The 72,089-nt window shown below is 42.8% G+C and overlaps 1 protein-coding gene across 1 annotated transcript; it reads left to right on the plus strand.

The window, feature by feature from the left end:
* The first annotated feature begins 20,903 nt into the window (after positions 1-20,903).
* On the plus strand, positions 20,904-44,275 carry LOC126336105 (uncharacterized). The gene is made up of 3 exons (XM_049999584.1): positions 20,904-20,996; positions 27,894-27,997; positions 41,727-44,275. The coding sequence occupies exons 1-3, from the start codon at positions 20,904-20,906 to the stop codon at positions 42,100-42,102; spliced, it is 573 nt and encodes a 190-aa protein (XP_049855541.1). The 3' UTR covers positions 42,103-44,275.
* The last annotated feature ends 27,814 nt before the right edge of the window (positions 44,276-72,089 follow it).

The raw sequence follows: 72,089 nt of genomic DNA on the forward strand, positions 1-72,089 counted from the left end.
CAGATAGCATGATGCAGTTTCGGATCTGAAAAATGGGCCAATGATTCCTTTGGGCCGGCCGCGGTGGTCTCGTGGTTCTAGGCGCTCAGTCCGGAACCGCGTTACTACTACGGTCGCAGGTTCGAGTCCTGCCTCGGGCATGGATGTGTGTGATGTCCTTAGGTTAGTTAGGTTTAATTAGTCCTAAGTTCTAGGCGACTGATGACCACAGATGTTAAGTCGCATAGTGCTCAGAGCCATTTGAACCATTTGATTCCTTTGGAAGAAATGGCGGCCCAGACCAGTACTTTTTGAGGATGCAGGGACGATGGGACTGCAACATGGGGCTTTTCGGTTCCCCATATGCGCCAGTTCATTTTATTGACGAAGCCGTCCAGGTAAAAATAAGCTTCGTCAGTAAACTAAATGCTGCCCACATGCATATCGCCGTCATCAATCCTGTGCACTATATCGTTAGCGAATGTCTCTCGTGCAGCAATGGTAGCGGCGCTGAGGGGTTGCCGCGTTTGAGTTTTGTATGGATAGAGGTGTAAACACTGGCGCATGAGACGATACTTGGACGTTGGCGTCATTTGGACCGCAGCTGCAACACTGTGAACGGAAACCCGAGGCCGCTGTTGGATCACCTGCTGCACTAGCTGCGCATTGGCCTCTGTGGTTGCCGTAAGCGGTCGCCCTACCTTTTCAGCACGTTCATCCGTCACGTTCCCAGTCCGTTGAAATTTTTCAAACAGATCCTTTATTGTATCGCTTTTCGGTCCTTTGGTTACATTAAACCTCCGTTGAAAACTTCGTCTTGTTCCAACAACACTGTGTTCTAGGCGGTGGAATTCCAACACCAGAAAAATCCTCTGTTCTAAGGAATAAACCATGTTGTCCACAGCACACTTGCACATTGTGAACAGCACACGCTTACAGCAGAAAGACGACGTACAGAATGGCGCACCCACAGACTGCGTTGTCTTCTATGTCTTTCACATCACTTGCAGCGGCATCTGTTGTTGAAAATTGTAACTACTGTAATTTCGAAAGTTTGTCCGCCTGAAAATGTACTGTTGTCCTAAGCATATTGCAACAAACGGTGTATTTCTATCGCTGCTCGTTTAGTTTTTATTGCCGTTTCAAATATACCGGTCATTTTTGAAACACCCTGTAATAAGGTAAGGAATAATGAGTAGTGGTTAGGGGCTCTGATTTGTGGAAAAGGATGTTGGAAACCAAGAATCGTACTTTAGGAATTATGAAATGTGTGTACATGCGTGAATGTATTACAATGTTGTCGAAAATTTTTTGGACACTGTTATATTTATAGGATTTTATTTTCTACACTTTTGTAACGCAAATTCTCAGCCTCTGCAAATATTTTTACATGACGCTGTCACTGTAGTGGAAACTGCTGTCGTAAATATTTCGGTAAGACAGGTAAGTGACCGTGACGTAAAGCGTTGTGAGCGGCCAGGTGTACCAGCCGCCTTGAGAAAAAGCCATTAGTGTGTGCCTTTCAGAGGCACAGGTGGAGAAAAAAAGAGACCATTAACCTCGATATTGACATTCCTTTGTAGAGACCATCGCAAATATGACACGCTCAGTACTTGAAAACATATGATTACTCGTACTTTGTGCTACTTACTGAAATGCTTATGAATTGATGGGAAATATTCGTACTTCTGCACACCTGATTATGACAAGTGTCTTTCTACGAGAATTGAGAGAATTTCTGCTAACTTATGAAATAACTCATGACTACTGAATGACTATTTTATGCTTTACTTTGTACATCGTTGCTTATCTTATTTAATATCTGTTTTCCAGGTGTGTTGCAACATTGCTTTTATAAAATAAAATTAAATGTATTTGGTAATGTGAACACTTTCTGTCAACAGATCTGTTAGATAATAATTTTATGATCCACATTCTTCAAAAAAAAAAAAAAAAAAAAAAAAAAAAAGAGCACTTGGAAAGGAAAGAACAGTAAGAAGGGACTAATAACAGCATACATAATTTACTTTTCAAGTACTTGGTAATTTTTATGGTAGAGTAAGAAGTGGTGCACCACTTTAATGACATAGATATTAATATGTGAATAGACATTTCCCTTTTCTGCATTGTTGTCTTTATTGTAATATTTTTTCTGCTTGAGCTTTGTCAGGTTTAGATATAAGTTATTACATTTATTGCTGCTTGCTTTGCATACTTGCACTTTTTTGTCATTGCTATTTGTATTAATTGCTTTGTGCTGCTGCATTGCCTCGTCCCTTAGTTAAGCATCTGAGCTCAGTAGATTTAAGTTAGCTTAAGAGGGGGTAGACTATGTAAGTGAATGAGTTGTGATGAACGGAAAGAAATGCGCTGAGAAGCTATAAGAAAATGGTTTGGCCAAAAAAGGATTTCGAAATAGGATATGAACAAAACAGTAGGGTTTAGAGACAACAGGTTTAGGTAGGATTTTCTTGGAAACAAATGATGAGGTAAGATACTGGAAAATAAATAATGAAGTAAGAAATACGTAAACATACAAATACAGAAAGCATGCTTGGATAGGATTTTCTGGTGGAAACAAATGTTGAAATAAGACGAAAGATCTATGGAATGAAATTTTGGGTTGGACTGCAATACCAAATGTTAAACTGAAAACAAACCCTGCCCTTTCCTCTTGTGTTATCCCACTATGTGTTTGTGTACCCTTGTGTGTTTGTTTTCTTCCTGTCTCTGTGCACTGTTTCATAGAATTTTTTCTCTTCTAATACTAAGCTACATTCACTATGATGAGGAATACTGTTATCCTCAAATATAATTTGCATTAATAACATGTTATTTACTTCATAAAGATGTTTACACATTATTTATTCTATTTTGTACTAATGCTCATGTGTGAAGTTGATGTTTCAAAAGTTATTCTGATCATTTATGTATGTACTTATGTCATAATTTTTGTAACACTGATGTATTTGTTATTTCGATTCTTTTGTAAAGCCCCCATTACTACAAATGTTATCTGTATTTCTAAGTTCTTTAATGATGTATTTTGTACCTTTGTTATTGTATTCTTATGTTATAAAATTGTAATTGACACCAGTTCATCAAATTAAGTAACTTGTAAGTTACATTTCACTGCACACGTTTCTGTTGGCCATAGTGTATGGACAATATGTGAGAAGCAGGGACTGATAGTGTTTGCACCTGTGTTAATAATTCAGCAAGGGACTGGATAACAGCATTGCTGGTTCTAAGGACATTTCAAATAAATTCTTTGTGAGTGGACAAGTGGTGGTTTATGGACTTGCTGCATTCTCTGCATAACTCTTCAATGGTGAATGTGCACCAGCACAGTTGCAACAGATGGCTGCTGGCAGTCTCTACAAGGACTACAGTGGGTCTGCACCTTTGATGAGCCACCAATACCATTATTTCTACAAGGACTGCTGTGGGTCTGCACCTCTGGTGGCCCACCAACAGTAATCTCTACCAGGACTACAGTGGGTCTGCTCTGCGATGACCTACCTACCGACAGTCTTCAACGTCGACTGACACTGCTGTGGCCCATTACCTGTCTGCATGTCAAGAGTCAGCACTGTCTTTCGTTGGAAGGACAAGACTACTTCTTCAAGACTGCTTAGAAATCCACTACTTCCAATTGCAATTTCTTTTATTACTCAGACTTTGAGAAAAACACTACAATTTTACTTTGATGAATGATCAGGACTGTCTTTATGGACTGTGAGAAAATTTTAGCTTTTGACCAACATTGTATCGGAAAGTGTGTGCATTTCATTTCTTTGTTATTGTAATTATGCAAAAAATTTTCAAACCTGTATTGGCGACTGCCCAAAACAATTTGTAAATTTTTTTGTGGGGAGCATGGGGCTATGCAAGTAGGCTGTTTAGGTTTTTTTATTGGTAACGCCGCCGCCACGTAGCGCTCTGTATGAAAATCACTGGCTGTGCCGTGTGCAGTCTGTGGCTGGTTTGCATTGTTGTCTGCCATTGTAGTGTTGAGCTGTTGGCTGTTAGCGGCGCGTAGCGTGGCGCAGTTGGAGGTGAGCCGCCATCAGTGGTGGACGTGGGGAGAGAGATGGCGGAGTTTTGAAATTTGTAAGAACTGGTGTCATGAACTGATATATATATATATATATATATATATATATATATATATATATATATATATATATATATATATTATAACTATTAAGGTAAATACATTGTTTGCCCGCTATTAAAATCTTTCATTTGCTTAGTATGCCTATCAGTAGTTAGTGCCTTCTGTAGTTTGAATCTTTTATTTAGCTGGGAGTAGTGGCGCTCGCTGTATTGCAGTAGTTGGAGTAACCAAGATTTTTCTGAGATAAGCGATATGTGAAAAATATAGGTTAATGTTAGTCAGGGCCATTCTCTTGTAGGGATTACTGAAAGTCAGATTGTGTTGCGCGAAAAAATATTGTGTGTCAGTTTAAGCACAGTCGTGTATAATTTTTCTGAGGGGACGTTTCAGCACCTCCATCGAGGGATGTGCCTCGAGCTCCGCCAAAACCTCCTCCTCCGTGATCGTCAGAGTAAGCCGAGTGATCACGGCGGTGCGGGTCGGTGGCCGATGTGGGGGTTGGGGTTGGTGGGTAGGAGATGGGGAAGGAGCAGGGGTGAGGGAGACACTGGGGCCAAACCGGGAGATGGGGATGCGGGAGAGGATGTCAGTTTGGAAGGTGGGGCTGGGGAGGAGATGAGAACTGAGTCCTATCTGGGAGTGAGGAGGGAGATGTGGGCTCCAGGGAAGTGTTGGCAGAGGAGGAGGGAGAGGTTCTGGGCCTCGAGGAGGGAAGGATTGGGATGGGAGAGGAGGTATTTGTAGGAAGAGGGGGGAGGAGGAGGAGGAGGAGGAGGTGGAGGTGGAGGGAGCAGGGCCAGGTGGTGAGACAGCCATATGGCATCCTGGGAGGGAAGGAGGACAGGGCGGGGCCTTTTTGGGATAAGAGGAGGTGGTGGTGCCACTAGGGCGTTTAAGGGCGGCAGAAGGGTGGGTGGTGACACGAGGGACGGGAGCTACAGGGAGGTGGCGGTAAGTGGCATGTCCCGGCGTGGACGCAGTCGTCGGCGCCTGAGCTGGCGACGGCGACGGCGATGACGGTTATGGCGAAGGCGATGGGGAGAGCTGGGCACGGGCAGTGGCCCGTCGGGCCACCACCCTAGCTAGAGCTGCAGTGACAGGCTGGGGGAGTGGAGGGAAAGCATCAGAGGGAGAGGAGTGGGAGGAAAAAGCTGGGAGGGGCGACAAAGAGCGAGGGTGACAGGAGAGTTAGAAAAGGAAGGGTGGAGAGAGGGGGGGGGGGCGACTGAGCACACCATGTAATGGTGGTGGTGGCGGCGGAGGGCGAAGTATAACCTATGGCTGTGGTGGTAGTAGTGGCAGTGGTGGTGGGGGCTGACATGACGACAGGTAGAAACTAAGACAGTACAGGACGAAAAAGAGAGAGGAAAAACCGGGGACGGACGAAGCCGGACGAAGCCAGACGAAGGCGGCTGGCAGGGACGCCGCAGCTGCTGCCGCGGATGGAGCCGGAGCCGCTGCTGGAGGGCTGGCCGGCTGGACCTCTGCTGGCTGGCTGGCACCTGCAGTGGCGGTTGTACCACTTAACAAGGATGCAACTATTTCCAAAACTATAAGCTCCTGTTCGATAGTTGTATTTCGACTCCTCTGTCAGCTCCTTGAGTTTGTGCGCAGCCTTTTGAATCATCCTTTATATCATTCGAAACAAGTACAGGGGGAAGTTGTTTCCCACACCCTGACCTTCATTTTCGGTTATGTGATTTTTCACTTGACGTGTCAAGGAATATAACAACACATGTGGTGCATTTTAAATTAATGAAGATTAACGTCAAAGTTCTGTGGAAAACATACTGCAAATGGAGTCCAGTATACCGCTCAACATATTTGACCCACTCATACATTGATTCAGTTATGTTTCAGTCGGCCAAACCTACCAAACCATAACGCAAAAAAATTTATTTGCAGCTCTGTTCGTAACATCTTGCCAGAGCATCAGGTAGCCTCATCATTGCATCTACTCATAGGAAATACTGTTCTGGAGAGAAAAAGTGACGTACTTCAATGGAAAATTTGATGTCTGTATCTTGGTGAATAATGCGATTAGGATAATACGCCAGTCACTAAGTAATGGCTCCTCTGTGGGTCTCCGTGAAATCGAATTAGCTATATGGTTAATGGATCAAACGTTATTTGTCAAATGTTAGGTGCCTACAATCGTCCCGACTGTATATGAGCAGAGGTTTCAGTTTCACAAGTTTTCACCATACAGCTAGGTAATGGGCACTTTACCTTCCGTATTGCCGTTACATTTAGCAGGCACATGCAGCTTAACTGTGTGGTTTAATGATAGTATCATCCTCGGCAAAACATTCCGGAATAATATCGTTGCCCATTCAGACTACTGAGCAGAGACTACTTGTTGTTGTTGTTGTTGTTGTCTCCAGTCCTGAGACTGGTTTGATGCAGCTCTCCATGCTACTCTATCCTGTGCAAGCTTCTTCATCTCCCAGTACATACTGCATCCTACATCCTTCTGAATCTGCTAAGTGTATTCATCTCTTGGTCTCCCTCTACGATTTTTACCCTCCACGCTGCCCTCCAATACTAAATTGGTAATCCCTTGATGTCCTACCAACCGATCCCTTCTTCTGGTCAAGTTGTGCCACAAACTTCTCTTCTCCCCAATCCTATTCAATACCTCCTCATTAGTTATGTGATCTACCCATCTAATCTTCAGCATTCTTCTGTAGCACCACATTTCGAAAGCTTCTATTCTCTTCTTGCCCAAACTATTTATCGTCCATGTTTCACTCCCATACATGGCTACACTCCATACAAATACTTTCAGAAATGACTTCCTGACACTTAAATCTATACTCGATGTTAACAAATTTCTCTTCTTCAGAAACGCTTCCTTGCCATTGCCAGTCTACATTTTATATCCTCTCTACTTCGACCATCATCAGTTATGTTGCTCCCCAAATAGCAAAACTCCTTTACTTCTTTAAGTGTCTCATTTCCTAATCTAATTCTCCCAGCATCACCCGACTTAATTAGACTACATTCCATTATCCTCGTTTTGCTTTTGTTGATGTTCATCTTATACCGTCCTTTAAAGACACTATCCATTCCATTCAACTCCGCTTCCAAGTCTTTTGCTGTCTCTGAGAGAATTACAATATACAGATTGAATAACATCGGGGAGAGGCTGCAACCCTGTCTTACTCCCTTCCCAACCACTGCTTCCCTTTCATGTCCCTCGACTCTTATAATTGCCATCTGGTTTCTGTACAAATTATAAATAGCCTTTCGCTCCCTGTATTTTACCCCTGCCACCTTTAGAATTTGAAAGAGAGTATTCCAGTCAACATTGTCAAAAGATTTCTCTAAGTCTACAAATGCTAGAAACGTAGGTTTGCCTTTCCTTACTCTAGCTTCTAAGATACGTCGTAAGGTCAGTATTGCCTCACGTGTTCCAGTATTTCAACGGAATCCAAACTGATCTTCCGCGAGGTCGGTTTCTACTAGTTTTTCCATTCCTCTGTAAAGAATTCGAGTTAGTATTTTGCAGCAGTGGCTTATTAAACTGATAGTTCGGTAATTTGCACATCTGTCAACACCTGCTTTCTTTGGGATTGGAATTATTATATTCTTCTTGAAGTCTGAGGGTATTTCGCCTGTTTCATACATCTTGCTCACCAGATGGTAGAGTTTTGTCAGGACTGGCTCTCCCAAGGCCGTCAGTAGTTCCAATGGAATGTTGTCTGCTCCAGGGGCCTTGTTTCGACTCAGGTCTTTCAGTGCTCTGTCAAACTCTTCACGCAGTATCGTATCTCCCATTTCATCTTTATCTACATCCTCTACATCAAGACTTCTATAGGTCTTTTAAATTCTGACACTAACACTAAAATCCCTGTCTTCCGTATGACTCCAATTTGTTTTTCTGTCACGTTATCAGCCAAATCCTCCCACACAGAGACCTTCATCGTATCGTTCCGCCTATCCGTTCCCTCTCTCCCACGCTTAACAGTGGAATTCCCATTGCTCTCTCGCTGTTACTCACTTGCTTTTAATTTCATCGAATGCTCTGTCGAGTTTTCTATGTGTTGAGTCAGTCCCGAAACTATCAATTCTATTTCGATTCCCTCACGTCTTTTCTGCAGCCACCATTTCGCCTTGGCTCTCCTACACTTCGTATTAATTTCATTCCTAAAGGATTTACACTGCTGTATTCCTGCCTTTCCCTGAACATTTTTTTACTTCCTTCTTTCGTCGATCGAATGAAGCATTTATTCTGTTACCCAAGGCTTCTTTGCAGTTACCTTCCTTGTACCTATGTTAGCCTGCTCGACATCTCTGTTCGCCCTTTTCAGGGATGCCGACTCCTCTTCAACTGAACTGCTTCTTCTCCTGTTGCTTAGCGCAGCATCCACATCTTTAGCAAACTGCAAAAGTAATTCGTCATTCCTCAGTAGTTCAGTTCTCCACCTCCTCCCACGCTGGTTCTTTCGGACGATTCTCTTAAACTTCAGACCATTCATCATTACTAAACTGTGATGTGAGTCTATATCGGCATCTGGGTAAGCCTTATAATCCAATACCTTGTTTCGGAATCTCCTCCTGACCGTGATGTAATCGTCATGGTATCTTCTGGTGTTGCACCTCCTCGTCTTGTGATTCTTGAGCAGAGTATTCGCTATTACTAGCTGAAATTTTTTGCAGAACTCAATTAGTCTTTCCGCTCTCTCATTACTACTGTCAAGCCCATATGTTCCTGCATTCTCCTGCAGCTCTTTCTTTGATTCCTTCCCCCACAGGCGTGTTCCAATCCCCAATGAGTATTAGATTTTCGTTCCTTTTCGTCCCTTTTTACGTACTGAAATACCCGTTCGATATCCTCATATAATTTCTCTAACTCATCATCTGCCAACTGTGACGTTGGCATCCATACATGAACTATCATTGTCGCCACTGGGTTGCTGTTGGATATGATGAGAGCAATCCCATCACTAAACTGTTCAGAGCAGTTCATTCTCTGCCCTTCTTTCCTTTCCATAGCGAATTCTATTCTCGTTATACTATTTTCTGCTGCCCCTGATATTACCCCACATCCATCTTACTAGAAGTGCGTATGTTCTTTGGTTTAAGTATCATGAAATAAGGCTTTATACGTGAAGGGCATCTGGAGACGTTGGACGGTTTCAAGTAAATTATTTAATAGTAAGACAGAGATTTAGAAACTGTATGTTAATGTTTAAAACATTTCCGCAAGCGAAATTGGACCCTGCACATAGTTTATGATTTATGATATGCATATTTAAGCTGAAGAAATTACAGTTAGGTAGGAAATGAAGGAGATCGAGTCCGACTTATCTGGAAGATACAGAAGCGGTCAAGATTTCCAGGGGACTGATTGAAATAGGCGACAAGAACGCAATAAACGAATAATGAGCAGCTCTGAGAGATGATACACGAAACACTGCAAGGGAGCGAGTAGGGAAAAGGCAAGAACCAGTAGAAAAACATTATAAAACACATGAGATGCCAAATTTAACTAATGTCCTGGGAAAATTCAAAAACGTAGCAAATGCAGTAGCAGAAAGGAATACAGAGATCTAAAAAACAAGATTTATAGAAACTGAAAATTGGCATAGCAGGAAATGCGAGGACAAATACAAAGTTGTAGAAGCTTGCATTACTGTGGGACAGACAGGCGTGGCATATAGGAAATTTAAAATTAAAAAAATCTTTGGAGTAAATAGGAACGGCTCAATAAACACCAAGACATCAAAGGGCACGTCAGTTCCAACCAGATAAGTGAAGTATGAAAATTGGGAGTGTTATATAAAGAAAAGTAATGTGAAGACCGTATTATGGAAAGGGAAGAGGAAGTAGATGAAGATAAAATATGGGTTTGATAATGCGAGAAACATTTCACAGAGCACTGGAAAATCTAACTCAAACAAAGGCACCTGGGGAAGACGCCATTCAGTCAGAATTATTAACCACCACTAAACTGTTCCATCTGTTATGCAGGATGTATGAGATAAGCGAAATATCCTCGGACCACCATAATAAAGTGATAATCCCAATATCAAAGCAGGGCGACGCTGACTGGTGTCAATGTTTCGGGGCCATGAGGTTAAGAAGACATGACTGTAAAATGTTAACACAAATTATCTGCTAAAGGATAGAAGGACTGGCAGAGGACGATTTGGAAGAAGATCAGTTGAGGCTTCCGAAGAAATGTAGCAACAAGCGAGACAACCGCGTTATCTTCAAAGGGATCCCCTGCGTGTGAGGCCGTAAAAGGCCAGTGGTGTTCACGGCATTCGAGGACCCACGTATTGTCTGCCAAGCAACCACAACATCGGCTGCTGATGGCAAACGGGGGCTGAACTGGAGGTAACCAATAGTGAGCACAGCGTGGAGCTGCTGACGCTACGGATCGCACCTGAACTGCTTAGTCGACGAGTAAAGCAGAACAATGGCAACGATAAACAAAGCAAACATTGCATTAAATCCACAACAGTGGCTGAAGTTGACATTTCGTCAGAAAGGAACCCAACGAATTTCGCAGAGAAAGAAAGAAGTGGCAGATGAAACATTACTGTTTCTGCAAGATGAGTCAGTGGAATGTGTGCTGCCGTATTCCTCGACTGCGCCGACAGTGTACGAGTGCATGAGGAGTGCTTAACAAGTGAAAGTGATACTGAAAAAGGTGTAGAGCCGTGTAGTTCATCATCCGTGTCGGACGGGGAATCACAGATCCCGTCTTCAGTGAAGCGTAGTAAAGAACAATCGTTGTCCAAGGAGCGGGTAGTTAGTGAATCAGAAAAGCTTGTTGCAGAAACTGGCATTCGCGCGTTTCATGGATGCTCCATACAGTTTATGTTATGCACATCAAACTGCGCGGGACGTACAGATTTCATGGGAAGCGGTGGATGACTGTATAACTTCGAAGAGTGCTATAGAATTGGAAGAAGTAAGATAACGAAATTTCAAACGATGCGTCAAATTGACGATGGACAACAAACTGCGGAATCGACCCGAAAATTTGTGGATGAGATAAGCAAACTTATCCTATCGTTGCGTAGGGAATTTGTTTTCAACTCGGACCACTCAGAATTTGAAGGGCAAATGCATATGAAACGAATCCTGAAAATTAGAGATACCAAGAGATTTGTATTAAGATCAACTAACATCAGTGCCTTAACGCATTGGTATACAATTATGCCGACTATTAATCTGGATGATTAATTGTGTTGTGACAAGTTGGAGGTGCTCTGTCTGCCACGGTTCATTCTCGTGTGCGTGATTTTGCGAGAGCAAATGGGCGTAATAGAATTATTACTATGGTACGAGCATTGCTTTTGGCCAGTAGCTGGTCAAAATAACTTGCTTTTGCTTGATTCCTGGACAGTGTACAATAATCATACTCCAGAGCAAAAAATTAGCCATCTTGTAGAGTGTCTGCCATTGCAGTTCATACCACCTGGAACCACTGGTCAAATTCAGCCTCTGGACGTTTGTTTTTTCCGTGCCTGTAGAACATATCGCACCATCTGCAGCTGCTGTTTTAGGTGTAGCGAGCATTCAGTGCAAGCTCTACGACAGACTGTTTCGCATTCGGTTGCATGCCATCACAAACCATCAGTTCTCATCGCCCTGTTAAATTAATATGATTCTGATGCATTCTTCAAGAGTGCTCACCTATCTGAATGTCCTGCCCGGTTTGTAGCTCCCAAGGAGTTCACCTTCGATATTGACTGTGCGACCCTTTGTGATCACTGTGGCACGCCACTCTTCATTCCGTGTTATTGGCGCATGTTAATGGTTTGCTCTGAACACTTCTTAAATGTCGACGATGTCCATTTTGTGAAGTGTGATGCATACATGGCTCGGAAGGTTGATCTCTGCTCCTCCCGGATACCCATTTTCCGTCGCCCCCCTGATGCACAACGTGAGGCACTAGAATCTAATATTTTTTCCTGCCATAACTGTTAACACAACTCTTTCACATGAGACTTAAAAAGATTCTATATAAAGTAATGGAAATAAAATAAATGGTTATTTTAGCGCCAAGGCTCTATCAACCTCTTGCATTTGTAGAAACATTCCAAGCGTTCTTTCAGTGTTTTTATAGTTGAAGCTATGAACCTGCATTCAATTAGATAATAATGAAAACAAAAACGTTCCGCAACTAATATCAGGCGAGATATGGATGTATGAAGAATAGAAAGATTCCGGAAGACGGTGGTTTCTCGACGTCAGCCATAAAACCGGGGGCAGAGTAAAAGAAAAGAAACGTGCTACATTTTTTACAAAATGTTTGCGAAAGAAGGCGAATCTGCAAAACTTGAACAATGCCGTAATTCCTTTACCAGAAAGGAAACAGCGAAGATATGGAAAACGATGCATCTGTCAGCCTTCTCCAATTTGCAGTGGATGAATAAAAACGGAGTAATATGTTTGACTTTCAGTTTTTGTCTGGGATTCATGCACTTGACTTAGTTCAAATGGAGTCTGTACCAGTAGCCATTGAGAAAGACGACTCGAATGCAAAATAATTTTGTATGCTGCCAATGTTCCATTAGACGTAATGCCGAAAGTGAGAAACCCAAATTTGAAAGAGAAGTCAGACAAGAAGATTACCTTTCGTCAAATTAATTTCAGCCGTCATGCAGGAAGTCTTCTGATTTTTCAACTGGGAGAACGAAGAGGAAGCAGATGTTAACGTTTCTGAATCTCCGACGTTTCAGTGACGGCACCGTTGTCCTTGCGTTTAGTGCAGAGAAACTTCAGCAACAACAGTACAAATTTGAAAATAATTATAGTAAGACTAAAATTAGTGAAATTCACCACGGCCTGGATTACATTTGGTAAACTAAATGGAGGTGTCAAAATGAAGCTCCTGTTACGTCTCAAAAGTTATGTTTACACGTAGTCTGTATCAGGTATACTACTGTATCAAGGCCTTTAAATCAGAAAACAATTGAAAACGAGTTACTCAGAAAACAATGGACACATGCTGGGAACTACTGAGACAGACGAATAAACAAACTAATGGGTTAAGGAACAGACTGTGCACAGTCAGTTTGAAATTGCTATTCAAACTTTCCAAGGTATTACAACTGTGTAATTATTCTTTTTTTTAATTCACTGTTTTCATTTAATTTGTGCGGTAGCCTAATATGGGTTTTAGAACGAATTCACATTAGCTATGAAATGCTTCAAATGGCTCTGAGTACTATGGGACTTAACTTCTGAGGTCATCAGTCCCCTAGAACTTAGAACTATTTAAACGTAACTAACCTAAGGACATCACACTTATCCATGCCCGAAGCAGGATTCGAACCTGGGACCGTAGCGGTCGCGCGGTTCCAAACTGTAGCGCCTAGAACCGCTCTGCCACTCCGGCCGGCACATTAGCTATGAAAAAGCGTGCAAGCGAACTACTGAAACACTTGTGGCGTGTCTAAACGGTGACCTAATCAACAGTCCCAAGTCAATAATAAGTTAAGCGCTATCTGAGGAGACAATGATACACAATAGCTGTTAAAGTCCCTACTTTCTTAGCATCCTTTAACATTATTACAGCTTTGTGGTAGTGCAGTACTCAAAGGGTAAGACAGAAATTTGCACTTCCCATTAAACAATTCATCTGAAAGTTTTATATTTTTGAAAATGCTGAAAAAGCTCTGGATTGAAAATTTAAAGCAGTCTGGATCGGTATGCTATTCTACGAATGAAGTCTGAGCAGAAACACTCCAATACATTTGTACTGGAAATGATTCCTTCTGTGAACTTCAGCAATATGTCACAATAATGCATGGCTAAAGGCCCTTACTGTTTTTAATCAGTCCAAAAAGAACAACACATGCAATACACATTAATCTTCATATCAGTCACGCAGCACTTGTAGTTTAGCGTTTCTCTTTGTCGTTAATGAATGCTCAATGAATTGCGTTGGTGCTTATTACACCTTCGATAACACGGCGGTATGAAGCCAATTGGACATTCTGAACGTCCTACGTTATCCTCTTACAAAAATATATTTCGGTAAATATCAGCTTTTGCAATTTGTGGTCGATAATGGTGAATTTCAATTTCATTCAATAGGCGTCCACAACGGACTTCTTTCAGCTCGACAGGGTATTTCCGCATTTGTATACAGACGCGTCTCACGTTTCTGAGCATGCCTACGACGCGACGGCGTGGGTTTTATGTTGCCCTTTGTTTGTAAATAACAGCGCTTGTAGTCTTGGAGGACGGGGGAAGGGCCAAACACGCCAGTCAAGCAGTTATCTGAGTAAGTAGTTGACGTGATTAATATACGTGTGTTACTGCTGCATGGTTAAATGATGATGGCGTCTTCTTGGGTAAAATATTCCGGAGGTAAAATAGTCCCCCATTCGGTTCTCCGGGCGAGGACTACTCAAGAGGACGTCATTATCAGGAGTAAGAAAACTGGCGTTCTACGGATCAGAGCGTGGAATGTCAGATCACTTAATCGGCAGGTAGGTTAGAAAATTAGAAAGGGAAGCGGTATAGGTTAAAATTAGATATAGTGGGTATTAGCGAAATTCTGTGCAGGGAGGAACAACACTTCTGGTCACATAAATACAGGATTATAAATACAAAATCAAATAGGGATAGTGCAGGAGTAGGATTAATAATGAATAAAAAAATGGGAGTGCGTGTAAGCTACTACAAACATCATAGTGAACGCCTTATTGTGGCCAGATTGTAGCGAAGCCCACACCTACTACAGTAGTACAAGTTTATATGCCAACTAGCTCTGAAGAAATTGAAGAAATGTACGATGAAATAAAAGAAATTATTCAGACAGTGAAGGGAGATGAAAATTTAATAGTCATGGGTGGCTGGAATTCGATATTAGGAAAAGGAAGAGAAGGAAACGTAGTAGGTGAGTATGGACTGGGGGGTAAGAGATGAAAGAGGAAGCCGCCTAGTAGAATTTTGCACCGAGCATAACTTAATCATTGCTAACACTTGGTTCAAGAATCATAATAGAAGGTTGTATACATGGAAGAAATCTGTCAGGTTTCAGATAGATCATATAATGGTAAGACAGAGATTTAGGAACCAGGTTTTAAATTGTGAGACATTTCCACGGCCGGATGTGGACTCGGACCACAATCTGTTGGTTGTGAACTGTAGATTAAAACTGAAGAAACTGCAAAAAGGTGGGAATTTAAGGAGATGGGACCTGGATAAAATGAAACAACCAGAGGTTGTACAGAGTTTCAGGGAGACCATAAGATAACAATTGACAGGAATGGGGGAAAGAAATACAAAGGAAGAGGAATGGGTAGCTTTGAGGGATGAAGTAGTGAAGACAGCAGAGGATCAAGTAGGAAAAAAGACGAGGGCTAGTAGAAATCCTTGGGTAACAGAACAAATATTGAATTTAACTGATGAAAGGAGAAAATATAAAAAATCAAGTAAATGAAGCAGGGAAAAAGGAATACAAACATCTCAAAAATGAGATTGACAGGAAGTGCAAAATGGCTAAGCAGGGATGGCTAGAGGACAAATGTAAGGATGTAGAGGCTTATCTCACTAGGGGTAAGATAGATACTCCCTAGAGGAAAGTTAAAGAGACCTTTGGACAAAGAGAATCACTTTTATGAATATCAAGAACTCAGATGGAAACACAATTCTAAGCGAAGAAGGGAAAGCAGAAAGGTGGAAGGAGTATATAGAGAGTTTATACAAGGGCGATGTACTTGAGGCCAATATTATGAAATGGAAGAGGATGTAGATGAAGATGAAATGGGAGATATGATACTGCATGAAGAGTTTGACAGAGGACTAAAAGACCTGAGTCGAAACAAGGCCCCCGGAGTAGACAACATTCCATTAGAACTACTATCAGCCTTGGGAGAGCCAGTCCTGGCAAAACTCTATCATCTAGTGAACAAGATGTATGAGACAGGCGAAATACCTTCACATTTCAAGAAGAACGTAATAATTCCAATCCCAAAGAAAGCAGGTGTTGACAGATGTGAAAATTACCGAATTGTCAGGTTAATAAGTCACGGCTGCAAAATACTAACGCAAATTCTTTACATGTTGTTGTTGTTGTCTTCAGTCCTGAGACTGGTTTGATGCAGCTCTCCATGCTACTCTATCCTGTGCAAGCTGCTTCATCTCCCAGTACCTACTGCAACCTACATCCTTCTGAATCTGCTTAGTGTACTCATCTCTCGGTCTTCCTCTACGATTTTTACCCTCCACGCTGCCCTCCAATGCTAAATTTGTGATCCCTTGATGCCTCAAAACATGTCCTACCAACCGATCCCTTCTTCTAGTCAAGTTGTGCCACAAACTTCTCTTCTCCCCAATCCTATTCAATACCTCCTCATTAGTTACGTGCTCTATCCACCTTATCTTCAGTATTCTTCTGTAGCACCACATTTCGAAAGCTTCTATTCTCTTCTTGTCCAAACTAGTTATCGTCCATGTTTCACTTCCATACATGGCTACACTCCAAACAAATACTTTCAGAAACGACTTCCTGATACATAAATCTATATTCGATGTTAACAAATTTCTCTTCTTCAGAAACGCTTTCCTTGCCATTGCCAGTCTACATTTTATATCCTCTCTACTTCGACCATCATCAGTTATTTTACCTCCTAAATAGCAAAACTCCTTTACTACTTTAAGTGTCTCATTTCCTAATCTAATTCCCTCAGCATCACCCGATTTAATTTGACTACATTCCATTACCCTCGTTTTGCTTTTGTTAATGTTCATCTTATATCCTCCTTTCAAGACACTGTCCATTCCGTTCAACTGCTCTTCCAAGTCCTTTGCCGTCTCTGGCAGAATTACAATGTCATCGGCGAACCTCAAGGTTTTTACTTCGTCTCCATGAATTTTAATACCTACTCCAAATTTTTCTTTTGTTTCCTTTACTGCTTGCTCAATATACAGATTGAATAACACCGGGGAGAGGCTACAACCCTGTCTCACTCCTTTCCCAACCACTGCTTCCCTTTCATGCCCCTCGACTCTTATGACTGCCATCTGGTTTCTGTACAAATTATAAATAGCCTTTCGCTCCCTGTATTTTACCCCTGCCACCTTTAGAATTTGAAAGAGAGTGTTCCAGTCAACATTGTCAAAAGCTTTCTCTAAGTCTACAAATGCTAGAAACGTAGGTTTGCCTTTTCTTAATCTTTCTTCTAAGATAAGTCGTAAGGTCAGTATTGCCTCACGTGTTCCAACATTTCGACGGAATCCAAACTGATCCTCCCCGAGGTCTGCATCTACCAGTTTTTCCATTCGTCTGTAAAGAATTCGCGTTAGTATTTTGCAGCCGTGGCTTATTAAACTGATAGTTCGGTAATTTTCACATCTGTCAGCACCTGCTTTCTTTGGGATTGGAATTATTATATTCTTCTTGAAGTCTGAGGGTATTTCGCCTGTCTCATACATCTTGCTCACCAGCTGGTAGAGTTTTGTCAGGACTGGTTGTCCCAAGGCCGTCAGTAGTTCTAATGGAATGTTGTCTACTCCGGGGGCCTTGTTTCGACTCAGGTCTTTCAGTGCTCTGTCAAACTCTTCACGCAGTATCGTATCTCCCATTTCGTCTTCATCTACATCCTCTTCCATTTCCATAATATTGTCCTCAAGTACATCGCCCTTGTATAAACCTTCTATATACTCCTTCCACCTTTCTGCCTTCCCTTCTTTGCTTAGACTGGGCTGCCCTCTGAGCTCTTGATATTCATACACGTGGTTCTCTTCTCTCCAAAGGTCTCTTTAATTTTCCTGTAGGCAGTATCTATCTTACCCCTAGTGAGATAAGCTTCTACATCCTTACATTTGTCCTCTAGCCATCCCTGTTTAGCAATTTTGCACTTCCTGTCGATCTCATTTTTGAGACGTTTGTATTCCTTTTTGCCTGCTTCATTTACTGCACATTTATATTTTCTCCTTTCATCAATTAAATTCAATATTTCTTCTGTTACCCAAGGATTTCTAGCAGCCCTCGTCTTTGTACCTACTTTATCCTCTGCTGCCTTCACTACTACATCCCTCAGAGCTACCCATTCTTCTTCTACTGTATTTTTTTCCCCTATTCCTGTCAATTGTTCCCTTATGCTCTCCCTGAAACTCTGTACAACCTCTGGTTCTTTCAGTTTATCCAGGTCCCATCTCCTTAATTTCCCACATTTTTGCAGTTTCTTCAGTTTTAATCTACAGGTCATAACCAATAGATTGTGGTCGGAGTCCACATCTGCCCCTGGAAATGTCTTACAACTTAAAACCTGGTTCCTAAATCTCTGTCTTACCATTATATAATCTATCTGATACCTTTTAGTATCTCCAGGGTTCTTCCACGTATACAACCTTCTTTCATGATTCTTAAACCAAGTGTTAGCTATGATTAAGTTGTGCTCTGTGCAAAATTCTACTAGGCGGCTTCCTCTTTCATTTCTTAGCCCCAATCCATATTCACCTACTATGTTTCCTCCTCTCCCTTTTCCTACACTCGAATTCCAGTCACCCATTACTATTAAATTTTCGTCTCCCTTCACTATCTGAATAATTTCTTTTATTTCATCGTACATTTCTTCAATTTCTTCAGAGCTAGTTGGCATATAAACTTGTACTACTGTAGTAGGTGTGGGCTTCGTATCTATCTTGGCCACAATAATGCGTTCACTATGCTGTTTGTAGTAGCTTACCCGCATTCCTATTTAACTATTCATTATTAAACCTACTCCTGCATTACCCCTATTTGATTTTGTGTTTATAACCCTGTAGTCATCTGACCAGAAGTCTTGTTCCTCCTGCCACCGAACTTCACTAATTCCCACTATATCTAACTTTAACCTATCCATTTCCCTTTTTAAATTTTCTAACCTACCTGCCCGATTAAGGGATCTGACATTCCACGCTCCGATCCGTAGAACGCCAGTTTTCTTTCTCCTGATAACGACATCCTCCTGAGTAGTCCCCGCCCGGAGATCCGAATGGGGGACTATTTTACCTCCGGAATATTTTACCCAAGAGGATGCCATCATCATTTAATCATACAGTAAAGCTGCATGTCCTCGGGAAAAATTACGGCTGTAGTTTCCCCTTGCTTTCAGCCGTTCGCAGTACCAGCACAGCAAGGCCGTTTTGGTTAATGTTGCAAGGCCAGATCAGTCAATCATCCAGACTGTTGCCCCTGCAACTACTGAAAAGGCTGCTGCCCCTCTTCAGGAACCACACGTTTGTCTGGCCTCTCAACAGATACCCCTCCGTTGTGGTTGCACCTACGGTACGGCCATCTGTATCGCTGAGGCACGCAAGCCTCCCCACCAACGGCAAGGTCCATGGTTCATATGAATGGAAAAACTGGCAGAATCCGACCTCGGGGAAGATCAGTTTGGATTCCGTAGAAATATTGGAGAAATATACGTGAGGCAATACTCACAATACAACTTATCTTAGAAGCTAGAGTAAGGAAAGGCAAACCTACGTTTATAGCATTTGTAGACTTAGAAAAAGCTTTTTACAATGTTGACTAGAATACTCTCTTTCAAATTCTAAATGTGCCAGGGGTAAAATACAGGGAGCGAAAGGCTATTTACAATTTGTACAGAAACCAGATGGCAGTTATAAGAGTCGAGGGGCACGAAAGGGAGGCAGTGGTTGGTAAGGGAGTGAGACAGGGTTGTAGCCTATCCCCGATGTTATTTAATCTGTATATTGAGCAAGCAGTAAAGGAAACAAAAGAAAAGTTCGGAGTAGGTATTCAAGTCCATGGAGAAAAAATAAAACTTTGAGGTTCGCCGATGACATTGTAATTCTGTCAGAGACAGCAAAAGACTTGGAAGAGCAGTTGAATGGAATGGACAGTGTCTTGAAAGGCGGCTATAAGATGAATATCAACAAAAGCAAAACGAGGATAATGGAATGTAGTCTAATTAAGTCGGGTGATGCTTCGGGAATTGGATTAGGAAATGAGACACTTAAAGCAGTAAAGGAGTTTTGCTATTTGGGGAGCAACATAACTGATGATGGTCGAAGTAGAGAGGATATAAAATGTAGACTGGCAATGGCAAGAAAGCGTTTCTGAAGAAGAGAAATTTGTTAACATCGAGTATAGATTTAAGTGTCAGGAAGCCGTTTCTCAAAGTATTTGTATGGAGTGTAGACATATATGGGAGTGAAACATGGACGATAAATATTTGGGACAAGAAGGGAATAGAAGCTCTTGAAATGTGGTGCTACAGAAGAATGCTGAAGGTTAGATGGGTAATCATATAACTAATGAGGAGGTATTGAGTAGAATTGGCGAGAAGAGGAGTTTGTAGCATAATTTGACTAGAAGAAGGGATCGGTTGGTAGGACATGTTCAGAGGCATCAAGGGCTCACCAATTTAGTATTTGGGGGCGGCGTAGAGGGTACAAATTGTAGAGGGAGAGCAAGGGATGAATACACTAAGCAGATTCAGAAGGATGTAGGCTGCAGTAGGTATTGGGAGATGAAGCTGCTTGCACAGGATAGAGTAGCATGGAGAGCTGCATCAAAGCAGTCTCAGGACTGAAGACCGCAATAGCAACAACAATATTATTGTTATCCATATACACAAAAAATGAACGATTTTATTGTTTGGAAAGTTAAATACATTGTGGTATCCAAGTTCATAAGGGTTCATCCAACGGGAGACGGTGTAGGACACAATCATGATACTTTCACAATGTTTTGGGTGAATCTGATTATTCAGAAACACGAATATTCATTCGGCTGCTGAAGTCACATTGGATAGGACAGCGGATGAAGGAAACGGCTTTATAGACGATACAGCGATTAATAGTGATCAAGTTGGTGATGCTAATGCATGCAGAAGAAGCAGAACTCCTGCAGGTGGTGCTGACAGACCTGGCGACTGTGAACCTTCACCAGAAAACAAATGCAAGAGAGGTAGTATTTTAACAAAAGTTTAGGAAGAACGTGTTGAATTTACTGATGATTATCATAAATCTCCACCTACAGCTCGTTATAAAGTGATATCCAACTATAAAAATAGCATCGAATATCGTAGCAATATTTGATTAGGTGGAGGAAAGAAGGCGTGACGAACATTCATTTCGAGGAAACAAGGCAATCAAAGAACGAGAGATAGAACAGCGCATTCCTCCCCAATTCGACGTAGCAAGGAATGAAGGAAAATGTGCCCATTCCTAGCACCTGAAGTTTTGATCTATGTAAAAAGCAAGAGAAATTGAGGACACTAAGTTCAAGTGTTTTGCAGCTTTCAAAAATGTTCAAATGTGTGTGAATTCCTATGGGACGAAACTGCTGAGGTCATCGTTCCCTAGACTTACTCACTATTTACACTAACTTATGCTAAGGACAACACACACACCCATGCCCGAGGGAGGACACGAACGTCCAGCGGGAGGGGCCACGCAATCCGTAACATGGCGCTTTAAACCACGCGACCACTCCGCGCTCCTGCAGCTTTCATGGCGCATCTCAAGAAAGGGTACAGAATGTGCTGTAGACACACCACTGCTTTCATAACAGCTAGAAAAGGTCAGAAAGGCCTGGCCACTGCGTTTGGAACACTGATCAAAGTGGACTTACTTATGAACTATTTTCTCGTGCGACATTATCTAAAAAAAGAGAAAAATCAACAGTTGCCTTAGTCCAGTATGCACAAAACACAACTCACTGTCATACAAAAGATTTTAAACGTTCAATGAGTTGACATCTAAAAAGTACTATAAATTTACCTTAAGAATAAAACTTTTGGCCTGGAAGTTAAAAAGGGTATTGAAGTCTGCCACCAAACACAGACTTGGAGACTACCAGGTGTGTGAAAATGTTAAAATATGGTTTGAACGATAGTTATCAGTTTCAAAGGTCTGCTACATGTACACTCCTGGAAATTGAAATAAGAACACCGTGAATTCATTGTCCCAGGAAGGGGAAACTTTATTGACACATTCCTGGGGTCAGATACACCACATGATCACACTGACCGAACCACAGGCACATAGACACAGGCAACAGAGCATGCACGATGTCGGCACTAGTACAGTGTATATCCACCTTTCGCAGCAATGCAGGCTGCTATTCTCCCATGGAGACGATCATTGAGATGCTGGATGTAGTCCTGTGGAACGGCTTGCCATGCCATTTCCACCTGGCGCCTCAGTTGGACCAGCGTTCGTGCTGGACGTGCAGACTGCGTGAGACGACGCTTCATCCAGTCCCAAACATGCTCAATGGGGGACAGATCCGGAGATCTTGCTGGCCAGGGTAGTTGACTTACACCTTCTAGAGCACGTTGGGTGGCACGGGATACATGCGGACGTGCATTGTCCTGTTGGAACAGCAAGTTCCCTTGCCGGTCTAGGAATGGTAGAACGATGGGTTCCATGACGGTTTGGATGTACCGTGCACTATTCAGTGTCCCCTCGACGATCACCAGAGGTGTACGGCCAGTGTAGGAGATCGCTCCCCACACCATGATGCCGGGAGTTGGCCCTGTGTGCCTCGGTCGTATGCAGTCCTGATTGTGGCGCTCACCTGCACGGCGCCAAACACGCATACGACCATCATTGGCACCAAGGCAGAAGCGACTCTCATCGCTGAAGACGACACGTCTCCATTCGTCCCTCCATTCACGCCTGTCGCGACACCACTGGAGGCGGGCTGCACGATGTTGGGGCGTGAGCGGAAGACGGCCTAACGGTGTGCGGGACCGTAGCCCAGCTTCATGGAGACGGTTGCGAATGGTCCTCGCCGATACCCCAGGAGCAATAGTGTCCCTAATTTGCTGGGAAGTGGCGGTGCGGTCCCCTACGGCACTGCGTAGGATCCTACGATCTTGGTGTGCATCCGTGCGTCGCTGCGGTCCGGTCCCAGGTCGACGGGCACGTGCACCTTCCGCCGACCACTGGCGACAACATCGATGTACTGTGGAGACCTCACGCCCCACGTGTTGAGCAATTCGGCGTTACGTCCACCCGGCCTCCCGCATGCCCACTATACGCCCTCGCTCAAAGTCCGTCAACTGCACATACGGTTCACGTCCACGCTGTCGCGGCATGCTACCAGTGTTAAAGACTGTGATGGAGCTCCGTATGCCACGGCAAACTGGCTGACACTGACGGCGGCGGTGCACAAATGCTGCACAGCTAGCGCCATTCGACGGCCAACACCGCGGTTCCTGGTGTGTCCGCTGTGCCGTGCGTGTGATCATTGCTTGTACAGCCCTCTCGCAATGTCCGGAGCAAGTATGGGGGGTCTGACACACCGGTGTCAATGTGTTCTTTTTTCCATTTCCAGGAGTGTATTTTACCTAAAGCGTTTTTATCAGATTATGTTTTCTACGTAAAAGATGGCTACATCTAAGCCCACAGTAGCGACATCTAGGGAGGATGTAGGCTAACAGGTTTCTGGTGGCTGCTGTACTTCAGTAGCCAGGTGCAGTGATCACTGTGTGGACGACGTGGCCTGTTCTACGCGCCTTATTTTAGATCTGTGTGACGATGCTGTGCTGATTATATGTTTTGACGATGCCATTATGGCCTTATCACTTTAGGACATGGTGTAAAAAAGATGCGTTTTACCGTACTTTATCTGTACATTTCTCTGGTTGTATGATAGTATATTGTGATACGTACTGCTATATTATGTTGAAAGACACGCTGCTCAATAGGTGTATATATTAGCATATTGTAGATCTGAGGATGGTCATTACGGACTGAAACCGGTCATCGTCCAAAGAATTGATATTGCGATCAAAGACTGGAATAAAAAAAATATTTAAAATTACGACAATCTTACATAATACATAATGCAACATACGTCATAAGATAAATACAAAGAGATTTGACAAAACAAATATAAAGCTGTGTTAGAAGCATGGAAGATGACCGTGTAGTCACATAACAACTGAAATGGGGGACATATCTGTAACTAACGAAAATGAAATGGAGTGGAGCGGGACGTATAACCAGTTGAATAAATAATTGCCCAAAGAAGTTCTTTACTGGATAGAGTGAGGGTACTGATATCGATCCTGTACTTGACAGATCGAATCTACCCTCCCGCCTCTTTGCTACAGTGCAGTGGCATCGCTGATGGGGATGCCCTGTAGTTCTAGGAAGCACCGTTTTGTGCAATGGAACGAATTGCGCCAGTGGCATGAAGCGAGTAGATGCCGTACGAATGTGAGAAAAGCGAACGTAGTTAAAGTGACAATTTTGAAGCATAGGATTAATTTCGTACCTGTGGCATTGTTATACAATTGTAACGCCACCGTACTGTAACGAATCGACAATGGTAAACTCATTTAAACTGGTGATAAATGAGTGGCTGTAATTGGAGTGTGAATGCGATCAGATCAATTCGGGGCGTGATACTTGAAATTAAAGTAAAATAAATTAACTCAGTCATATAAAAGCGTTCACCTATTGCAAACCTCTTCACTATTATCGGAATGTTTTGCAAGGGACTGAGTTACGTTCCAGTGTGGGAGAGTGGACAGGGCATGCGCCCTATACACACGATCACAACTTTAGTTATCGGCGCATGTTCGTTGCGAATAAGTTCGCCCTCCTACACTGGCTACTTGTGAATGTCCGCCGCCTGATATTCCAACCGGTCACAGTATAATAAATAATAATCAAGTATAAATCAACAAATAATACGTAGTGAAGCCTTAAAATTGTAAGAAACAACTAAAGAGAGAGACGGCTTCCGATTTGAAAGTGGGTGCTGTTAGAAACCGATGCGGATCAGCACTGTTGCGTATCGTTAAAGATGAAAAAGCGTGGAAAAGTCTAGTGGAGGTCGTTATCTTGCAGCAGGTGTCAAGGGACCACTGATGATGAATATCAACCACGGTCATATAACAGTGCGCCTTTTCCCAAACGCCAATGAATGGCCTTAAAAATGATATCGTTTCATTAAACAAAACATAGTTATTTCATGTTAAGTGTTAACAATACAGTGAAAAACTCACTCTTTTTCATATTATCAGTTACTCAAAATCTGGTAACGATATCTTTCCTCTTTTTTTTAGATTTTAATAGTTTCACACTGTGTAGGACCCAATAAACAGTATAATTATGAGACTAATTTTGTCTTGCGTAATTAAACTATCACCTCCTGAGACGGAGATGCGTCAATCAGAATCTATATGTTGATCTGCTATAATGCGGCGGCCGAGGTTCAAGGCGCTTCAGTCCGGGACCGCGCGACTGCTCGGGCGTGGATGTGTGTGATGTCCTTAGGTTAGTTAGGTTTAAGTAGTTTTAAGTTCTAGGGGACTGATGACCTCAGATGTTGAGTCCCATATTGCTCAGAGCCATTTGAACCATTTTTTGCTATAATGCTCTGTATTTATGTTACGGTGGAACCCCTTAACCTCTATTTTTTCCTTGTTGCAACGGACACAGGAAAAGAAGAATGATAAAGAGGGCAGGAAGCAGCAGGACAGAGAGGGAGAACGTAAGCAAGAGTATTGTACAAAGTGCTAAAATTTCGATAGAAGGGATTGTGATTTTTAACGCTGATAAGCCCTCCCTTTCCACAAGTTGCAATAGGCAGCAGACAAGGGTCTGTGACGGTAGTTGCCGCTGTTCTGTTTTAATGATACTGAAAAAATAAGGAGAAACAGGTGGGACTGTAATAGGTTTCTCCCTCTCTACTCAAGTCTTCCATTTTCGTATCGCTCTGTAAGCAGCGTAGTGCTCAGGATACTTCAGATGTGTTTGTTTGCTGTTAGAGTAGATCAGACTACCTTTGTGGTGTGGAAGTGCGTTTACGGAGTTAGTAAGTGTTTCACCCTGAACAATGAGATAGGTAGTAATTGTGAAACTGCTGGTGGAGTATTTTGGTACTGCAGAAGACGTACCTACAGAAGAAGAGTTTGTTACTTACGAACTAGTAAAGCAATAGTTGACAGATGAGGATACTGTAATAGCAGAAGTTACTAAACTTTTAACAGATGAAGAGATATCAGATGGAGAAAATGGCAGTGCCACGGCAGTGAGGGATTAAGCAGTGTCACCAGTGGCCGATTTCCAGGGAAGTAGCGGTTCATCTTATCAGCCGTCACCTTCAAGAAAACGAACGAAGTTTCCAGAAGGACATATGGCTGATACACACAAGATTTGGGCAAAACAACCAAGGAAAAGGATGGGAATGTTGGTTCGCCCCTCTGTGTAGTCCTGAATTGCAAATATGACGCCGCACCTGAACATTGCAACGTTGTTAACACAAAAAAGCAAAATAAAAGCAAGTCTGTGTTACGAATCTTTCAAAACAGGCTGGAACATCATTCAGCAAACGCAAAAATTCTGCAGGATATGATACATTGTGAATTACGTTAATATTTTGTAGCAAAGAGACAGGAAAACGCAAATAATATATGCCCGCACAATGAGCCATTGGGCACTGAAAATAAAGAAGAGAATTGACCCTCGCAATTCACTGCAGTTCAAAGCCGCACGGAGTGGCCGAGCGGTTTAGGCATCACGTCACGGATTGCGAGACCCCTCCCGCTGGAGTTTCGAGTCCTCCATTGAGCAAGGGTGTGTGTATTGTTCTTAGCAAAAGTTAGTTTAAGTATTGTGTTAGATTAGACACCGGTGCCGCAGCAGTTTGGTCCAGTAGGAATTCGCACATATTTGAACATTTTTGAGTAGTTCAAAGCTTCTAACTCGTGGGTAAGAAAATATAGTTGTAAAAATAAGAATGTCTGTAGCAAAATAACCCACAGAGGTAGCGAGCGGTTGGTGGCAGGGGATGCCGCCGTTCAGCTGAAAGCTTATTAATTCCTAGAGAAAGCAAGCTTGTCATTGAGGAAAACCGTCTGTCATCAGACCAAGTAATTAATGCCGACCAATCAAGATTTGATAACGAGTTATGATCTGGACGGATTCTCGCAGTGAAGGGAAGTAGGCATGTCTTTGGTGCGGCTGGATCTATAGCGGCAATCACGAACTAATACATGATGGTTCCTTGGTTTGTTATGAATGGTGCGCTTCTGCCTCATTTGTATGTCATTGTATCGGAGCCCACTGTCCATTTTCCTGCATGTATGGATATAAATTTACCGAACAGCAAGGGGTTTGCTAGCACATTTGCTAGTATGACGAAGAGAGATTTAAAAATCTTCGTAGAACGAGTACAAGAAACAACTAAAGCCTTTATTTTGGTTGACCCCTGGACAGGTAATTCGAGCAAAGTGTACAGGTATTGTGCAATCTGCCGACGTTTACAACTTCCATCCATACAAAAATTTCGTGATATTTATCATAGATACAATTATGGTAACATAAGGCACAGACCAATTCTTACGCCTTCAGTCGTTTGTGTATTTCCAGTTCCCGGCGACAAGATATTCCAACTTCATTTGCAGTTTTTTCTTGCACATTTCTTCCTCCAATAGTGTAATTAAGTAAGTAAACTCTGTTATAGAATGTTTCATCCCGTATTATTGACTGTTTGTCTCAAACAATCCATTTGTGCAATAAATTATTCATACTTACAATACTCTCTTCGTAACTTTGGCGATTGATTTCACCGGCTGTAATAGTCCATAGAAGCCACAATTTTTATGGTGTACGTATATTGGGTTGCTCTATTAGCAGCGCTATGTATGAATACAATTTGTGCAGCAACATTTCCCTGACCTTGCCTTGTGACTCAGCAGCTGCTATGCAGTCAATTGCTGGCGCGCTGAGACTGTGCCCCACCAATGACCTATGATTACGGCAAGGTCGTCGGTTAGCGCGGCAGGGGGCACAGGGGGGCAGGGGGGCAGGGGGGCAGGGGGGCAGGGGGGCAGGGGGGCAGGGGGGCAGGGGGCTTGTGTCCCCCGGCCTCACATCACACAGGCTGCTGGCTCTGCGGCGGCAGCTGCCCCTGGCTACTGCACCGCCGGATCATCTGCAACAGAGGTGAGTTACCTGAAGTCATTCAGTCACTGTTAAGAGAGCTTTATACCTCATTATATAGGACACGCACTTTGAAGTTTGGTTCAAATGGCTCTGAGCACTATGGGACTTAACATCTATGGTCATCAGTCCCCTAGAACTTAGAACTACTTAAACCTAACTAACCTAAGGACATCACTCACAACACCCAGTCATGCATTTTGAAGTTTCCATCTCACATTCGTGTTCTTTGAGGGGGACGTATGCGAATTTGCAATACTTAAAAAAAATTCCTTATAAAGTCCAAGGGTTTAAAGACAATATAAATAAATGTGGCACAGTTGTTAAAGAGTGTTAGATGAATTCACACAAACGTTTTTATGCTTATTGAAGTTATACATTTTAATTGCAAACGACTGAAATTTTTTCGACAAGGTGAGAATAAACGTTCCTTTTTTCGAAAAATCTGTCTACACGAATTTAATGTTTTTGTAATAAGTTTGATATACCATTATTACAAATATCTGTGGAACATAAAATTGACATCTGCTTTTGCTAGATTTTCACAGCTCTAGAAATTTCTGTGGAAAAAGTATACCAAATCTTAGGGCTTTTCTCTTACGTAAACGCCTTACTATTGTGGCAAATGAAAATTCCTTTCACAGAATGTTTCACTCCACTATTGACTAACTTAAAGCCAGATTTAAGTACTGTAATGTCTGTGATTTGTGAGGGAAAGGTACGTAAAGTTTCCAAAAAGTAAGTTACGTTAAATGTGAATCATAGATTTTGTCCACGTTTGGATTCGGCCTTATTTTGTATGGGTGAGCTAGTGCAAACTATATGCTTTCTCATCTTCATTCTACAGCAGGCTTTTCTTTGCTTGTACTCTTAGGTTAACCTGATTTTCAAACAGAGCAACAATAATGTTAGCTGCATCAATTCTCCTGTTCGATTTCCTTTAATATCGGTAGCGTGAAAGCTCGTGGATAAAATCCTAGCCTATGTAAAGTTCGTAGTCTGTCAAGAATAGCACAGTCAAAAACTAAACACGCATCGTGCACAGCAACTTCACCAGCAGTTGTGGAAACAAATGTTGTCTTGGGGCATGGTTTTCCTGTCAGACAGTTGTAATTTTGATTAGGATTTCTAGCTTCATGCTCACACCTTTCTAGAAGTTCTGGATCTGCTAAACGCCGAAGTATTCCCCATACTGGAAGAAAACACCGCAGGAATAAATAATATGCGTAAATACAGAACATCAAAGGGGCGTGGCCCCATGCAGCTTTTCGTTGATTATTATTTCTGTCATACTTAGGAACTGAACAGGAACGTAATATTCAGCATTTTAAATTTCAGTACCATGTAATAAATCAAGATCCAATAAAATATTTTTCCCAGTTTTGGTTGCTTTCGCGTACGTCCCACCTTAACGAGAAATTGTTAGCCATGCCGACTGTGCAAAGCTTTATTACGACCTCTAGAAATGCTATTTCGCAGTTCTTTCTTACTTTGCTTGAGGCTGCGAAATAACATAAGTCAAATGTAAACGTAAGTGCGTTATTCTCATCTCTATATGGGCCTTTTAAAGTAGTGGTATTGCATAGTACAAATGAATAAACTCGAACATTTATGAGCCATATAGCTGTTTGTTTCGCATTCGCCGGTTGGAATTAATCAAAAGTTAGTAAAGAATTGTAAGGAATCATATCCGTCACTTTCAAGAAGTAAGAATATGGTGGTGAGATGAATCGTATACCTCCTGAAGACTGTAAACGCGAAGGACACCACAAAACTAAAACGACAGGCATCGATAAAGGGTTTCACAGTCTTTTGGTCTGTTAGTGGTTAAAGGTGTATGAAGCAGGTTGCTCGGCAGGTAAGTGTATGAAACATCTGACATGTAGAAATAAGAAATAGAAAGCACTGTGCAAAGTGGGTGTTGCATTTGTTGAACGCTGAGCAAAAGCAAATGCTGCATTTGCTACAAAATGATGGAACGCAAATACCAAATAACTTTTTCATAAATGTTCAGTTTCTTTTCTAGAGTGCAGATGCTTATGTTCAACGATTTTTGCTGCCTCTTAGACATAGATTCAACGCTTAATGCGAAAAAAGAAACAGCGTTCAAAACAATATATGCAAGCCTCTGACATTGCACCACAAGATGATGACTGCATGTACTAGGAAGGTTCTCGTCAGTGTTTCCTTGAATGCAAACAATATTCTGCTTTTGACTGCCGAACAAAAAGTAAACCACTAACAGATGAACACTGTGAAATTATTTTGGATGAAAAAAGCGTTACAAGAAACCTCGTATTGTAAAATAACGAAAAGTCATATTTCTTGAAGCTCCGTCTGACTCCCTCTTATTTTCACATTTAAATAAATTTCTAAGCGAACAAATGTTTGAGGTCTATGAAAATTTTACACAGAAAGGCGATTTTGAACTACCGATTTACTTTCAAAAGTAAAAATTTGTAACTATACCTTCACACAACGTATTCGCACAACACAAAATAAATCTTAAGGTTATAGATGCTGCGAAAAACAAAAAAACAAAAAAATATTCGTATCTCTGATATTGTGTTTTCACTTTATGTTATACACGATTTCGACGGACTGCCAAACTCCCTCACATGATATTTCCAAGTTACGCTACTCCGTTTCAGTATACAATTTTATTTCTTGGTATTATTCAATCCTTTTTATGGATAATTTAGGTTCAAAAACTGCTTTGTAGCTGCATCATTGTATTATTCCTTAGCTCTGGGAATACAAAAACTGAAAAGTATCATTCATTCCTATTGAGTGCAACCTGTTGTTTGTGGCTACAAGATTTTTATTACAACTCTATCCCACATGACCTGAAACGATTTTCAACACTTTATTGCTAACAAAATGAAGGAATGAAGGTTAAAGTTTAATATGCCGTCGACATCGAAGTCATTAGAAACGGAGCACAAGCCTGTATTGTTTCAAGGACGGGGAAGTAAAATCACCCATGCTCATTCAAAGGAGCCATCCTGGCATTTACCTGCAGCGATTTAGGAAAATCATAAATACGTAAGCAAGGCTAGCCGAAAGCGAATTTTAGCGGTTGTTCTGCCGAATGTGAGTCCTGTGTACTAACTATTACACCACTCAGCTCGGCTTTGTTGCTGGTGTCCTACAATATATCTTCCCATCCTTGGCCAGATTCCTTGACTCAAGTCTGCTCCTCGTCTTACTCCTTTTAGGCTCTCACAACTAGAAGGAGTTCACAAATATCCCACATTTTTCACATACTCTTTCCTTGTAGATTATTTCAGTGAAACACAGACTTATGTGTCTGATCTTGGACATTCTTTGAAGTAATATTTGCAGTTGTAAGGCTGCACTAGTTCTAGCGAAGAATACATTGTTGCCATATTTCTGGTGATGTCGTCAGTAGCGTCATTCATTGCTAACCCCCAACCCCGCTGAGAGAGGCAAACTGTCCTACGTAGAAAATGGTTGTAAATTCATAAATAATCCAGTTGTACTGCAGAATTTTCCCTCTACTCCCATGACATCACTGTGGGAGTAGGCCACTTGTCATAAGTATAGAATCCAAGATGGCCTATGGGTTTTCCGCCCTTACATCACACAAACTGCTTCTTATAAGTTAAAGACTCATCCCTCTGATGTCACACTGCATTTGGAATTCACTTGTCCTAAGGCCATCAAGGAAAAGATAGGAGTGTTTTTGTCTTTATATTAAACAAACACTAGACCTGCCAGCCTCCTTTCTGTAGTCTCAAAGTTCACAATAAGCGATACAGTAACTTATCAGGCAGTATTTCACCAGAGACCAAAGCAAAGCAGTTGCAGTTGTTGCCACCACTGCCACCCCCCCCCCCTTTTGTCGATTGCTAGCTGGGACCTCACCTGTGCTGTGCCAATTACTGATTTCACAGGGATAGCACTATGTACACTTCTCTCTCATTTAAGCGTAGATGTTCACCTCTCAACACTTTCAATGAAGTGTAAATACATCCCTTCTTATAGAAAGAGAATGTGTAGTGCAGATACACTCGTGCCTGCGTGCAGTAATAAAATTTCAACACCTGCCTACTGTAAAAAACTGCAGTATATGCATCTTTTCTTGTAGGAAAGACGTTGGGCTGGTCACATTTTAATGAAGTAGAATTTTAATAAATTAAAATTTTTTTCAGATTGATAATATATGTTTTTAGTCCTCAAGCTGGACCAGTTCTTACACTTAACATGTTGTATAGGGCTGGAGAGGACTGTTCGCCACTCAACAAGTTCCCAAGAGCCACAGAACTGACCTAAACACCACAGACAACATATTTTTAAATAACACACTCCACTCACCCTTACTTAAAAAACTCATTTGTGCTGGTTAAAGATTCATGACATGTGATATAGGATGGAATACAAGCATTTATTCACTTGCTTTAAATGAATACTGAACACAGTCATCCACATTTCACCAGTGGGTAGGTTATATTTGGCCCACACAGCAGCATATCACACCATACCACGCTGAGTCGTCCACTCACCAGTCCACAACACATGCTTAGCTCTCTACAGATAGCCCAATGGAAGCCACAGACATAATGTTAGTGGGAATGCCACATCATAAGGTTTCTAATTTAGACAGATAGATGTGTCCTCCCTTCTGCCATGGGCTTTCCACACCATCTGCATTTGGTGAACGTGTGTATTCCACACCTATCATATTGTGAGATATTCCCCCGTAAAATAAATATATATTTTTTGATCTAATTTCTAAACTGTTTTAATGATTGTCGCCACACCTATATCAAGCTGAATCATGACAGTACATTAAACTCCCCTCACACAGTTCTGAAAAACAATCAGATTGGAGTTGCAACTACGTATACACTAAGAAATGCTCTACTGTTCTTATGTCAACATAATGCATGGTGTAAGAAACTCAACTCTACAGCGCCATTAGACTGTTGTTAAAGAAAAGCTAATATCTTCACTCTTTTCGAAACATTTCTGCAGTATTCCATAATGACATATTTCGTGATTCATCAGTCTCAATTCAAGTGCCATACAGTTCAAAGTATCCTGAAAGTATCAGTCATACGAATGACTAGTAGTTATGATTTCTATCGAAACTCATGAGGGAATGTGTCAAGTGCTGTGTATCTCAACAGTTCGACTGCAGTGCTACAAACAGTCCAGCGAGATGGTAGCACACACTGGCTGACAGACACAACACAAGGCAGAGCACTTCACATAGTTCTGTGAAGCGTCCACCAACAATCATTGTCAAACTCAGTCTCATACACATCTTCAGAGTAAATGTGACATTAAAATAGCGAGTGGATAAGAACACTAACTACAACATATGTAAAAAAATGTTAATGTAGTGCCGATTTATTCACTATACAGCTTTAAAACTTGTATACAGCTTTTAAACTTACATGTGAGCACTTGATGTTACAACCATAATGTTGTCATTATCGTCATTATTATCTTCACACTTGATACCACTGAAGTCACTTCCTGCAACACTAAAAATAACATGGTTCAATCGTCGCTGATCAGCAATGAATATACAACACTCTGGAAAAAATATTGTTCAGCTCGTACATTGTGATGATTGGGTACATCACACAGCAATATTGTTGATACATGTGTAAATAGCAGTGTCACATGTAGAACTAAAATTTAACAGCATGCAAAGAGTGTCCTGCAACTCTGGCGTTAAGACACCTAATAATAACATCTCGTTGTCGTCATTGTCATCATTATACTCTGCAACAGTGTGCAAAATGATAGATGAAACCAATATTCAGCTATTACAACCATGAAGTAACATTGCACGGGTACATCAACATTAACAGCGCCTGCCATATTGTAGGTAGTAGCTCAAAAACGTAAATCATGAATATTTGCACTATGTTTAGTAATACAAAGCACCTATGACAGAATGTTATGTTCTCTAGTCACATCATGGAGTCCTGGTATCATGACATTATCCTCAATGAAAACACCTACAAGTACACCAGTAAAAACTGGGTTGTTTTGGAAATTAGCCTTATGCAAACACAATGTTAAATCCCAAACACAGAAGAATGAAAAGAGGAGCTTCAAACTTTAATAAAATGATAACATCCGTAACTGATTGCTACTCATCTGATGATACATCAGTAGCTACCCCACTGTTGAATATACCAGTGCCAGCTATGGGAATAACAACTCGTCAAAATTCATGTATAACTTCATCATAATTATGAGCAACTATGCAGATTAATAAATAAGTAATAAACATTAACATCTCTGCTCTCAAATAAAATCAATACTCACACTGCATTGTCTGCTTAAGACCAGCCTCTTCAACAGATACTACATTCATCAAATATTCCTAACACATCAGCAGCAGTCAGCCAACACAGTGGTGGCCTCTGTATGAGCGTTAATAGAATGTTTCATTTTGTGATACGTTCCTTATAAGGGAAGCAGGGCAGACCAGTTGTTTCACATCTCATTAGCAGCCACCTGCCATACTTTTGAGACAATGCAGCAGTCTTAGTCAGTGTAAAAATCGGAGAGCCATGTATCCCAAACATCCTTCTCGTCTTTAGCTAATGTACTCAACAAGAGGACATCAAAAAGTACTTCCGATGCTGCTGACTAAGTTCGCTGAATTTTTACATTGTGTAAGGAAGAGTTAGCACCACAACTGAGTCATCTTCCATACTGTATATATCCATACTAAGGTGACTAATGAAAATTAGTACTGAGGCTGAGATTCGAAATCAGTCTCCCGCTCAACCACTTCGCCACCCTGGCGCAGTGAAACTGCTCAACTGCACAGACGACCCTATCACGCAGCCCTTATTAATCCAAATATCCATTCACGCCTCAGCCCAGTTGGTATTCCCCAAAATCTCGCTCAGCATTGCAGAGGCTCTCCAACTACAATGGAATAGGGCTTCAGTATGGACCAGAATGTGTGATACGGCCTGAAACCCAGGCATATGTCCTTTAACGAAATGAAATGAAACTATATGGTTTCACAGAACTTTTCAAGCCCCAAACGCCTACGATGTATATTTGCAGACTGAAGCGACAAATGAAAATTTGAGGCAAATTTCATCTTCCATACTTTTGTAAGGAAGGAATCCTCTTCAATAATGAGAAAATCAGAGAGCCCCACATTCCTCACGCTGGAACGCTAGAAACTGTTAGTGCTGCTACCAGTGGCTGTATCAAACTTTTAGAACAATTAAAAATTATTAGATGGTGAAAAAATCAGAGAGCAGTAACTTTATGCGCACATTGATTTTAGAAAAGAGGCATCCTATAAACTGTTGAATACAATCATAAATCTGATGTCATATTATGTATTTTGATCATAAAGTTGGATTACAGACCTGTATTGAACACTGATCGCAAGTTGTGGAACAAGCATTGGGATGGAAGGAAGATACCACCAGTTACTCCAGCCTCCCTAAAGGGAATTATGTACATAGTACAGTGTATAGTATCAGTTTTGTTATGAATTTATGAAATTTTATAGTATTTAGTCTGCAATTGCAATGGTAACGTATAGCACTGTGGCCAGAACTTGTAAAAGAGGCTGTTATCAATATTTATGTATGTATATGCATAGTTATGAAACTAAGTGCCTAAGTGATAGATTTTTCATGTACAGTTTCATTCAACAGATGACTGTAGCCAACCTCTTCTCCATCTAATAAGATTGTGATTTTACTCACTACAACATATACAAGCTCAATACAAGTGACATTAAACCTGTTATAGGCATGGAATCACATCACAAGATCGATGTAATGGTAATTTTGGAAAATCCACCATTTAGCAACATAAAGGTTGTCTGAATTGTACCAGTTACTGTAGAAATCAGAACAAATAATTGCAGTCTTCAATGGTCAAACGGCAGAACTGTTACTGAATTGCCATACAATATGTGGGGGTCCTAAGAACAGTGAAAATATACAACACCAAGAATATCACACATTATAGTTGCTTTCAGGAATTTACACTTCAGAAGAAGAAGAATTCATTGCTACGAATTTCTATGAGTGTTGTGCATCACCATGTAGAATTGTGAACAATGTCATGGCATCAGTAGCTGAAGTTGCCGCAGAGTTATGTACATATTTGTACTTGTATGTGTTAAACCACAATTCAAAACAAATCTTTGCTACGAATTTTGATGTGGTTTGTACTTCAGTACAACATATCTATGATACATCGGTGCCACTACCTGACAATGGTGCATAGTTATGTGAATATTTGTGTTTATTAATATTCTCAGCCATGTTATCACCGACACGAAAAAGGTGAAGAGAAGGGACTATCAATCTCTCTAAACTGTGTTTATTTCCTTAGAAACTTCAGGCATGTTGAATAAACTATGTAGTTATGATTAATAAAGTACAAAAACAACTAGAATGATTTAGATGTTCTAAACAGAGAGGCAGTGGAAAACATATCTAAAGTAGGAAATGGGAATTTTTACCTACGAGCAGGAGCATATAGAACTATAGCTCAAGTTTAAACGAATAGTTATCGATGCACAGAGTACATACATATCTAGCAGAACAGTTCATGATGTGAGGGAGCATGTTTTTATGGACCAGTTCTAGCTACGTTGAAGGGACTTAACACCTTTTTACATAAGACGACAGATAATAGATCAACTGTCAGAGAGTGAGACAGACCTAACAGTCGTTGCAAAAAATACCATGTGTTGCAGTAAAGATGTAGCAGAATTCATCGTATTGCAACAGAAATGGTAATAGAACGCCTCTCTGTATGCATAAGAGTTGTATAGCTTTACGTAGAGCACTCTCATAAGCGACAGCCTCACACATCTAGTGCATAACAGGTGATTGCACCTAGAGGGGGACTTTGCAGTCCATGTTGCGCCCCTGTTGACTTGACGTAGTACATTTTACCCAATATGAAACTTAATAGTTCAACTGTTGCACTGTCCTAGGGAGACTTGACGGTTTATACATTTTCAGTTGTTGCAGTGTTAGAGAATCTTAACACTTCATCCTGTTCCAGCTATTGTTGGACAAGATAGTTCATTATTACTAGAAGAGACACAACGTGTGTGTTAAATGAGGTTTCTGAAAATTTAAAGGATCGACAGGTGAACCACGCAAAATATCTGTTGGAGGAAGGAGAGGCGGCCGCACCTTCGTGAGTGCCACCCTAACAAGTGATATGGTACCGTGAGATAGCCACGTGGGGTAGCATAACGTGGCACTATACACACACATAGTTCCTGGCGCACTACCGCATGTGTGCAATGTGCAATGTGAGTCTTCATGCACAGTACCCAGGCTATACAGCGTGCAGGGGGAAAAACTGGATGCAGTACCTGAGCTATGCAACGCACAAAGTCGTATTTGGATGCAAAACCTGGCAATGTATGGAACAGCCGAATGATGCAACATGCAACGTTGTACCGAGGCATGATACCTGGAGGGGTGCGGAATGGGATAATGCTCTAGTACTCACGACGGCGCACCCATCCTTCCTCTTTCCCTCAGACATTTTGGGTGTTTCACCTGTTTCACCTATATGTAATTTAAATTTTGAGCTGCCACATTCTACATACATTTCGTATCTTCTAATAATACTGAACTGATATGTCTAATAACATCTAAAATGCATGAACTGCTGAGATTCTCTAATATAGCAACAACAAATAAAATTGTATGAACCTCTGAGACTCTCTTCGACTGTTAAGTCTCATCTCAGGTAAAAACGTGGGAGATGCTGTCAGCATAGCATCGGTGCTGAACCGTAAACTCTCTCTCTCACTAGGTGAAGTGGTTTGCTTTTACTTCTGAGCTATCTGTTTTGACAGCTCTTTATATGTAACGCTATATATCATTTATATATATTAGGACGCATTGTTAACTTTCATGGCGTAACAAGGAGCACTTTGCTACAATTTCACTTTAACATAGGTTATAATTTCCCTCAAATATTAAGTCTGTCTCGCTCTCTAAAAGCTGAACAATTAAGTTTCAGCTCATACAAAAATGTGCTACGTCCCTTTGACATAGAAATAACTGGACCCTCACGTCAACAACTATACTATTAGATATGTTTGTACTCTGTACGTGGATAAGTACTCGTTTAAACTTGAGCTACAGTTCTATATGTTCCTGTCGACAGGTAAAAGTTCCCAGTCCCTACTTCAGATATGCTGTCGACTGCCTTTTCATCTAGAATACTGAATATCTAAATCATTCTGCTTGTTATCTGTACTTTAGTAATCTTAACTGCATAGTTTATTCAATATGTTTGATGTTTCTAATGAAGTGAAACACAGTAAAGAAATGGACAATAATTTATTTTCATTTTTTTAAGCTTTGTTTACTGTAGTTGAGAATACAAAGAAGCACAATTATTCACATAATTCTACACCAATATCAGGTAGTGGCACAGATATATCATATATGCCTCTGAGTGAAGCACAGCGCACATAAAAATCCATACCAAAAACATCTTCTGCACCATTTAGATGGGTAAATTCTGCAAACGCATGCCAGACATTTTCATAAAATCCATACGCTTTGGGGTGCTACCTGTAACGATCGGCAGCTTAGCTTGAATACTGCAACTATTTGTGCTGAACTATGACACAAATGATATCATTCATAGAATGGTACCATTACTTTTATGTCAATAAATAGTGAATTTTCAAAAATTACCACTACTCTGTTGATCTGATGTGAAGTCAATAACAATACATTTACTGTCAATCACGTTCAGCTTTCACACTACCATATTTCACACTACCATATTCATTGGTCTACTATGCAATGCTAGCAATTTGATGAATGTTGCAGACTTTGGTGTTAATGGAAACTCGAAGTCTGGAAACAGTCATGTGGGCCAACTTTATTTCAGGCACAGCATATGAAACACATCTGAGTACTGACCTGATTTCAGCTCCTATGTGTGAGAGAGCTATTGCATTTGCTGAGACAATCGTTTATGCATTTTAATTTGGTTTAATATTTATAAGTGTAAATATGCACTTAATTCTACACTATCGCCAGGCACTGAGGCCATGACATCATTCATAATACTGCTTGCTGATGCAAAACACTCACTGAAATTCGTTTCTTCTTCGGAAGTGTAGATTCTTGAAAGTGAATGCACTGCTCGGTATTCTTGGTGTTGAATATTTTCACCATTCTTAGGTAGTCTCTCACACATATTGTATGGCAATCCAGTAACGCTGCTGCCGTTTGAGTGCTGAACATTGCAGTTACTTGTGTTGATTTCTGGTGGTACCTTCTTTCCATAGCGAAGTCTCCTTTCTTACACCGAACACGGTTTTGCGAGAACGGCATTGTCATTCCATTTAAGTTGAACAGCACAGTGAAGGTGGAAAATACCGTGTCCCCTTTCTTGTGAGCAGTGTTCGTTGCAGTGCAGTGCCTTAATACGAGAGCATAAGCAAAATGCAACAGAATATCACGCCAGCCTATGATCGCACTGAAGAGTTGTTTGAAGTGTCTGTTCTAAAACTGATGTGTGATTAAATAGCCTGGTTTCTGATTTTATCATCTAAGAAGTTTCCATTGTTCTAAAAGTATTGCAGAGGCATTGGTTGACGCCTTAACAGATTCTAGTGTGCTGATGTGCGGAACTGTGGCTTTCTGATTTTATCATCTGAGGGTGGTTCCATTGTTCCATGACTCTTTTGTGGCGCTAATACGTCCTAATGCGACGTTAAAGTTCTACAACTGTAGTCGGAAAAATCTTAAGGGCGTTTTGGCATCCTCTTTTCATGTAAGATACTGTAAAAGAGGTTGGAAAATTTGGAAAACATAAAGTTTTCTGATTTTACCAAATTATAGGAAATTGTCCTCGTTGATGTTAGGAAGTTGCACCAAAATCTCACCACTTGCAGTAGTATAACAGGTGTTATCGCGAGAGAAGTGTATACAATGGTTCCAAAAACTATCAGCTGTTCCGTAGCCTGGCTTGCACAAGAGTGATGCTGCGTGGCTTGTAACGTAGTCATCTTTACAAAGTATGTACAGATTGAAGTAAAATATGAGAACGCTGCACGCCGCCAGTGTGACAAGACACGTGAAAACGAAGTTTTTTGTGCAAGCCAAGCTACGAAATACCTGACAGTTTTTGGACGCCGCCTAGCCGCATCTCCGATCTCGTCATTTGCGCTTACTTCAGGGAGCCTAATCCTAGTTGACATTCTGATACGTGGATCTGTCGTTTGTTGCTTGTTTGTAATGCGTCTTCATTCGCTTGGAGATGCACAAGTTAAGTAAATATCCAGTTTGTTGTACAACTTGTTCGCTAATCATTTCTGCTCCTGTCCAACTTTCCTATGACGACAGGTGCCACACCGTTCTATAACAACCTCTCATGATCGCTGTGTACAAAGTTATACACAACATAAATAAACGAAAATAGTACTATGTACACAGAAGAAATTACATGTGGTGTCCCACAAGGATCCATCTTCGGGCCATTGCTTTTTCTTGTGCATGTTAATTATCTCTCATTAGTTACACTGCCAGAAGCAAAGTTCGTTTGTTTGCAGATGACATAGGTATTGCAATAAATAGTATGTCGAGTGTAGTTCTAGAAAGATCTGCTAATGATATTTTGATGGATATTAATAAACAGTTTAAAGCCAACTCACTGACATTAAACTTCGAAAAGACTCACTATATGCAATTCAGAACCTGTAAGAGGTTTCCACCCAGCATATGCATTAAGTATGGAGAAGAGCAGATAGAAGAGGTTGACAGTCTTAAATTCCTGGGATTACAATTTCATAATAGATTCAGTTGGGGGGAACACACCACAGAACTGCAGAAATGCCTTAACAAATCTGCATTTGCAATTCGAGTGTTAGCAGACATAGGCGACATAAAAATGAAAAAGCTTGCATACTTTGCCTGCTTTCATTCCATAATGTCATATGGTACAATGTTTTGGGGTAACTCTTAAAGTCAAACGAAAGTTTTCAGAGTCCAAAAACGAGTAATACGTATTATTTGTGGAGTAAATTCACGGACGTCCTGTAGAAACCTCTTCAAAGAACTGGGTACCCTAACTACTGCCTCTCAGTATATTTACTCCTTAATGAAATTTGTCCTAAATAATGTGTGTCTTATTCCAACAAACAGCTCAGTTCATACATTCAACACCAGGAACAAAAATGTTCTGCACAAGGACTTAAAAGCACTTACTTTGGTTCAAAAAGGGGTCCACTACTCAGGAACACTCATCTTCAATAATTTGCCAGCAAACATAAAAAATTTATTTACAAATAAAGATCAGTTTAAAAGGAGCCTTAAAGACTTACTAGTGGCCAACTCCTTCCACTCCAATGACGAATTTTTGGATAGGAACAAATGATGTATTGTATATATTCATACTATCAGTATTGTTATTTCAGCTTACAAATAAAAATAAAAAATATAAAATGGTTACCTGTTCCCCATCCACGAGGATCTCCTCAACACGGATCTATGGAACGAAAAACTAATCTGATCTAATCTAATCTAATCAAGCCCTTTGAGATTTAAACACAAATCAGTTTTTATTGCAGATCTGCAGATAGACTTGGGCATATTAGCATTGGTGCAGGCTTTTCTTCGCAAAGTAGTTATTACTCTAGGTATCCAAATACAGACAGCCCTCTGCCTATGACTTCAGTACTGGATGGTTTTGGTTTCTAAACGTGCTGCAGATGTGTGCAGAGAGCAGGCCGTGGAAGCGGCCAGGCGACAAGCCGGTGCCGACGGTGTGGCGGCGATTCGAGGGCCGGCGGCCCGTGGCGTGCAGGACGCGGCGCCGGAGCTGGACGACGCAGTGCTGGAGCTGATGGCGGCGCACTTCCTGCGCGACGAGCCGGTGTGCGGGGCGCTCCAGCTGGCCGGGAGCCGGCGGCCGCGCGGGACCTGGAGCGGCTGTGGCGCCGCATGCTGGCCGGGCGGGCGGTGCCCGTCGCGCTGCTGGAGGACGGCGGCGGCGCGAGCAGCCGCGTCTCCGGCGCCAACATGACGTCGCCCGAGTGCCTCGCCGACAGGGACAGGGAGGAGGAGGTTCGTAAGGCGTCGCTTTGAGTAAACAGGGTGCACGACACACTTCAGTGGTACTGCGAGAGAAACGTTACAAACTACGAGAGCTTTTCGGAAGGTAAGGATTGATTGGTCGCGAAATGGGAACCGCTTTGAAAATTAGTTGCAACTTTAAACAGATGTGTTGGCCAATGCGCTTAGTAAGCCCATCTTTCGCGCCACGTAGCTCTTTTCAGTTCTCAGTGCACAGTGAGCACGTAAAGATGCTCAGACAACAGTGTCTCCTCGTCAAGTATGAGGACCTGGTGAGGTTTCACAAGCTGCCACGCAGCCCACACAACATAACTGTCACGTGTTTCCTTCTTCTTGATAATTCTCCGCCACACTCTGCAGGGGTGATAACTCTACTCTTGCAACGTTTTTTTTTTATTTTAATTTTTTCAATGATGACTGATTAATCACCCACAATACAGACAGTAATTGGCTACAGACAGTGCACTATAGACCAGCATAGAGAAATAGCGGAAAGCACAGGCGGCTGCCTTTATGATGAAGGTATAGGAAAGTTGATACAACTCTATGACAAATGTCTATGTCGGAGCAGTGACTATGTAGAGAAGAGTAGTAGGGTAATGGGGTTTCTGGTGCACTTTTGACATCATAATCATATGCAGATTAATAAAATTGATCAGTTAATTACACCCCAGGCCCCCATCCCCATCTTCACCCTCAGATGTTGCCATGTGCTTTCTCCAGCCCTCTCCCCCTTTCAATCACAATAAAAGATGGATTTAAAAAAAAAATTGTGTGCATTTCTTTTGGAGTGACCCACTTACCACAGTTACTGCCATCAGATGAAGATGGCATACACGAACAATGACTACATTGACATGTTGCTGATGCTCAGCGAGAGCCAACATGATGCCACTAAAGCAGTTGTGAGATATCCTCCAGCAGCCATTACATTCTTACATGCCGAAGAACAACTTCAGGAAACAGGCAGCCTTTTAATGCGCCACAGTAACAGAGGAAGAACTGCAAGAAGTGAGGAGACAGAGGTGTTTGGTTGAGCTGCAGTAGCTACACCACAATCCTTATGTCAGCTTATGAGCCGTTGCTGCAGTTGCTGGTGACAGTCTCACATCTGTGTGGCGTATAGTACATGGCCACAGGTTTTACCCGTACTCCCTCTCACTGACCCAGGAGCTGCATGGGAACAATTTCTGTGTAAGTGTTACATTCTGTGAATAACCCATGCGTAATTTCACACTGGAGTCTTTACAAGGTGTTATGTTCTCTTATGACTCCACATTCACAAATTATGGCGCAGTGAATCGCCATAACGTGCACTACTGGGCCACAGAAAAACCTCGGTGGGTATGACCTGTCGACTGTCAATGTAGGTGGTCTAATAGTGTATGTTGTGGAATCCTTGGGGATGTAATCATCGGTCCACACTGCTTCCCAGGTACACTGACAGGTGACTTATATCGCTCGTTTATAGATGACAGTTTAGCTGGTCTCCTTGAACATGTGTGTCTACACGCAAGAGTCCATATGTGGATGCAGCACGATGGTCACCCAGCCCATTCTGCGCATGCTTTTGTGCAAGAACTAAACAACAGCTTTACAGGAAGGTAGTTGGGACGCCATGGTCCTCATTCATAGCCCTCAGGGTCGCCCGATTTAACATCATTAGATTTCTTTTTATGGGGATATCTAAAGGATCATGTTCATGTCACTGAGCCAACATCCCCAGATGATCTAAAATGGCGCATCGAGGACGCATGTTGCTCCGTGACACCGGCAATGTTACAACTCTTCTGCAGATCCTTTAGAAGGCGCATTGCATTGTGCATTCAGGAATATGGACACACATTTGAACATCTCATTTAAATCAACTTCCCACCGCCAGAACATCCATCATGCACCACACAGCCATATATTACGTACAGCATGTGGTATCTGCCCCTGAAACTTTGCAGGGTTGTAGCTCCCAAACTAAAACTGATATTAATGTAATTTAAATTGATGTATACAAAGCTGGTGTTACTGTTTCCAGTGTATGATAGAAACAACTATTGTTCCATTTAAAAAAATTGTATCTTTTTGCTGTAACTCTTTGAATAATAACACAATAAACTATGTTCATAGCTCCGCGGACAGTGTAACGTTTGTCATGGTGACCTACCACAATAAATATTTCCGTCGCCTATTACTTCGTAACTTACAGAGGCAAACACATTTGGTGAGACCCTGTATAAAACCTCATGCTGCACATATGTCCGATTAGTATACAACGAGATGTCGACTAAGCATTAAGTCATCAAGGCATGGATGGCCATTCAAGAGAAATTACGGTTACTCAGGTTAGGGCATTTGAAGTAGGAGAAACCTTTAAGCACTTGCAGAATCTCTCAGTCAACTCTCAACAGAATTACGCGATGACAGCGCTGCCATTACCGATTGTCCACCCCCGGTAGCTGAGTTGTCAGCGCGATGTAATGTCTTACCTAACGGGCCGAGTTCGATTCCCGGCTGGATAGGAGATTTTCTCCGCTCAGTGACTGGGTGTTGCGTTGTCCTTATCATCATCTCTTCCCCAGCGACACGCAAGTCGCCGAAGTGGCGTCTACTCGAAAGACTTGCACCAGGCGAAGAGTCTACCCGACGGGAGGCCCTAGCCACATGGCATTTCCATTTCCATTACTGATTTCATCAAGTATCACATGATAGACTAAGTAGGATAGAGTAAGTATTTGGTGTCAGCATAACCATATATACTGGGCATGCAGCCTATAAGTTTTAGTAAGAACACAATACAAATCAATTGAACATTATTTTCGTAAGACCCTCAAAAAGAATAAATTATTCGCCTACAGATCCGAAAATGTATCATGAAATATTGAATTTGACATCTGCATCAGAATGCGAAAATCCCAAGAAATGTGAAGCACATTATAGAACCTGTATTGGATGGTGAAAAAACTAGCAGCGGTCATGGTATTGATCGGCTACATTTGCTCATAGCATCAGCTGCTGCTGGTAATACAGCTCACTCGAAAGAAGTTGTTTGAATAATTTCTGAGCTTAGAGGTGTCAGCGGATAAGTATGTTACGATTAACGGTTTGGACAACCTGTGGCAGGCAGATCTTGTAAACATGAATGAATATTCACGTGTGAATAACGGCTTCAAATATATTTTAATGGTCATTTGTGCTTATTCTAAATTTACACGGGCATTACCCGTGAAAGCAATAGCAGGGAAGGATATAACGCATGTGCTGCAGATGGGGATGAATCAAAGTCCAGAGAATCTTCAAACAGATTATGGAGGCGAGTTTTATAATAGAAATTTCAAGACTGTGACGAAGGGATATGGAATACATCACTACTCGACATTCACCCACATTACAGCGAGTATCATGGAACGTCTGAACAGAAAATGAAATCCCAAAAGTGGATGCTATCCAATCTTCGTGCCTCACACAAATAAACCGATGTCCACCCACAAGCGATAGCACAGTATAACCGAACCAAACATTGCACAATAAAAATGAGTCTAGTGGATGTTCGTGATGACAGACTTCTAGATACAGTATACAGTCGTATTAAAATGCTAGACCCACGCAAGCAGCAATTTCATGTAGATGATTTAGTACATTTTTCAAAACACAAGACAGCATTTGAGAAGTCATACATATGAAACTGGTCGATCGATATATTCACAGTTTCCAGAGTGCAGAGAATGAATCGCAGAACCTACGTCGTAAAGGCCACCAGTCGTACTGAAACTGCAGGATGCCTTTACACAGAAGTGTTACAGAAGAGTTTAGAACAAGATGTGTATGTCGAGGAGCGGGTGATAAGGCGTGAAGGAAACAGAACGTTAGTTAAATGGCTTGGATTACCTGCATCACAAAACAGCTTGATCGACGCTGGCGACTTGCTATGTAACAGAGTGCATAGACCACAAGCACCTCAGTAGCATAACATGCGTGATAGAAGATGCATTAGAGGAGGAGGTGGTATTCTCGATAAAAAACTAGTCGAATTACACATTCCTGAATATAACTACTCTGGACCTGAAACAAAACATCAAAAACCGTTGGCACGCGGTGGCAAGCGGGTAAATCTGCTCGACGAAGCGGGTATGGAACACGACATGGCATATGTGGTGAATAAAGGTCGTCACACCACCGATAGAATTTTAGTGGATAAAGCTAGAGCAATACATGCGAGAAGGAATATGGGTATAGGGTAACTCATTGCAGCAATTTCAGTTGAAAAACCAATGAGTGTGTGGTAAAGTTAAGTAGGGCTTGAATGTGAAGTAGTTCAGCCAAGTTATTAGCGCTGCACGTAGCGTGCTAAGGAAGAAGAAAACCAAAGGGTGCATGATAAAATGTATACTGACAGCGACGTATGCAGCGAAAAGCACCCTGAAGCAGAAAGGAGCGAGAAAAAGAAGATCGTTTAAACCACCCAGGATTCTACCAACACCCAAGATGTCGGGTAGAATTATTCGCTTACGCATTCCTGCCCTAGCCAATCTCTCGGCGTGGGTTCACTGCCAGGGTAATCAAGAATGCACAAAACTTTCAGTAGCAACTGCAGCAGGCATGAAGACATAACTGCACGATGGAGACAGCAGCCATCAGAAAAGGACTATAAATGAAAGATCGAGGTCTCTTCATAAACAAAAATAAGCCCCCTTGCAGTCCTACCAGCAGGGCGCATGCAAATATAGATCTGATAAAGTTTGTTAAGAAGAAATTCAATATTCCGTGATTCCGAGGTGTGTTTATGCGGAATACATTACTGAAGACGATGTTATGACAGAAGGCCACTTGTTACGACTTCTGCAGTACTTGTTAGCAGCAGACACAGTGGCCGCGCCAAAGACTGAGACGGTGTGCAGTTTTACAATTATTTATTGAGCTTTCCTTACAGTTTGTCCCTCGCCGTCGCTGCCCAGCCCTGCAGATCCTTCCGCCTGGCTGCTGCTGTACAGACTCTGTGACGAAGCGCGCAACGCGCGCCTCCAGTGCTGCGCTGAAGCCAGGATGGCCCGTGGCTGAGGTGAACTCGTGGCCGCCCGGCAGCCAGTGTGGCCGCGTCGCCGCGAGGTCATCTGCTGACGCCTGCTGCACCGGCGGCTGGAATGCCGTCAGTCGCCATGTCCGCGAGCTCCAGTCATCGACGGACGACGCGCCGTGTGGCCGGGTTGCCGAGGGGTCCGGGCGTCAGTCCCCGGCGGCGCCTGTGACCGAGGCCGCGCTGCGGCCGGCCCTGCTGCAAGTTCTCGACCGAACTCCGGCCGACCTCCACAGTTGACATCTGGCGGCGAACGGATGGCTCCTGCGTGCTGGAACGGACTTCCGGAATCGTCACCTACGAAGATTGAACATTCGGACACGGACCACGTCCGTCCTCAGATCCCAACTGCTTCCTAATGGCTGCTGTCTGTTGCTGCCTGCGCTCCACTACCTATATCCGGCAGGAGGACGTTTTTTACCCTCGGTGGTAGCTTTTTGATATTACTCCCGCAGTATATTGCAGCGTAACATAGCGTGCTGGCCTCACTTCCCCTTACTCAGCACTCTCCAGGCTTCGCTCGACGCTCGGTCTGCGTGCGTCCTTGCGTCAGCCTGCTGGTAGACTGCTGCTGTCAGCAAGGCTATCTGTGCCGCGCTTACTTCGCAACGCCACTATCGTCGGCTGCCTCTGTTTTGTCATTCTCCACTGCGTGAAGCAACGCTTACTAAATGTGGCCGCAACAACTATATCGAAATCTGGAGAGCGCGCAACTGTGAATCTAGATGTAGCATGGCGCCCTGGAACTCACTGGGTAGCATACGTAAAGAAAAAAAAAACACAAATGACATCTACTATTGCGACTTATTTGGCGTCCTGAAACCTTCAGAAAAATTGCAACGATACTTCACAGGCAGAAGACAAATGTTCTACAATTTGCGACGCTACCAAAACTTTAATACTTTCGTGTGTGGTCATCTATGCATCATGTTCCTCGCGACGTCTACACCGAATGACCTATAAGGATGGGCATTAAGCATCCATTCGCCAGTTGATGTTTACTTGCAATGTCACACACTCTGAATTTAAAAGATCGACCGTCTGCATTACGTGTGAATTACTTCCCACCAATTGATTTAAGCATTGGAAGTAGAAGTTTCGTGAATATTGGGCTGGAGACATAAAACTAAATGCCGAATATTACAAATGAAGTGCATCTGGAAATTAATGGCAAAGGCGAAATTCTGAAAACTGAACCTGGTGCATACGATATTGACGATTTAAACGAAGTTTTAAATTGGTGTGGAAATGTACTGAGCTCTGTGTAAACACCAGTACACTTAAATCTGAAATAACGACGTGAATGCAGGAAGGTTCAGTAGGCCCTTTACCGGGATTCACAAAGGAACAGGTTTTGAAGACGGATTCAGTAAATTTTACAACTCTGATCAGATAGTGGATATTCTCACTATTCTACATCTACATCTACATGACTACTCTGCAATTTACATTTAAGTGCTTGGCAGAGGGTTCATCGAACCACAATCATACTATCTCTCTACTATTCCACTCCCGAACAGCGAGCGGGAAAAACGAACACCTAAACCTTTCTGTTCGAGCTCTGATTTCTCTTATTTTATTTTGATGATCATTCCTACCTATGTAGGTTGGGCTCAACAAAATATTTTCGCATTCGGAAGAGAAAGTTGGTGACTGAAATCTCGTAAAAAGCTCTCGCCGCGACGAAAAACGTCTATGCTGTAATGACTTCCATCCCAACTCGTGTATCATATCTGCCACACTCTCTCCTCTATAACGCGATAATACAAAACGAGCTGCCCTTCTTTGCACCCTCTCGATTAGTGCAATCCATGTTGTGTAAGATTGCAACGAACTTATAATTCAACGATAGACTGATCACTGCAATTTACCGATTCTCCCTATCAGTCGAAACAGGGTATACGATTGTCGAGACCTCTACCAACGCTGTATGCGTTCCTGTGACAGTTTAGACATTGGACTACCTGCCGCTGCGTTTCGTGGACGAGAATAACCAACTTGTCGACTTTCGTTGTGAGGAAACCATTGTACAACTATAACTAAGACAGGACGAGTGTAACTTATAAAACCAGCACACACAATGCGCAGCACAGCATTTCGTAGGAGAACCACAAGATGATAACAAGTGCGAACTACCAGTTTCTTAAATCATCTCAATAGATGACATCCAGTGGATTATGATGAGCGAATCATACGACGGGAATACTTCTCACAAAAACGTTAAGTTTCAATGGCATTTAACAAGAAGATGGAATTCCTGTCATACAACGTCAAGACGCTTAATCTTTTTCATGCAAAGATTTTCATGTATTGGGATGCATCATTTAAGGAAAAGGATGGCTGTCATGCAGTGGGATCAGAACTTACACGTAATGCTTTGACATTCTTGTTCTGTTGTTGTTGTTGTGGTCTTCAGTCCTGAGACTGGTTTGATGCAGCTCTCCATGCTACCCTATCCCGTGCAAGCTTCTTCATATCCCAGTACTCACTGCAACCTACATCCTTCTGAATCTGCTTAGGGTATTCATCTTTTGGTCTCCCTCTATCATTTTTACCTTCCACGCTGCCCTCCGATGCTAAATTGGTGATCCCTTGAAGCCTCAGAACATGTCCTGCCAACCGGTCTCTCCTTCTTGTCAAGTTGTGCCACAAATTCCTCTTCTCCCCAATTCTGTTCAATACCTCCTCCTTAGTTATGTGATCTACCCATTTAATCTTCAGCATTCTTCTATAGCACCACATTTCGAAAGATTCTATTCTCTTCTTGTCTAAACTATTAATCGTCCATGTTTCACTTCCATACATGGCTACACTCCATACAAATACTTTCAGAAACGACTTCCTAACACTTAAAATCTATACTCGATGTTAGCAATGTTCTTTTCTTCAGAAACGCTTTCCTTGCCATTGCCAGTCTACTTTTTATATCCTCTCTACTTCGACCATCATCAGTTATTTTGCTCCCCAAATAGCAAAACTCCTTTACTACTTTAAGTGTCTCATTTCCTAATCTAATTCCCTCAGCATCACCCGATTTAATTTGACTACATTCCATTATCCTCGTTTTGCTTTTGTTGATATTCATCTTATATCCTCCATTCAAGACACTGTCCATTCCGTTCAACTGCTCTTCCGATTCCTTTGCTGTATCTGACAGAATTACAATGTTATCGGCGAACCTCAACGTTTTTATTTCTTCTCCATGCATTTTAATACCTACTCCGAATTTTTCTTTTGTTTCCTTTACTGCTTGCTCAATATACAGATTGAATAACATTGGGGAGAGGCTACAACCTTATCTCACTCCCTTCCCAACCACTGCTTCCCTTTCAAGCCCCTCGACTCTTATAACTGCCATCTGGTTTCTGTACAAATTGTAAATAGCTTTTCGCTCCCTGTATTTTATCCCTGCCACCTTCAAAACTTGAAAGAGAGTTTTCCAGTCAAATTCTTGTTCTAGGAAATACGATAAGAACTTAATGGGGCACAGAGCAATGGTACACATAAAGTAGGCATTGCATCATCCCTTAAAACATGTGTCTCATCATCACCTTTGCGTTTAAATGGTTTAGCAAATGCTGGATGGTTCATAGCCGAGCTTGTGTGTGGAACAGCAGTACTTTGAGGCTACGGAGCAAATTATTAGAAATTATTCAGGTATGCAGTGCAACGGACAGCAATTCATACATTGAACTACACTCCTGGAAATTGAAATAAGAACACCGTGAATTCATTGTCCCAGGAAGGGGAAACTTTATTGACACATTCCTGGGGTCAGATACATCACATGATCACACTGACAGAACCACAGGCACATAGACACAGGCAACAGAGCATGCACAATGTCGGCACTAGTACAGTGTATATCCACCTTCCGCAGCAATGCAGGCTGCTATTCTCCCATGGAGACGATCGTAGAGATGCTGGATGTAGTCCTGTGGAACGGCTTGCCATGCCATTTCCACCTGGCGCCTCAGATGGACCAGCGTTAGTGCTGGACGTGCAGACTGCGTGAGACGACGCTTCATCCAGTCCCAAGTATGCTCAATGGGGGACAGATCCGGAGATCTTGCTGGCCAGGGTAGTTGACTTACACCTTCTAGAGCACGTTGGGTGGCACGGGATACATGCGGACGTGCATTGACCTGTTGGAACAGCAAGTTCCCTTGCCGGTCTAGGAATGGTAGAAAGATTGGTTCGATGACGGTTTGGATGTACTGTGCACTATTCAGTGTCCCCTTGACGATCACCAGAGGTGTACGGCCAGTGTAGGAGATCGCTCCCCACACCATGATGCCGGGTGTTGGCCCTGTGTGCCTCGGTCGTATGCAGTCCTGATTGTGGCGCTCACCTGCACGGCGCCAAACACGCATACGACCATCATTGGCACCAAGGCAGAAGCGACTCTCATCGCTGAAGACGACACGTCTCCATACGTCCCTCCATTCACGCCTGTCGCGACACCACTGGAGGCGGGCTGCACGGTGTTGGGGCGTGTGCGGAAGACGGCCTAACGGTGTGCGGGACCGTAGCCCAGCTTCATGGAGTCGGTTGCGAATGGTCCTCGCCGATACCCCAGGAGCAATAGTGTCCCTAATTTGCTGGGAAGTGGCGGTGCGGTCCCCTACGGCACTGCGTAGGATCCTACGGTCTTGGCGTGCATCCGTGCGTCGCTGCGGTCCGGTCCCAGGTCGACGGGCACGTGCACCTTCCGCCGACCACTGGCGACAACATCGATGTACTGTGGAGACCTCACGCCCCACGTGTTGAGCAATTCGGAGGTACGTCCACCCGGCCTCCCGCATGCCCACTATACGCCCTTGCTCAAAGTACGTCAACTGCACATACTGTTCACGTCCACGCTGTCGTGGCATGCTACCAGTGTTAAAGACTGCGATGGAGCTCCGTATGCCACGGCAAACTGGCTGACACTGACGGCGGCGGTGCACAAATGCTGCGCAGCTAGCGCCATTCGACGGCCAACTCCGCAGTTCCTGGTGTGTCCGCTGTGCCGTGTGTGTGATCATTGCTTGTACTGCCCTCTCGCAGTGTCCGGAGCAAGTATGGTGGGTCTGACACTCCGGTGTCAATGTGTTCTTTTTTCCATTTCCAGGAGTGTATATCAAGAACAGAATCGGATCATCATCAACAAAATTGTATGGAAAACTCACACATTACAGTGGCAGACAAGGAGCATTTGAAGCTGTTAAAAGTTCTGAGCACCTGTACATACCTGCCATTTTTTATTTAACTTTCTGCTCATTGGAGGTTTGTGAGTAACCAGTGCTACCGACAGCGAGCAGGAAAAAATGAGCTATTAAAACCTCCGTGCAGCTGGAAGCATCGAGATTCATCATACCTGTATTTCGTACTTGTATTCCAGTGTATATAGTCTAGCATAGTCTAGCATTTGACATGTATGCAAGTTTCAGTGCTTCTTACTATGAAGGTGTTGAGGAAGAAGGGTGCCTACTCAGTCCACATAAATTTAAGAAGTTGTCACCAATCATCGTAATAGACTGTTGTAAACAGTGTGAACTTCACTGCCGACATTCAAAGGCTCTATGATGATGATGAGTAAACACAATTCTTATTTAAAGATGTTGCACTCATAGCATACATATAAGATGCTCGTGTAATAGAGATATTCTCAGCAAGTTCTGCATCGCCGAGGCCTTTCAAAGATGTGAATTGTGCTAAAATACAGAGGAGTGTAAAGTCGCTAATATGTTTCTTCCATGGACTCCATTGGCACGATCCTGGTATACCTTATAAAGTTATTAGGACGTCGCTTAGAACATTCAGTCATCCTGACATCATCGCGTACACCAAAGCCGAGGAGAAGATCACATGGATGCATCGAATCTTGAGGTTTGCATCTATCCCATCGAATCTTCATCTATTCAAAATCTAGAATTCTATGGGTATCCTGTTATCCATCAGCTCAACAAGAAGAAGAAAATGTGCAAAAATAGTTTGTGTCTGCTAATGAAAACGTAAAATTGCTTTTAAGTTGGATCAATGAAAATAAATGAATTTTTTACCTCACATTCTGTATGTTTTTCTTTCTTTCTACCTAGCTCGCACTTAGGTTATATGTAGCTTTGCCCAGATCCTACATCTGTGGCTTTGTTCAAGCACAGGTGATATAATTTCAGACATGTTTGCTATATGTCTTTGGAAGCGGACACGATCATGAGCCACCTCTTCCCGAAAACCTATATCTTAAACAGCACCTCCCTCATGCTTCATACTAACATCTTGTGTGTTTTTCATAGCCATTATATACATTTGTGGGGGTAGGGATTGGTGAAACAACAACAAAGACTTATGATAATGAATAACAATTTTTTATTGAGAGATGCATATTCACAGTAGTAATACTGTTTTACATTCAAAAATCATAGTTTTTTTTGCAATACATGAAGTAATACTGCTTTTAAATTCACAGTTCTTGTCGCTGTTTGATAGTCCTTTATCCACAGTTCTTGGTTTTACAAATAATAGTACTGGATGAAAAATTTTTTACTTTACATTGCAGCACTTATTGAATATTCCTACATCACTGTCAGTACTAGGTAAAAATTTCTGCATTACATTGCAGTACTGATTACAGCTATTGCAGAGGTTACTGTTTCTCTTACCCCATTACTATTACTAGTAAAATTCCACCCAAACAGAAGATTTAATGTATACATTTAACTGGTGACTCTAAACATTTTCCACCTGAAGCAGCTGAAATAATTTGATAATACAATAAATTGGGTGACTGAACTGGGTGACCCTAAAATCTTCATTCCAGACAGGTGCATGAACGTGAAATGCGTGGAACTCACACTTAAAACTAGTATGACTTGGACAATTATCGGTAAGTGATACTTAAAAACTATTCTGTTTACACAGTCACTCATAGAAAGTGGAAAAGAGAGAAATACAGTGAAACATTTTTTTTGCATATCCAATTTTTAAGTTTTTTATGATTTTACTCCAATTTTTAAACCTTCTTATATATACTTTTCACATTTTTAACTTTTTTCATATTTTTGTAGTTTTTCCAGTACATGGTCTTATTTAATAATGTATATACAGTATGCTATTTACAAAAAAAAGAGTAAACGAATTTATTTACGCACAGGCGTACATAATTACACAGGCGTCCACACTGAAACACACTCATAAACATACACACAGACACATAAGCAGTCACGCATAAAGGCACAAGCTTACAATGTTTACACTGTGGTATAAGAGCCATGCTATTCAGTACAACCTCTCACCCAGTCTCTCCCATTCACACCATCAGAGTCCCTCACCCACTCTGGTGTTTCAGGTAAGCATTGATACCGTCATTACAAATGGGTCTTTTATCATCATGAGGTGACACTCTGACTTTAGATTGCAGGACAGAGTACATTTCATGACCTCATGACCGAATACTGCTGTACCATATGCGGAGGTTGTGGCGGAGCACCACGAACGTCACCACACAGGCGCAGTAAGCATTCTTCGATAGTGAGGACATATGATGCTGCACATTCCACACCCTTACCCTGCCTCTCGGTGGCCCCATCTGTTGTATGACAGGCTTATACTTCGGATATTAGACCCGCAAACTCCACAATAGGCAATCCATCTACCATATCTTTCATTAAGCTGATAACCTTCTCATTCTAAGGAGCAATACCATTAAAATTATTGGTTGGATATCATGAGTGTCAAATTCATTATTGTGACACTCATCACTTCAAATGGATTGCAGTTCATCACCCAATAGATGAAGCTATCTGTAACTATAAAGTAACTTTGTTTCCACAAAATGGATCATAGCAAACTCCTAGTGAAATCGGTACATGTGGAGTTTGGAGATGTCCTGCACACATTTCCCAATAGATAGGTTTCATAAACTCTACTGCAACTTTCGACATCGCCACAGCAACAAAGTTCTCATAAAAATAGGGACTCACTTAAAATTTGGTCTGGTGATGCACTTTCTTATGTCCCAACGCCCATCCCATTGCGTCCTAATCAAAGTATTGCATTCATTTCTTATATTCTGTATGGTTTTATCGGAAATGGAATTAGTCATTAAGTCATAAAAATCTTTTTCAAAGTCATTAATCATGCCACCCTCTTCTGGGTATTTAATTCATTGTACTCCTTCAACCAGGGGACTAACTGAAGGAGATAGCCCGGGTGATTTTACTTAGCTCCCTCTCTAAGCGGAGGCACTGCTGGAGATTAGGATAATGAGTTTGCTTGAGTCCAACAGTGGTCATCATTTAAGGAATAGTGCTTCCTTGCAAAAATTGTTGCTATGGACACAATGGCATGTCGCTTGTCATTTCATGCATACTGACAGGCTATATGGGGTCTGCTTCCAACACATAGCCCATAGCCTACATCAGAATCACCTGCCAGACCCATCATTTTTCTACCTACTCTCTCTAACTCCTTTTTGGGCAGTCATTGAAACCCACCAGTCGGTAATGGCTATATCATGCATGGCGTCCTGAATAAGTTACCCACATCTAAATACAGAATAAAACTTGAATTAAGGGATGGGTTGAACCCCGCACTCGTTAGTCGATTATTTGTCTTGGCATGTCTATGGACACACTGTGGTGTCTACGGGCACACCCTAATCATATTGTTTATGTTAAAAAATATACATGTTTGAAAATTTTGAAGTTACATCTTCATTGCACAATGCAAGTCTACAAGATTTGGCGCATTTAACACACACACAGTTTAAGAGAACTGACTGCTTTCAGATCTGCATTGCACGCAATAGAAGATGTGCTCCCTTTAAGGCACAATTTCAGATAGAGAAAGCAAATTCACTGTGGATGAGATGAAAGCACTTCTATTAATAGCACAGGTAGCGGTACTCCCCTGCTGACAGCGTGCAAAGGCTATGGTACGTGAGTCAGACAGTTCCACTGGAATGCATGTATAGTATCATCGTTGAAACTTAGATGCTAAGGGCGCAGCTGTCAAAAAGAAAAAGTATACCAGGATTGTTAGGGCAGAGAAATTATTTATTTCTCATCCAACTTAAAACTAGTTTTACATTTTCATAAGCAGATACAGTAGCACTTTTGTGATACACGTTCTTGAGTCAATAGATCGATGGACAGCCATTGAATTTCTGGTCTTGAATAGAAGCAAATTTAAAGATTAGATGCATCCAGGAGATCTTGTCCTTCCCCTTCACGTATAAGATGGTGTCCATGTGGTCGGATAATTTAAGCACAGTCACCATATCTTTATAGGATATGCCAGGGTCATTCCAGTGAATTCCATAGAATTCCCCTTTCGCATCTCGTCCCAGGATATCCCAGGTGCTGTGTAATAAAAGGTGAGGTACAGAGGGTAAGTAGCCATGCATACAGTGTGATGCTTTTCAAAAACATCCACAAGCAAGCACCTGTTGGTGTGCATGTACAGTCTTGTATATCCACCCAAACTGAGAATAGTGAATTCTCACCTGACATTCACAGCACGCTCATAATCTGGACTAGTTATGGCATCACCTGTGAGAGTACTGGTATGTGAAGATATGTCGAGTAGCCTGGTTTCATAGAGTTTTGCCATACTATCCAGACACGCATAAGGGAAAACCTTCCTAGTCACAAGCAGAAACTTTCCCTCAACAGAGTATGCAGATCAGGTGAGGTAGAGTGTCAACAAGTTTCTGGAGTAAAATCTGTATGAAACGTTAAGAGTCATTCGTTTTGAGAAAAAAACTGCTTCTCCACACTGTCAGGCATAGCCACTGACCTGATGATTCTTCATAACGAAACTGGCCAGTTGCTCAACTAGAAAGTGAGGGTCATAAGCGCTTAAATTATGGAAGAAGTCGGGTATATGTCGTGGTAACTGGTGCTTCAAATTGTATGCACTGTGAGCTGTACTCGCAGATCTTCCCCATAAGATTACAGTGGTCGCTACGAGGAACTTCAGCTTTTCTGTCAAACGGCAGCGCACAAATATAAGACAGTTAAATGCATCATTGTATAATTTTTTATTCTCCTCCGATTCGGTCATGGGGACACCTACCAACATCCCTTGAGAGTTTTTCAACCTTAGTGAGCAATAAAACCCCAGGACAATCCCCATCATAAGATTTATAGTTATTAATACTTGAGTCATACGAGCATGCAACTTCATGTGCTACTGCACACAGTAGGTCTATTTTCTTGAAGGTAGTACGTGAGGCCAAGAGGTTCCCTTCACAGTGAGTGATAGGAGGAAGAAGACATTTGAAGTCAGTGTAGACAACAAACGGACATCATTCCTGGTGCTGTGTATTCTTTAATTTGATGAACTTGTTTTCTTCTGAAGGTATAACAACGTGTACCAGGTCCTTGCATTCACAGTCCTCCAGATATCTTTTTAAATACTTTTCTTCTGAATAGGTATTTAGACACCTGGAGCAAATGTGTTGTTCACACTTGTGTTTATTGTGTTGGGAGTTACGGTGGCGGGACATGTCTTTGATCCATATGTATTCCTGATTATCACCTTCAGAGAAGAGCAGCACGGTTACATGAAGATCACGCTCACTTGCGTACTTCGAGAAATGGAGTAGTCTCACTACAATATGCTTGTAATTCTTATCTTGCTGATTATCAATATCACCATCATAAGCTTCATCTGGCTTTCTTTTCTTCTTCTTCTTCTTCTTCTTCTTCAAGCCATAGACATGCACTGATATTTTAAGATTTTCTGCCTCAAATCTAGGTATTATCGGAATCCTTACAGGGAACTCTCTACCGTCTTTGTTATAACATCCACGAATGTTAAGGCCTATTCCGTATCAAGTTGTGTGCTCTATAATCTACATCTATATCCACCTGACGGTGTGTGCCGGACGGTACCTTGAGTACCTCTATCGGTTCTCCTTTCCTATTTCAGTCATGTATTGTTCGTAGAAAGAAAGATTGACGGTATGCCTCTGTGTGGGCTCTAATCCTCTGATATTATCCTCACGATGTCTTCGCGAGATATACGTAGGAGGGAGCAATGTACTGGTAGACTCTTCCGTGAAGGTATGTTCTCGAAACTTCAAGAAAAGCCCGTACCGAGCTACTGAGCGTCTCTCTTGCAGAGTCTCCCAGTGGAGTTTATCTATGATCTCCGTAACGCTTTCGCTATTACTAAATGATCCTGTAACGAAGTGCGCTGCTCTCTGTTAGATCTTCTCTATCTCTTCTATCAACCCTATCTGGTACAGATCACACACTGGTGAGCAGTATCCAAGCAGTGGGCGAACAAGTGTACTGTTTCCTGCTTCCTTCGTTTCCAGACTGCATTTTCTTAGCATTATTCCAATGAATCTCAGTCTGGCATCTGTTTAACCGACGACTGATATTACATGATCATTCCATTTCAAATCACTCCTAATGCGTACTCCCAGATAATTTATGGAATTAACTGCTTCCAGTTGCTGACCTGCTATTTTGTAGCTAAATGATAAGGGATAGCTATCTTTCTATGTATTCACAGCACATTACACTTGTCTACGTTGAGATTCAATTGCCATTCCCTGCACCAAGCGTCAATTCGCTGCAGATCCTCCTGCATTTCAGTACGATTTTCCATTGTTACAACCTGTCGATATACTACAGCATCATCCGCAAAAACCCTCAGTGAACTTCCGATGTTATCCACAAGGTCATTTATGTATATTGTGAATAGCAACGGTCCTACGACACTCTCCTGCGGCACACCTGAAATCACTCTTACTTCGGAAAACTTCTCTCCATTGAGAACGATGTGCTGCGTTTTGTTATCTAGGAACTCTTCAATCAAGTCACACAATTGGTTTGATAGTCCATATGGTTTTACTTTGTTCATTAAACGACTGTGGGAAACTATATCAAACGCCTTGCGGAAGTCAAGAAAAACGGCATCTACCTGGGAACCCGTGTCTATGGCCCTCTGAGTCTCGTGGACAAATAGCGCAAGCTGGGTTTCACACGACCGTCTTTTTCGAAACACATGCTGATCCCTACAAAATAGATTTCAGATTTTAGTCTTCAGAAAAGTCATTGTACTCGAACGTAATACGTGTTCCAAAATTCTACAACTGATCGACGTTGGAAATATAGGTCTATAGTTCTGCACGTCTGTTCGACGTCCCTTCTTGAAAACGGGGATGACCTGTGCCCTTTTCCAATATTTGGAACGCTACGCTCATCTAGAGACCTACGATATACCGCTGCAACAAGGGGAGCAAGTTTCTTCGCGTACTCTGTGTAAAATGGAACTGGTATCCCATCAGGTCCAGCGGGCTTTCCTCTTTTGGGCGATTTTAATTGTTTTTCTATCCCTCTGCCACCAATTTCGATATGTACCATTTTGACAATCTAGAGGAGGAACTACAGTGCAGTCTTCCTCTGTGAAACAGCTTTGGAAAAAGACATTTAGTATTTCGGCCTTTAGTCAGTCATCCTCTGTTTCAGTGCCATTTTGGTCACAGAGTGTCTGGACATTTTGTTTTGATCCACCTACCACTTTGACATAAAACCTAAATTTCTTAGGATTTTCTGCCAAGTCACTACATAGAACTTTACTTTCGAATTCGTTGACCGCCTCTCGCATAGACCTCCTCACACTACATTTCGTGTAGTTTTTGTTTGTCTGTAAGGCTTTGGCTATATTTATGTTTGCTGTGAAGTTCCCTTTGTTTGTTGTACCACGGTGGCTCTTTTCCATCTGTTACGATATTGCTTGGCGCATATTCATCTAATGCATATTGTACGATGGTTTTGAACTTTGTCCACTGATCCTCAGTACTATCTGTACTTGAGATAAAACTTTTGTGTTGAGCTGTCAAGTACTCTTTAATCTGCTTTTTGTCACTTTTGCTAAACAGGAAAATCTTCCTACCTTTTAGAATATTTCTATTTACGGCTGAAATCACCGATGTTGTAAACGCTTTATGATCGCTGATTCCCTGTTCTGCGTTAACTGTTTCAAATAGTTCCGGTCTGTTTGTCACCAGAAGGTCTAATATGTTATCGCCATGAGTCGGTTCTCTGTTTAACTGCTCAAGGTAGTTTTCAGACAAACCACTTAAAATATTTCACTGGATTCTTTGTCCCTGCCACCCGTTATGAACGTTTCAGTCTCCCTGTCTATATACGGCAAATTAAAATCTCTACCCACAACTATACGTGGTGGGGAAATCTACTCGAAATATTTTCCAAATTATCCTTCAGGTGCTCAGCCACAACGGCTGCTGAGCCAAGGGGCCTATAGAGACATCCGATTACCATGTCTGAGCCTGCTTTAACCGTGACCTTCACCCAAATTATTTCACATTTCCGATCTCCGTCAATTTCCTTCGATACTATTGCACTTCTTATCACAATAAACATGCCTCCGCCTTCACTGTCCAGCCTGTCTCCGCGGTATACATTCCAATCTCAGTTTAGGATTTCATTACTGTTTACATCTGGTTTCAGCCAACTTTGTGTCCTTAGTACTATGTGGACATTGTGACCGTTTATTAATGAGAGCAGTTCTGGCACCTTTCTATAGACGCTCCTGCAGTTTACTATTAGCACATTAATACTGTTATTCCCTGTTGCGTTTTGCCTACTACTACCTTGTTGCGTCTCAGGAGGCGTCTCGTCAGGCGTAGGGAGGCAATTCTCTAACGTAAAAAAACCCCATGTGCACTCCACACGTACTCCGCTACCCTCGTAGCCGCTTCCGGCGTGTAGTGCACGCCTGACCTATTCAGGGGGACGCTACATTTCTCCACCTGATAGCGGAGGTCGGGAAATTTGCACCCCAGATCTCCGCAGAATCGTCTGAGCCTCTGGTTTAAGCCTTCTACTCGGCTCCAAACCAGAGGACCGCGATCGGTTCTGGGAACGATACTACAAGTAGTTAGCTCAGATTCCACCCCGCAAGCGAGGCTTTCCGCCTTCACCAACTCCACCAGCCGCCTGTACGAACTGAGGATGACCTCTGAACCCAGACGGCAGGAGTCAGTGCCGGCATGAGCAACAATTTGCAGTCGGGTGCACCCAGTGCTCTCTATCGCCGCCGGTAGGGCCTCCTCCACATCTCGGATGAGACCCCCCGGCAAGCAGACAGAGTGAACACTGGCCCTCTTCCCCGACCTTTCCGCTATTTCGCTAAGGGGCTCCATCACCCGCCTAACGTTGGAGCTCCCAGTAACTAATGAACACCTGCCCCCGTGTGCCTGCTCGGACCTTGCTGAAGGAGCGGCCACATGTCCACTCACAGGCAGAGCGGGCGATGCCACACGGCCAGCCTCCACATTCACCCTCCGCCTCGCCACTCCCCTCGGGGACAGGGTGGCCGAACCGCACCCGGTACCCTAGAAGATGTCTCGGCAGCAGGGACAGTGGGTGAAGCATGTAACACCTGGGGTGTAGCATAAGACGCACCAGACTCCCCACTGCCGCTACACTTCGAGGCAGCAGCCTGAAGACTGCTGACCGCGGCCATCAACACGTTCAGCTGTTCGCGAACAGTGGCCAGCTCCTCCTGCGTCCTTACACAGCAGTCACACATCCTATCCATCCTAAGGAATCAACAGTTTACTGTAGAAAGTTAAGTAATCAACTTTTAACTAGACTAGTAATTCACTAAAGGCGGCTGATAGTTGACTAAACTGTGGTTACTAAACACTTATTGTTGGAAACAATGAAAATAAGCAGTAACTCTGTCTGGACTGTATTCAAAACAAACACGAAATCCACGGAACACTATTACTAGTACTCGAAAATTAAAAGTTCGTAAAAGCAAAAACACATGGAAAAAGAAGTAACAAGTAAGAAACACAGTTCATACTTGTATTTACGTAGGTTAATGCACAGGACATCTGTTTAACTTTTTTTGCAAGCGTGATTGATCATGCAAAAGAAGCATTATGCTTTTCATTTTGGACTTAAATCATGCCTTGCTATCAGCTATATCCTTAGGGAGCTTTATATAACTGGACCCTCCTTTTAACGGATCATAATCATGAGTGCGGATGTCGAGGTGTGGTATTCGGCTGTGTGTTTTAGCTGACTCTCTTATTTCCATCTCGGAAAATTTGGCTAGCATAGCATCCAAGGTGGATTCACGATACCACTTGTCGTTAGATGTAGTCTTCGTTATAACGCCATTATCATCCCAGATGTAGTGCAGGCTTTTCTCCTCAACCACATCCTGCTGTTTTGGAGGGTGAGTCGACGCAGAGCAGGTCTCTAAGAGGTGGAGCCCCTCCACGGCCACTGCGGCATGATGGCCATTTCAAAAGGTCTACTGCCATCTCTGCATAAGGGTTACTGCGGGTACTGCGATGTTTCTGTACGTCTGGTTAAGGTTAACCATTTATACGTGCTCATCTGGAGATAGATTGGATCGAAAGTCGAAAGAAGGGTAGCGGTTTGAAGGGGAGAGGGAAAGAGGTGCGAAGGCAAGCGCCAAGGGAAAAAAAACACTCTGCGATAGTTAGGTCGGCTAGTAACAGACTAGCGGATGTCTTGCTGACTGCGATAGGTCGTGCAAGGATGGGTGAAGTTAGAAGCAGGTATCATGCAAGCAGATAGCACGTCATAAGAGATGAGTCGCTGCTGCAGTTTGGGCTGTGCGACTCCCCTGCCGCGCTTTGTCAGTGGTGACTTGGCGCTGCAGAAGGCCCAGGTCGGCCACCGGTGTCTGGTGGGCGAGCGTCGAAGCTGAGCGCTGGCAGACGTGCAGCCACGTAGAGGCACCGCTGCTCGCTCGTCGGCTGAGCGGACAGGCGCAGCAGGGCCGCGGCTGAGTTGTGCCCGGGTAGCGGGCGACGCAGCCCGCGCCCTGGAGCGTCCTGACCGCCCTGGTAGACCACTCGTCGGAGCACAGCTGCTCGCAGCCGATGGGGTCCGGCTTCCGCCTCCTTCGTCGGCCAGTCTAATGCGTCCGCCGCGGTGCGTCCTGGCGCCGGCTGCTCCATTGAGGGGAGCGGCGCAGGCGTCCGCACACCTGCCGCGCGCCACCTGCGAGCGCAGTCGCCGCGGCTGGCTGCATTCCTCCCCATCTCTGCAGTCAGGGCGGCCGCAGAAGCTGCCCTGCCCGCGTCCGTCGCGGCTCTGAAGGCCGCCGTCGCCTCCTCCGCCGCGGCCGCCAGCAAGGCGCGCGTCTCCCGCGCCGCCCTCGGTCAGTGGGGGCTGTCTTCTCTCCTTCCGGTTGTGTCTTCGTTCGGCTGCGCTCGCGGCTCCGTCGTCGTGTCTTCTCGGTTTGCGCGTCGTCTCCAGCCGGCGCTGGTGAAAGCCGGGCAGCCAGTTGGCCACACGCGGACCGCCGCAGGCAGCAGCCTCTTCTCGTCGCCTGTCACAGGCCCCCGGGGGTGTGGTGGGCGCCGGCGCACTCCACGCACCGCGGCCATTTGCGGCAGTATAGAGCCACATACCCCTCAGCTTAGCACCTGAAGCGCTGTGGCTTAGGATCCGTGCCTAGGGGGAGAGCACGGCGGCGACAGGAAAGTCTAAGAGCTTCCTCATCCCGAAGATGTCGCTGCCATCCGTCGCAATTTACACCCCAGAATCCGACACGTGACAGCCCCTCCTAGACTGTCTTCTCGTCGCAGATCCGAGGCAGCCTCCTGACTAGGGCCTTGGATTCCTTCTCGCCCTGTTTCGGTGCGGCCGTCTTCTCCACAGTGGGTGGATCAACAGTGTGGGCGGTGTAGCAGCCCATTTTCTGTTTTAGCTTTTTCGTCTAATAGGTGAAAGTATGATTTTATTTGTTACACATTGACTGTCATTGAAGGGTTTCACTTTTATTTAATATTGTACCGGCTAAGTATCAGTTTGATTACTTTTAAAACTCCTATGTTACACGTGGGTCACTACAGGTACAGTCTTCACAACTCTGAGAGAAAACATCTTTAGTACCTTTACTACCAATGTTTACAGACGACGATACTTCAACCTTTCGTTCAATTGTTTTAGTTACGAATCGCTAGTTTGTTCTTGGCATAGATCACGTAACCTTAACGTTTATTAATCTAAGTTAAATTAATGGTCAAGACTTGTATTATGTTTTAAATTAACGACGTCAGATTATTGACAAGAATTATTAATAAACAGGTTCACTCATACGATCTCATTCAAAGACGTTCTTTAATTACATGTCCAAGTAGGATTCCCGGTAGCATCAGAGATGTTAGATAATATCCTGTCACTTTCGATAAATAAGTTATTTCTATTTAATATCCGCAAAATGTCATTAACTGTGTCACTAGTAGCGTCAAGTTAAAGTTTCCCACTATCACAATTCAAAGTCCGAATCCGGTTAAAATTCTCAATTCAGTAAAACGTTTAAATATTCACACGAATTGACATTAAATCAAAAGAGATTACTATTCACCTTCCCGTTTATCTAACCTGATAAATGTCCAAATTAAAGTCTTGAATTTACAATTCTCAAAAACAATCTCGTCATGATCTATTCTTGATCCCCGCGTAATAAAGTCCCAATTGTTGTTCTCTAAAGCTGTACGTCCTAAATAACTTCCGAACTAGAACACACTAGAGACTGGGGTATCCTAATTACAACGTATGGCTATTTATACTGGGTGATCAAAAAGACAGTATAAATTTGAAAACTGAATAAATCACGGAATAATGTAGATAGAGAGGTACAAATTGACACACGTGCTTGGAATGACATGGGGTTTTATTAGAACCAAAAAAAATAAAATACAAAAGTTCAAAAAATGTCCGACAGATGGCGCTTCATCTGATCAGAATGGCAATAATTAGCATAACAAAGTAAGACGAAGCAAAGATGATGTTCTTCACAGAAAATGCTCAATATGTCAACCATCATTCCTCAACAGTAGCTGTAGTCAAGGAATAATGTTGTGAACGGCACTGTAAAGCATGTCCGGAGTTATGGTGAGGCATTGGCGTCGGATGTTGTCTTTCAGCATCCCTAGAGATGTCGGTCGATCACGATACACTTGCAACTTCAGGTAACCCCAAAGCCAATAACGGCACGGACTGAGGTCTGGGGACCTGGGAGGCCAAGCATGACGAAAGTGGCGGCTGAGCACACGATCATCACCAAACGACGCGCGCAAGAGATCTGTCGGACATTTTGTGAACCTTGTTTTCTTTTTTTGTTTTGGTTCTAATAAAACCCCATGTTATTCCAAGTATGTGTGTCAATTTTTAGCTTTCTATCTACGTTATTCCGTGGTTTATTAAGTTTTCAAATTTATACTGTCTTTTTGATCACCCGGTACTTTAATAAATACTATCTTTGGTGTCCCACACCTACGTTCTATGACTATAATATTGATTTTCTCACATATTGGAATAACTAATATTTTCTATCTTTTTCCCCCTTTCCATGTTTCTAAAATTTATAGTTAAATTTTCCTTTTCTTTTCTTTTGCTTTCTATACTAGATATTCCCCTCTATTTGTTTTTCATTAATTTTTCGTAATTACTGCTTGTGGAGGGACTTGGGTCGTTTTCTGAATTGATATTTTAAGGAGATGGGAGCTAATCTGCGAGCTATTTTTGTTTTTTCAACACCGAGAGGGCCCGCATCTCGTGGTCGTGCGGTAGCATTCTCGCTTCCCGCGCCCGGGATCCCGGGTTCGATTCCCGGCGGGGTCAGGGATTTTCTCTGCCTCGTGATGGCTGGGTGTTGTGTGTTGTCCTTAGGTTAGTTAGGTTTAAGTAGTTCTAAGTTCTAGGGGACTGATGACCATAGATGTTAAGTCCCATAGTGCTCAGAGCCATTTGAACCATTTTTTAACACCGAGAGGTGCTGTAGGTGTTCAGTGCGCGGTGGTCGGCCACGCTCGCTGCCTGCAGCTGGGCGATGGCGCCTGAGTACAGGGACTCTACAACTACTTCTCCTCTGCAGCAGCTGGCTGTGATGTCATACATCTCTGCCCACGACCCTCTATTGCACTTAATGTACAGAGGGGGGACAGTTGGCGCTTCCGTTCCGCATTGCTGGTGGGTTGCGATGCCCGTTTCTGCCCATTCTGTGACGCGAGGACACGACAGCTTTGCTGTTCGGTAATAGGACGCACGGCAATTTGCGTTAACGCCGCGCCACAGCCAGAGCACAGCTCCACAGCTGTTCTTCTGGCCGAGCACAGGTAGGGGGGCGCTTCACCAGTGATGCGCGCACCTCCGCTGCTCCAGCGCAGCTGCAATTGCAGCAGGGTACTGTGTTACGTTTAATGGCATGAAGTCTCGGATCGGAGCTGTCTTCCAGCACCAGGAGGCTTGCTGCTAGAAACCTGGCTGGATCACGATACCCCCAGCCGTGTCTCATTGGTACAAATGTGTTCTTTGTCAAAATGACTATTTTGAGAAATAAATATGAAGACACGACGAATAAAGATTTAGACTGTTAATAATGCTTGTTTTGTTTAAAAAAAGTTCATAGGCAGTATTGTTCAGCACGTCCTCGTAGGTGAGAGCAGTAGCCCTTGTCAGGCTGGAGTTGTAATGTTACTGAAAAAGTCTATGGCCGTTCAAGAAAGTGTCGATTCTGCTGCGGCTCCCGGTACTTGAATTGTATTTTTCCGCATTTGTTAGACATAGCATTGAAAGTACAGAAATGTCATTGAAGTTTAGTGTATCTGTATGACATAATCGTTTCTCCTAGGGATGTGCAACAACGTAGGCAGCGACTGAGGGAAGTGTTCGAGAGGTTACGTGCTGCATATTTAACACTAAGTACTGAGATACATGCTTTGGGAGATCTTCCAGTACCAGGGACAATCAAAGGGTTACATTTTTTCTTTGGCCTTGTCAATTATTACAGAAAATTCGTGAGGGGATTTGCGAATATAGTAGTTACTGAAAACGGTCTGGTTCCGGCGGAGGTTAGAGTCCTCCTTCGGGCATGGGTATGTGTGTTTGTCCTTAGGATAATTTAGGTTAAGTAGTGTGTAAGCTTAGAGACTAATGACCTTAGCAGTTAAGTCTCATAAGATCTCACACCCATTTGAACACTTTTTGAAAACGGTCCTCAAATTTGTGATGGCTGAGGGTTGTCAGAGAGCATTGGTGAGTTAAAGGAAATATTAACGTTTAGTCCACTGTTAGTGTTTCAAGATTTTCAGAAGGAATTTAGATTATCATGTGGTCCGTCGAACCATTCTTTCAGGTGCGTTTTAGCCGGGAGGTCGATGGAGTAGAACACTCAGTGGCTTTTGTGCTGAGACAACTGAGTGGTGGTGAGAGGAATTATTGTTTGGCATAGAGGGAGGTGCTTAGCCTGGTGTATGAAGTAACATTCCTTTGGTGTTACCTGTACAGGAGAAAGTTTATACTAGTGGCTCACCATGTTGCTTTGCAGTCCTTATTACTAGGTTTGCTTCAGTAGAGTGATGAGATGGGCATTAAAACTTAGTACATTTGAGTGTGAAGTAATCCACAGATCAGGGAATAAACACGGAAATGCAGACGCCGTAACCAGAAAGGTAGCAGTGAGTACAAGCACCAGGTTAAGACGTTGCTGAGTGCTGATTGCGAGTGTCAGCGATACAGTAAGCAGCACCAGCTCAGCATGTGTGGGGTGTTGTTGTGTAACGAGACGAGATCATGGCCATGAATAGTTGTACCAGTCAAACTAAGGTAACAGGTGCTGAGAGGAATGGATGTTCATGTTTTGTCTGCCATTGGAGGGTACAGAGCAACGAATGGGAGAGTAGTGGACAAATACCGTGTGCAGTGTATCCAATGTTCAGATCTAAGGCGGAAACAAGAACTGTTGCAGAGATTACTGGAAGCGATGGAACAGATTTGGTTTATTCGGATGGCTGTATTAGGATCTTTTAACCGAATTCGAGCAGGGGATCGTTTTTGCTGACTACAATAGATTATTTTTCTCTTTATACTGAGTGATATCGATGCTAGACCCACAGGCAGTCACAGTGGTCCACTTCATCTTACGTCATAGAGTATAATGGAACAGGTTCATCAGACAATATGCAGGATGCTTGTTTGTTATGTTCACCCCTACCACATGGATTGAGACATGTATTCATCTTTATAAGTGAGTGTATATAATTCGAAAGTACACACCAGCAAGGGAATGATATTCGAGGTGGTGTACAGCAAAAAGATGCCATTGCCATTCAGTATGATTAAGCAGAAGCGGAGGAGCAGCGGAAACGCAGTCCGAGAACGGTGAGGGAGGTTTGGGAAAGGGTTTAACAAGCGAACACCGAGACACTGGAGGGGCGAAAGGATGTGGTGAAGCGTACCGGAACTTTGCGTCAGTACACGGTGGACCAGAAGGTGATGCTTAATCCACGTAGTCCGGAGGGGAAGGAAACAAAAGTTTGTAACAGTGTATCGGGGCTCATGCGAAGTGACTAAGACCATGTCACTGGTGAATGTGAAGCTACGGTTGCCTACATGATCAACAATCGTTCATGTCGCACTTTTACGACCGTTCAAGGGTGCACCAGAGTCGACCTCATGGGAAATATTGGAGGAACCAAAGTAAAGAGCAAAAAATAAAGAGGGAGGAGTGAGCAACAGGAGAAGGAGGCCCAAGCACCTCATACCTCATATTTGTTAAGGCCAGGTAGCCAATGTGTTTTACGTTATTTACAATTCCTGCGATCTTTTTTGTGTATATTGTTGAAGTAATTCTGGGTAGGATCGCATGTTTATGTTAGGGTAAGGATTTTCTTTAGTTGCTGTGTGAGAGATGTTGATTGGAGGCAGCAGACTTCTGGGAATAGGGAGGGTGATAATGGTCCCCACCCTCAGGTGGCCGTTCTCTCAGGGCGAGGAAGGCAGAATGTTTGTTTCGGAGGTGCTGCACTTCATCACATGAGGTGGTAGTTCACCAGGTAGCACGCTGTGGTATTGTCTAGTCGCAAACGGATGTTAAGTTTGGTATTTAATATTTGGAAACCACAAAATGAGAAAAGGAAGTTGAAAGATTTATTTCTGGTGTACCCAATAATTAACAATCAGTAATGGAGTACTCATGGAGATGTCAGGAGAGCACAAGAAGTCGCTCCTGGCATATGCACGCTTGAAGGAGCGGATGCAGGAAGCAATAGGAATAGTAGCAATTGTATTATGGAGAAAAAAAATGGGATGGACAATATTTGAGGCAGCAGACGCAAACGGCGTGAGTGAACTGAATGAGGCAGCAGGAGCCATAAGAGAATTGCCAGAAGGGAATCGGAAGACTGTAGAATGGCATTCCACACAAATTCTAAGTTAGGAAAGCACCAGGCTGAACAACACATACAAGCTTCGACAGGTAACCAGATACATAACGGATTATGGCAGAGCGTCATCTAGCACTCTAAATCAGGGTTTAGAGGCATTCCAAGCATGGATAAGAGTGTTAGAAGCAAGAATAATGCTAACAAGAATGTTGCAGCCATTAGGAGACACTATATGGGGTGCAAGAGTGGGGATGACGGCCTTCTAGAAAGCTGTTCATCAGGTGCTATGTGGAAAATTGATTCTGGTCCTATTATCACCCAAGCACTATCTGAAGGGTTTGAGGAGAGTATGGAAAGAATTAAGGCCAGAGCTACAATTATTAACAGGTCCTAGCAGTCAGAGCCAGCCTTTCTAGTACCGCTGACCAAGCATGGAAGTAAAAACAGGTAGCACACAGATGTATGAGTCAGTGAAGGTACAACAGTTGACAGGCATGCTTTGTTTAGATGTTACACGGTGCGAACCTCTACAGTAAGCCTGGGAACGACGGGAAAGCATATGCAGATATAAAAGGGTGGTGTGCTACTGATAGTTGATAGTTGGGGATCAGTGTAAAGTATGAGAGTGAGCTACAGTAATATCAAAGTACGGTTGTCCCACTTGCGAGATCCAGATGGGAGAAATACATGTGGCATTCAGTCCTGAGCAGGACCTGAGAGGCTAGGCCCAGCAGCATCACTATTTTTCTAACGCCACACTAGATGATAAGATGACTGACCATCACCAACTGAAGCTATGGGTTAGAGACCAGTTCGGACCAGCCACGTCCTGCACTGTCTACCCTGTGGGACTCGGAGTCACAGCGCTGTCGACCTGCCATCCACGCCTGCACCTGTCAGACTCCTGCCAGTGGACAGTGGATAATGTCCCATTCACGGCAGTCTACTCTGATCGCTGTGATGGACGTGAGGTGGGTCTGAGTCGCCTGGGTGTGGGTGTTGAACAGGAGAATGCAGTCGCAACAAGAAGAAAAAACGCGCCACTGACCTCAGGGCTTTGGCCCCCAAGCAGACCGTCGGATGCTGCTAAGCCTGATATCCAGACACACCTTCGCTGGTCATCAGAGCTCAGTTACAAGCGGAATTCATCACTGATGGTAATTATACTCCAGTCAATGATATTCCTAGCAGAAGTCATGTCTTGTGATACCTTCCATCACAGTGGGATACGAACCTGATTTTTGCCGGCTATACGGCTCACATCGAGGAATCATGGTCTAGGATGCCATTTCTTTTCATAGAAGGACTCCTCTGGTTGTCATTCGTAGCACCCTTACAGCAGAGTGGAACGTCAACAACGTCTTCTGACCCGTTTCGTTGCCCTTCACGGTAAGCCATCCTGGGCTTCCGTTTCAGTAAGATGACGCTCACCTGCACACTGCGAGACTTTCTACTGCTTGTCCTGGTGCCTGCCAAGCCCTGCCTAGGAAGTAAGGTCGCCAGACCTCTCCCCAGTTGAGAATGTCTGGAGCATTATGGGCAGGATCATCCAACCAGCTCGGGGGTTTGACGATCTAACGCGCCAATTTTACAGAATTTGGCACGATATCCCCAAGGTGGACATCTAACAACTCTGTCAATCAATGGGAAGCTGAATAACTGCTCGCATTAGGGCCAGAGGTGGACCAACAGTTTACTGACTTGCATTTTTCAAGCTCTTTCTCCTGGACAAATCATCCATTTTCTCTGAAATTGTAACCTTTTGTTTGTCTGTATATGTACATCACATTTACTGATTTCAATCCCATTAGGATAATTCCTTCGCTTGTTTTTCTTCTTTTTGTCTTAAAGTCTATAGACAGAAAGTCTACAAGTTAAAGGATTATTCGCCATTAGTATCAGAGACAGTAGGGGTTATTCTTTTAGCAACAGTAACAGGTTCCTTTTCTGGACGATATTTTGAATGTAGTACTTTCCTTCATTCCTAATAAATTAAAATGTTTAATATAACTGATCATTTGAACATTTGTGATAGTAACATTTGGTTCTAGAAGAGTTTTGAGTCATAAACTATATATACTGAGCTACTTGCCCAAACGAAGTTGACACTCGGTGACCATAATGGCATTTCCCATTTATGACCATCTGTCACCGCTCCGAGTGTCAACTTAGTGAGCGCGAATAATATTTTACTGCAGCTACAATCTATACTCTGAAAAACACACACGATACTAACCACACCCTGCTAGCCAAATAATTTAGTCAAATTCCACGTCTCTTGCGACGACATGTCATCTTCAAAAAGAAAAATTTTAGAGTCATCTGTAGCTCATTTATTCGTTCTACGCAGTAGGCCAGAATCACAACTCTGTGGCCTCCTCGACTTTTCAGTACCCCAGTCGGATTAAAATATGCTCCCAGTTTTGTGGTCTGGAGGATCTTCCAATTCCTATTTTCTAGATATGCACTGATCCACTGTTCAGCTTTTCTCCGCTGCTGTAATAGTCCAAGTTATGAATAAATATAAAAAGCATTCAAACAGAAACGCACCAGAGGCTGCGGAATGATCACTACTCATAAGACCGTAACGTAATTTCTTGTGGAAGAAGGTGAAGTCCCCATAAGAGCTTGAGGTTCCATAATCGTCGCTAGACGGACACACACGCACACCAACGCGACCACAGTGTGAGCAAGCACATACGTCTATCGTCCACTGTGCTCACTCATTCTGCAGGCACTGAAATGGTCTCA

The sequence above is a fragment of the Schistocerca gregaria genome, chromosome 2 (genome assembly GCF_023897955.1).
Source record: "Schistocerca gregaria isolate iqSchGreg1 chromosome 2, iqSchGreg1.2, whole genome shotgun sequence".
NCBI lineage: Eukaryota > Metazoa > Arthropoda > Insecta > Orthoptera > Acrididae > Schistocerca > Schistocerca gregaria.

Coding starts and splice junctions, on each gene's coding strand:
- LOC126336105 (XM_049999584.1), top strand. CDS start 20,904: ATGCTAATGCATGCAGAAGAAGCAGAACTCCTGCAGGTGGTGCTGACA. Junction 20,997..27,893: donor AGAAAACAAATGCAAGAGAG/GTAGTATTTTAA, acceptor GCAGGGGGGCAG/GGGGGCAGGGGGCTTGTGTC. Junction 27,998..41,726: donor CCGGATCATCTGCAACAGAG/GTGAGTTACCTG, acceptor AACGTGCTGCAG/ATGTGTGCAGAGAGCAGGCC.